This window comes from Amphiura filiformis, chromosome 5 (assembly GCF_039555335.1).
Source record: "Amphiura filiformis chromosome 5, Afil_fr2py, whole genome shotgun sequence".
Lineage (NCBI taxonomy): Eukaryota > Metazoa > Echinodermata > Ophiuroidea > Amphilepidida > Amphiuridae > Amphiura > Amphiura filiformis.
In genome coordinates, this window is record NC_092632.1 from 25,411,778 (window position 1) to 25,477,624 (window position 65,847).

Below are 65,847 nucleotides of genomic sequence, written 5' to 3' on the forward strand. Positions count from 1 at the left end.
CTATTAGTCGTTTTATATACAATGTATATACCGTATTGTCATAATACCAATATTTGTCATTATATATAATGAGTTATATCTAGCAACGTAAATGTGCAGTTCATATGCACAAACGAATACTGATCTTTATGATATTCAGGTTTTTGTACATCACATATAACATGTCACATAGGAGGTCATACGTGTTGACCTTCATCTATTGTATTTGTTCATCTGTGTATGGAGAGGATTAGCGCCATTAAACGCCATTAAAACTCCATCAGTATTAGGGCGTAGTTCAGTGAACTCACCGGATTGCTATTCCAAGTACTTGATAATACAGATAATATGTATTAAGGGGTCGAGGCGATTGCATTGAAAAACCTAATAAATTATTCATAACAGTTACGTAATCAATCGATAGTGTGGACACTTTTCATTTGCAAACCACCAAAATTCGTGATCTTTTAGCGTTGGAAAAGAAACCACGTGAATAGAGTGCCCTCTCAAGAATATCAACTCTCTGATCTATAGCTTCAAGCTGCTTCACTCGGCGGAGCTCTGCACTACAGACAATAAAAGGCACGTAAATGTCACATTTTATAAACTTAATACATTTAATATCACCCCATTGTTGTATAAAGAAATCGTGTACAAAATATACCAGCTTATACCTATATACAGAACGGTGATTTATGCATCAATTAAACATGCCTGTACACTTCCACTGGTTCGAACAGGCTCCTTCTGCATGCCATGACTAGCGCCATCTATACCAGCTGAGGCCAAATTTAAATAACAATACGCTATTTAAATAACAGTGCAGCTCATGCTAATGAGATAGTGCCGTTTCCTACCAATTATTCCATGACCTTAATTCATATTATGTTAGGGAAATGTGGCTGGGAGAATGTATGTATGGTGAAGAGTGGTGTGATTCTATAGTGTCAAATATAGCTTCAAAACGTTTCATATACGCACTAAAGTTAATTGATAACAGAGGGCGCTATCTCTGTACCAATATGCTCAATATTAGCACTTTGAGACTGTTGTACAGTGCGTATTATAAGCAGCACTTTAGTAGAAAGACTGGATTGAATAACATTGTACAAATTATGTGGATCTTATTTTGCATAATGCATTTTAATTTGGAAGTTTCTTCCATAATCCATATTAGTTTAAAGCATGCATTTGACAATCAAGTTATGCAGCCTGCAGCCATGAGCACTTAGCATGATTGTGATAACAAGCGCAATTATTACAAACTACTAAAATGGACTTAAATGGTGGTACTAATCATTATCATGATTATTCGAGATGTAATTAGCTTGACAGCGGGTTAATGACACAATGAACTGTGATGAGAATTTTGAAGAAGGGTCCTTAAAAGAACAAGGGCTCGTGTAAGTGAGAAATGAGATAAACAAAATAAACAGAAAGAAGAAGCTCTAATTTTTACAATAAGGTACGTCACCATAAGATCCGGTTTATTCTGTGAGTAAACATCGTTCTCAAAATAATCAGAGGGTGTATGACAGGAGTAACGTACAAGATTCTAAAGTTGCGACAGAAAAAGAAGGCTATTCTTGATTGTAAACCTGCAACAAGGAGAATAATGAAAGACAGAGTAAAAAAGGAAAGAGCCAAAGATAGAAAAAAAGAAGAAAAAAAAGTAGGATGAAAGAAGAGAAAAACAATTCCACAGTTAGTAGGCCTATAAATAAATATTGATCCAGGTCTTTTTCCTTTTCGGCGTATCCAGATGGCTTCTTTCAGCCACGTGGTCTTGTCAGCTTATCTGTCGATGACTTTCGAGTCCTCCCAATTGATGATCGTCCTCCCAGTATGATTTGTAGAGATAGTTACTATCAATTGGGAGGACTCGAAAGTCATCGACAGAGAAGGCGACAAGACTACTAGGTGGCTGAAAGAAGCCATCTGGATACACCGAAAAGGAAAAGACACTCTAAACAAGGACGAGGGGGCCTACTCACTCAACAACATCTCTGACCAACTCATCACGCCCCGGGATCACGCCCTCTATAGTGGCTCCTGCTGACCATAAAAGGAAGCAGTCTGATGCTGAGACTAGTATATAGTCTCCGATGTGATGACATCTACATCTACTAGGATACTCAGTAAAGTTGCCAAGGCAATATCTGACTGAGAAAACAATACTGACGCCGGTCATCAGACACGGATCAAAAACTGACAAATAATAAATTTACACTTAAAGCTACTTAAACTTACAAAAAGAAATGCACTACTTAATTAACACTTTTGTTTTTAAGACCAGATGTAAATGATTCCAGTTTGTTACAATCGAGTAATGATGAGGGTAATGAATTCCAGTCCAGTATGGTGCGCGGGAAGAAGCTGAACTTATATGCGTTTGTTTTGGGAGCCATGACACGGAATTTAAGAGGATGATATTGGCGAGTATGTGATGCCCTTGGTGTCTGTATATAATCCGGTTTGGGGACGGCAAAGTTTTGAGTTTGAATTTTGAACATGGTGATTAAACGTGATGTTTCCCTTCGTTGTTGGAGTGATGTCCAGTTTAACTGCTCTAACAAGTTGGTAACTGTGCCCTCTGTTCTATTGTAGTTATTATTTACAAATCGCGCTGCCCTTCTTTGCACCATCTCTATTTTATTAATATCCGCTGCAGTGTGAGGATCCCAAACTACACTCGCGTACTCGAGAATTGGCCTTACTAGTGCAAAGTACATCTGCTGTTTAATTGATGGTGGGCATCTAAATAAGTTGCCAGTCTGATGAAACCACTACAGTGTAGTGGTGAAACGTCACTAACTGACTAAACATGTGAGTTTAACATCTTCATTTCTATTGGATTTGCATAAAAAGAATCATGTTAACAGTTGAATCTAACAATCCAAAAGAATTTGTTCAAAGTTTATACCAGACCTTTATATTATTGACAACGCGGTCAACACCTATCAGAACACTGAGATATTATATAATTAACACAAACTATGCTTCAGTAGCTCATAGCTGGTTCTTTATGTACATGTACATGTAAAGCTCTGTAAATATTTACGTACAACAACATGTTATTGTTGAGAATCTGTTTTCACTTTTTCTTTGTTTCTATGTCATAAAGCGGACGCACCGTAGATTAGCATCATTATTGTAAAAGTGATTCCAAATAAACTAGTCCTCATGCTTCACATCTAGGTATTTAACTGAATTGTTGAAAGTCAAAAGAAGAGAACACCGTAAAATTATATATTTTCGCTAAAACGTTCCCTTTAAAGGTTTTAAACATATCCAAAAATAACAAACAATCTATGAGAACAGGGTCCTGTTTATAACACCAGTAATTAGAGTTTAGTTAGTTTTGTGAGTTTGGTTTCCATTTAGACTTTAGGTTGCCGATGAATCGCTGCATAAATCGATGTCGACGAAGATGCTCGCTGGTCATTTGTTTTGGAAACTTCTGACGACGAATGAGGATGATCCTTTCGAATGGGAACAGGTGATGGTGTACTTCGACCTCTTGCTGGTGATGATGCCCGCGTAAACGATACTGGTGGAGAGCCTCGTCTGCTAGCGAGTGAAGACACCATTAGAGGTGGTGGGAACGGCGGTGGTGTTGGAGGCCTTCCCATGCTTTCAAGATCAATACTATTCTCATTTCCGGTTACAATATACGCTCTTGCCCTATCTTCATCACCATCGTCGTCGTCGCCGTCATCATCATCATCATGATCATCAGCATCGTTGCTAAAGTGATTATCCTCTTTCATCCATTCCTGATCCCGTTGATAAGCCTGATTATCATAACCAGTAATATCAGATGATCTTTGATGCCCATTACGTCTTAGTCTGTTGCCATTGTTGCTATCATCTGGTTGACGCTCTTCGATACCAAGGCTTCCTTCATCAGGTGGTACCTGGTAGATGTCATTATCATCATTATTATTTTGTGAAGCTGAATCTGATATACTCACTCGAAAGTCATCATGTTCATTTTGCATGTTGATGACAACCTCAGAAGAATTTTTCGGTTGAATTTTCCTGCGCAAATATCGGTTGCTATCGGTTGGACTATTCGACGCCACGTCTCCTTGTTTGTCTTGTCCAGCCGGTTGGGAACGAGCTTGTAAACGCATCAATTTCTTCTCTTGCTTACGTTTTGCTTCTATAATAACCACAAATAATCTGTAAGACATTAGAAAAAGTAACAACGCGTTTTTGCACGTAAAGAAAATCATTGATCGATCATAAACTTGAAAATAGAATATTATATAGAGACGCGTTACAAGAAATGGGCCATCTTGTATACATACAGATATCAACAGAGCCCATAACTCAGTACCACAAATACCCAAAGAAAGCAAAGTCAGTTTGATATGTTTACTATTCTTCAGCTCTAGTGAGGATATAGATGCAGCTCGTGAATAAATTTCGTCAGGTTGAGGCAGAGGTGGTGTAGGAGTCCCGTTATTGTCGTTATCTTCTATCTTTACTGATGCTCTGGTCATTCGTCCTTTCGTTGTAGTCAATCCTAAAGAAAACTGCGTGAGGCTCCAACTCCATACAGACAACACGGCATAGAATATGGATTCACTACAGGCAATCTGGTCAACTCTGAGGGTCTCGGAAGAAAATTCTAGCATATCTGCTGCCATGCCAATGTACACAAGCAAGAGTTGGGAGAGCTGATCACGTGTTAGATCTCCTCTAGGTTGAAGCCATCGGCCTACTATTAACACCAACATCAGGGTCTGTTGAAGAGCTGTGGAATACAGTTCTCTAGCAGCATTTCGAGCCTGAAAAAAACAAACAAACAAACAAAATATGAATTTAGAAGTGAATCTGAAATTTGGAAAACGTAGAATATTCCAGATCTAACACTGATTAAGCATTACCTTTGACAAATCAAACTTCACTGCGACACATGTGAGATAAATTTGACGAAACCATTATCGGATGTTTATGTTCCATGTGTCGCAGGGAAGTTTGATTTGTTAAACATAATGCGTGACCAGTACCAGATCTTGAATATTAATCAATCGTTGTGAGAGTTGGTATAATCATCCTAAAACTGTCCTGTTTTGCATTCTTTGGGTTCAATCTGAAACTTGTAACGAATACTCCTGGCTCAGTAAAGGGCCATTTTTATATTGCTAAACCTAGGTGCAAGAAAGGAGTGTTTGATGTTAATTTTTATATATTAATGATGTCGGTAAAGAGGTTCCTAACTTTTATTTATTTATTTGTTTATTGTTTTGATACGGCCGCATTTCTTCAAAGCCACGCAGACGAATCGTAACTCGGGGTCTCGAACCGCCATTTTGGGAATCCCTGATTATCATAAGTCAATCCATATCCCAAGTGGATACACACACCTCTTCAAAAGCACTTGTATTATCAGAAACCAATAAAGTAACATTTCTGTTATTATCTCTGATATAATCATTAAGATCTGTCGGGCATCTGTCGACTCCAAGACGAATCTTTAAATCTCTGCGAAAGTCCAACATCGCCAGTTCTAATAACCAGATGACTGGGACAACGGTACAGAGGTAGATGAAGGCTGAAGGTACGAACCGGAAATGGTATAAAACAAAAAAGCATCCAATTAGGGTGGAACAGAATGATTTACACGATCAAAACGACCTCACATGTGTTGAATATTAGATTTCTGCGCATGGCCTTCTAAATAATGCCAAACATGAAAGTGGATGGACAAAACCAATATTTTATCCTGAAAATTGACTGAAATAAATACTAGCAATACACTTATGTATCATAATAACTATTTCACCTCATTTTTCCAGCCATGGCTTAATTCCGAATTGTCACCTAATTTGGGTGTACTTTGTCTTGGGTCCAATCTCTATCATGGAAAGTTTGCTATATCTTTCTAAATATAATGATTGTTTGTTCTAGATTTGTGTTTTAGCGTTTCATATTTGAAAGAACTAATGTTTAATTGCAACATTTCGAAACTACAAACCCAAACTGGGTGCTATGATGTACAAGATTGGGCTACGAGTATGCATTTTACCAAGTTAGCAATAGGTATTTCCTTCATGTTGCCAATGCATGACTTTCTTTATTATACTCAAAAACGGATTTTATTATACATGTACTAGAAAGTTGTTTACGTGCATATAGGCTCCTTCACAGTCAGTTTGTGTTGTGTATGTTTACAACTGAGCCACATATAGACTGGGTTGCCGGGACTACCAGACAAAGAATCTGTTTTTTGACTATAATTTGGCCTCCTATCAGTTTTACTGATAAGATGGCTAATTGATTTGACTATAATTTGGCCTCCTATCAGTTTTACTGATAAGATGGCTAATTGAAAATAAACACTTATTTTGTAAACAGATAATGCTCTGTGGTTATTTATGGATGGAAATTTAGGAAATTGCTATTAATGAAATAATTAATATATTAAACATACATTTTGCTTTGTTAACGATTAAAATCCGTTCAAAAATAAGGTTTTTAGAACATTTTGAACAATTTTGCTCTATGAAAAGGATACTGCACCCCTGCTGATCTGACTACTGATAAGCTGTCAACAAGCATTGACAAGTAAAGTGTGACCACTAATTAAACAATAATAATGAGCATTATACCACCATTCCCTGATCTGACCAGAGCTGGGTATAAATAGTGCACTACTACCAACACTAATTGATGTTGGGAGTGACACTAGTCGTCGAGGGGGGGGATACCAGTAATTGGGGTAGATAGTGGCTTTGGTTTTATACATTTTTGGTACGTGTAGAGCAACCGGGAATCCCTGGGATTGAGTAATCAGTCTTTTTGACTAGGCCAATGAAAGTCGATTTTGAGTTTCCCGTCACCGCCCTCACTTCATTTTCTGACCCTCACTTGAATTCATTATTGTGACTATTTTTAATATACTTTTGAATCTCATTAGGGCTAAACATCCATCTTCAAGTGAATGAGTGGCAAATAACAACACATTTTACATTCGTGTTAGTCATATAACGAAAGGCAGAAAAATAATGAATAATGAAAAAGTTACCTCACTTGTTTTCAGAAATTATGTGACGGGAAACTCAAAATTGACTGTTAGTGGCCTTATGATGTGATTGTAACTACCAGTAAACTATACATTGCGAATAAATATATCTAAAATTAATTACCATGCTTCAATATCAAGGTTAACAGTTACTGATAATAGATAATTGGATTGTCATGAAATGTGGTTGATATGAAATCCCTTAATTAAGCATCAAACATTCTTAAGGTTATCTGAATATAGATTGTTGGATTGTTGTAAAACTCAGAGGATGTGATTTCAATTGAGCCGTTTGTTACAAGTATGAATTAAATGTAGACCAATTTAGCACACATTTTCCAATTCAGCTTTCGACATGAAAATTTTGAGTATTTCCTAGTATGTCATTGGTGGTATTTACCAATAAATGCCAATATTTCGCACCCGGTTAGTTGTGCCAAACATTCAAATTTACTAGCTTTCCAAGTACTTGCAATGCAAAATTATGAAACATGATCTTCATCCATGGCGTTGTCTTTTTAAAGACATTTCTTGTTGTTTTTAAATTTTTCCTCTGCAACGCAATTTAGAATATAACTCCATTAGGTGATATTATTTTGATAGTCATTAAAGGCCTTTTAACCTAGCTTCGAGAATGGCATCATAATTACTGACCAATCATTTATACGAGGGTCATTCAAAAAGTACTACCTCCACCCTCATATCACAGTTTCTGCAAAATAGTGTAGCCGTTTCATATGTTCCATGATTATAACCTAGTGTGTTATCTAGCTTGTAAAAAAAATAGTTTCAATAATATTTTTTTCATTTGTTGCAGGCGAAGTAAAAATGAAATCACGATTCAGTACCGCGGATAAGTAGAACAATTAGAAGTGACCATTGAAGCTGCCATACAGCAAACTATCGAAAAATATGTACAATGACAAAACAAGGTGCTTCACTCCAACAAAAGCCGTTGCTTTTTAACAAAGAAAAGATAAGAGCAGATCAGATTTGTAATCAAATTTCATGTTTTTCTTTCAAATGTCCAAAAGACATTGATACAGAAATTGTCTGTATTAGAAAAATATGGTTAACTGGAAGCATTTTAAACCTGTTATGGATATGGCACTTGGAACACCAAGGAAACTGGCTTAAAATAGCAAGTGACAAAAAGTGATTGGATGTCTTTATTTAGCGCTGAAACAAAACTTATTTCACACAGGTTCCTAAGCAGATTCTCATGCTCTGTAAGGCCTTCAGACATAACAGCAAACACTGGATGCTGGTATAACTTTTAAAAGTATGGCCATCTTGCTGTTTGGTTGCACATTTGGTGTATATAATCATGCTGAGTTTGAAGAAGCTACCATTTAAATTACCAAAATTATGAGAGAGGAGGTAGAACTTATATTGAATGACCCTCGTGTAATGTACAACTGCATGACGTAGACTCTGCAGCGTATAGATAAATGAAGTGGTTGACGATATTCAAAAATACCAAATCGTTTATCACAACTCATTTTGAAAATGAATTCAACTCTATATTATACCCTTAAGTGAGTATATAATACACTACCCTGATAATATAACACTCAATACATTGACATTAACGATTATACCGAGCCCACGCAAAATTATCTATCAAATTTCACTACAGAAAGTGTAGAAGAAATGGCTATTCGTCAATTTTTATATAAACTCTGTTCGCTTCCATGTCATCTCTTCCTCTGACATGTTTGATCTGTTATGTTTCCATTTCCAGATTGTTAATTTGTCGAGTCATATATTAATTGTCTTGCCGTTTGTGTTACGGGGGTTAGGGTTAGGGGTTAGAGTTTACCCCTGATCGACCGTAATTAGCATATCGCGATGGTCTGTCTTAAATCAGACATTTACCTGGTAGAGCACCATAGTCATCTCTACATCTTTGATTCATTTTCCTGTACATATAAAGAGCATTTTGTTTTCGTCCTCAAAACATTGTTGTTGATGACTTTAATATGATTTCTGCTTTTTCACAGTCTACGGTATTATCATCATGGTTATGCCCGTAGGACAACACCGGGAATTTAGCGGTTGAGAACCCGTTTCTTTGAGTCGCAATTCTTCGTTCAAAAATATGAAGCTAAGCTTGAATAGATCCTGATGGATCCGTGCCCGTGCTTCCCTTTTTCCAATGCGATAAACCTAATATTATTTAGCCATATTTGCATCATATCATAGTAGCTCCTTTTTCTTCTTTTTTTTATTTATGTCAAGCATATCTATGCATTGACAGCTGGCTATAATCTAGGAGATAACACAGGTACAAGTGACTGGTGAATGGGTCACCTTAGATAGGTGATCAGGACATTTTTACAGGACAGGCAAGTGTCGCCAATAATCGGGCTTACCCTGACTGGTTGTAACGAGGTCTTACCAGATGAGCCGTGGGGAGAGCGGAATTAGATTTGTTCTGGTCCTGTGGGGAATTGAACGCGGGACCTCTCGCACCAAAGGAAAAGACCTTAACCAATGTGCCACGCTGCTCCCTCGTTTTGCTTCGTTGTCAAAAGAACGAATTGGTCTATGTAAACACGTGCCATTATTTTGTTACAATCCTACGCTTTACTGCGTCAAAATCAGTGGGTAGCCAGTTTTCCTTCTTGGACGATTTGACATTTTTTAAACGTTGAGTAAATTTGAGACAATCATGACAATGAGAAAAGGGAAATGTGTAAAGGAGTAGAAATAATGCCCCTGAATCGCCCATCATTCCTTCCTTCGATAAGACATACTTTTGTTATACCTACCATTTCCACTCTCCCTTTTTATTCAATCTGTACGTCAGGACAATTTCAGTCATCATCACCACCATGGAGACACCAAGGAACCAGTAAGTTGATATTTGCGTGGTATAAACCAAACCAAAGAGACCTACCATTCCATGGATTAAAAATCCCAGTCGGACAACTGACGCTCGGATTGCTTTGGATAAATGCATAATGTTTATTGGATTAAGTTATACCAATGTGATGTTCCAGTCCAAAACCATCAAATATTTTCATTCCGTCATCAAACCTAACAGCAGTATTTCCTTTGAAAAGTTGTTGTTACTAGTCCTATATTCTTTGTAGTATTGTTCCGTGAATTCCAAGCCATTGATCTAGCGAGTTCAATACCACAAATGTCCCGCACACACACCCCCACCCACAGACTTCACACGCAATGGACTGCAGCATAATTATTACACGCTGGAACAATGTACACCTTCCAATAGTTCATTTGGATTTATACAGTTATAGGTACAAGCTTGTAATTTGAAGTCCCCAAATCATAGAATATTCCATCGAAAGCTATTGCGGTAGATCTATGGCGTTCCCTTTTGAAAGTTATAATTCCAACTACAACTTTCGCAGCTATTCCGAGCTATTAACAAATTATCCATTGCTCTTCTGTATACAATCTAGATATATAGCAATTCCCTTCTTTCTATTAATCAGTTAATCAGCAAAAAATAATTTTTAATTGACGATCCATTTGAAAGCAAGTCGCACAAACACAGTTCATTTTTGTCCTGCATGTAATATAACTATACCGACAATATTTGCACGTCTCTGCTGGTCACGCGACACTCTGACGTTACTGGTACATTTCAAGTCTATACGCAAAAGATGAGACTCATAAATCATGTAAATTACACGACACGCCTTTTTTGTACGATATTTCAGAAAATTAAGCTGAATGCTGTAATCATAATTGATTGCATCATTTTATATTTAATGTGAAGATAACGGAAGTGATTGAGGTATAGAATACTGATAACGGTAATGGAAAGTGACTATTATTGGATATTTACGCCGTACTCAATTATTTATAGTTTGAATTCAACTTGGGCACGTTGACAGTTTTTAAACTGCTTTCGTTACTGAGCGAGTAAAATTATACCTCTTCGATTTCACACTTTTCAAGGACTGTAAATTTTAATTTCACTTGCTGTCCGTATTACAAGTTCAATGTTAATTTCTGAATGAATGTTTTGACAGCTAATACCAGTATGGTTTGGAGTAAAGTGCTCTGCCTAATAACTCAACCAAGCGAACAAAATTTGTGAAAAACCCACATTACTACTAACAGAATTATTAATGTAAACGGAAACTCGGGTTGCTGAAAACACACATCAGGACGCCTTGGGAGACCAATGCTAGTGCATTGAAAGGACAACCCAGGTTAAATAAATAAATAAATAAACAAACAAACAAACAAACAAACAAACAAACAAACAAACAAACAAACAAACAAACAAACAAATAAACAAACAAACAAATAAATAAATAAATAAATAAATAAATAAATAAATAAATAAATAAATAAATAAATAAATAAATAAATAAATAAATAAATAAATAAATAAATAAATAAATAAATAAATAAATAAATAAATAAATAAATAAATTGTTGATCTATGTGCAAGGAAACCCGGGATGCAGAAAACGCACATTACTATCAGAATTGTTCATTGTACGAGGAAACACGTGTTATGGAAAATGCGCATTACTAATAGAATTGTTCATGCAATTAATTGTTGATAAGGTGTAAGGAAAAGCGCAAATTACTAACAGAATTTTTGCAAGGAAACCCGGGTTGCTGAAAGCACACATTACTATCAGAATTGATGATATTTTGTGTTTTGGAAAACGCACATTACTATCAGAATTGTGTACGAGGAAACCCGTGCTATGGAAAACGCACATTACTAATAGAATTGTTCACGTACAAGGAACCCCAGTTGCTGAAAACGCACATTACTATCAGAATTGATGATATTGTATAAGGAAACCCGTGTTATGGAAAATACACATTGTGAACAGAATTGTTCATGTGTAAGGAAACCCAGGTTGCTGAAAACGCACATTACTATCAGAATTGTTGATATTGTACAAGGAAACCCGTGTTATGGACAACACACATTACTATCAGAATTATTGTTGGTAATGTGCACGGAAAACCGTGTTGTGGAAAGCGCACATTACTAACAAAATTGCTCATTGTACAAGAAAACCCGTGTTTTGGAAAACACATGCACATTACCATCAGAATTGTGTACGAGGAAACCCGTGTTATGGAGAATGCACATTACTGATAGAATTGTTCATGTACAAGGAACCCCAGTTGCTGAAAACGCACATTACTATCAGAATTGATGATATTGTATAAGGAAACCCGTGTTATGGAAAATACACATTGCTAACAGAATTGTTCATGTGCAAGGAAACCCAGGTTGCTGGAAACGCACATTACTATCAGAATTGTTGATATTGTGCACGGAAACCCGTGTTTTGGAAAACGCACATTACTATCAGAATTGTGTACGAGGAAACCCGTGCTATGGAAAACGCACATTACTAATAGTATTGTTCATGTGCAAGGAAACCCAGGTAGCTGGAAACGCACATTACTATCAGAATTGTTGATATTGTGCACGGAAACCCGTGTTTTGGAAAACGCACATTACTATCAGAATTGTGTACGGGGAAACCCATGTTATGGAGAACGCACATTACTAATAGAATTGTTCACGTACAAGGAACCCCAGTTGCTGAAAATGCACATTACTATCAGAATTGTGTACGGGGAAACCCGTGTTATGGAAAATACACATTGCTAACAGAATTGTTCATGTGCAAGGAAACCCAGGTTGCTGGAAACGCACATTACTATCAGAATTGTTGATATTGTGCACGGAAACCCGTGTTTTGGAAAACGCACATTACTATCAGAATTGTGTACGAGGAAACCCGTGCTATGGAAAACGCACATTACTAATAGAATTGTTCATGTGCAAGGAAACCCAGGTTGCTGGAAACGCACATTACTATCAGAATTGTTGATATTGTGCACGGAAACCCGTGTTATGGAAAATGCACATTACTATCAGAATTGTTCGTTGTACGAGTAAACCCGTGTTTTGGAAAACGCACATTACTAATAGAATTGTTGTGCAAGGAAACCTAGGTTGCTGGAAACGCATATATCTACGATATCAGAATTGTTGATTATTGTTTTGGTGCAAATTTGTTATCAAATCATTAATAAGGGCCTATAGTACAGGGCGCTATGGGTTTGGGATTTTATATTATACAACATTCCTCGCAAAATGATATTTTATGTCAAAAACATTACACTCGATATAAATCATTGTACTCAACTTGCTTATAATGTGACTAACCATTTCAATGTTAACAAAAAGTTGGGTAACAATTGACACAATTTGTGTATATTTTAAACAGCAGATGCTAGATAAATATAGCCGATAAACAGGGATGTGTAAAAATTTAAACAACCATTTTACAGTATACGATGTTACCCATTAATTGATGGCTTCCAGTATCAGTATTATTTTAGGTTTGAGGCAATAATAATATCGACATTGATTAATTGTCTATGATACCTCAACAAGAGTGACAATAAATCGTTGCTTTATTTTCATAAAAATTCATTGCGTGAGTCATAGACATTTTCATTGTTTTATGTCCCGAAAGTGCTCCCATTTTTAAATCTTATTATAGCTATTTAAAATTTGCAAAGTTAAGAAAAGGAATTTTTCCTTGAAAGTTTGCATCAAACTATCGATTCATAATTGAAAGCTATTCTAACTAAGCAACAACCAGGTACAAACACATACGGTATTACTCAGAAATGTCATATTTTCTTAACAGCATAATTGTATAATTATCTACAGACTACATGATTATGCTTTCGACGGGAAAAGGTATTGTGTACAACATCCGCTCATCGGTTAAACAATTCCACGCGGATGAGGAATAGAGGTAAAGGTTATGTGTAATACGATCCAAAATCGATTCTCTAAATTAAACAGACTTTGAATAGACCAATCCATTAAAAAGCACAAGGGAATACTAGATCATTACTGGTATAACATTCATCATTTCATGATTAATTTTCCCGGCAGCAGTAAAATAATGATCAAATGTGACTTTATGACACTAATTTGCACCATCTCATTATAATTGATATTAAAATGTATAGACAATAAAACATCACAGTCGTGACCAAGATGAGATATCTGAAAGCGATCAGGGCGTCTGTGGTTCGGTTTTGTTATCTAATTCACGGCTCTGTAGGGGTGTTTTTGACTGTGTACTTGACACAAAATTCCTATTACTGGTTTACTGCAGCAGCGTTAATTCTGTGTATGATTGAGATTATTCTCACATTTAAATGCAACGAAGGAGGCGAATGGAGGTGGTAAGTAGACGCTTCACTCCACCCTTCCACTAGGTTAGAAATTTAAATGTACAGTTTTGGCGTGAGTTTCATAATGATAGATTAAAGTCTTTTTACATTGTGAAATATCAGATTCATGACAATCTCAATTTATAATAACTGATTACGCGGGAAAAAACACAAGCACGTTCACAAAGCGTATTTTAGGTCACAATTGTTCTCATTTTGCCCTATTAAATTTGCTAATTGATTATGGTGTAAGGGACGATTTGTACCACTCCCCCCTTGATGTACCGGGTTCGGTGCTCTGATATGCGTCTCAGCTTTTAAAGTGACTTTCAGAGATCTGTCGAAGATCAAGATGAATCTGAAATATTTTCCGAAGTCGCTTACAAATTTGTTGATAAATCGGGAAAGCTTTGTTGGCCAAATTTATGGGGTATAACTGACACAAATTGTTTCTATGTTGTAGGTTCACACCTATGATTCTGATTTACCTATCTCTCGTAATACCCATAGTGTGGGTGCTAGAATACACAATGCTAGAGCTACGCATAGAAGTCATGAACAGAACACAGAGCGATAAGTGTCCTGTTTTCTTGGAACAAGTTCTGGTTAATCCGTGCAAAGAACCATCAAATGGAAGTGCGTTGCTGAGAACATTGGAGGAGGAAGTTATCGTGACACAACAGGAAGCCGTATGTATACAAGTGTAAAATATATGTCGTTACATATAGTACATCATCAGTTCAAATCAGGCACATTATATAATGTATATTACTAAACGTTTATATACAGCTCCCTAAAGGAATTTTTCAAGTCATCTCATTTTAACTGAACAATCACAAAATACTTCCTACAGGACACTCGTCCGCATTTGACAATTGCTATTACCTCAAAAAAAGAGTAACATTTTGAAAAGACTAGCTTGACTTATTGAGCAAGGCCGTTTGATGTTAAGCGATCAGAGTAATTTACTGCCCCTATCTGTATAAAAATGGTAAACTTATCATCATTATTATATCTCTTATAAATTATCAGGAAACGTTTATTAATATTTAAGGGATCCGTATGTAACGTATGGTTTTATTATTACTCTTAAAATGATAAAGAGTGAAAATGCCACTCCTTCAAAGAGACATACCGGTATATCATATATATTAAAAGGTGAAAATCAGTCTAAAAAGAGTCAACTTTATCTTGCGGTTGAAATATTTTGTAGTCAACGATCTATCTTATATATCACATTGCTTCGATCAGCTAGTTTCACCCGTTCATGGAAAGATTACTCGCTGATCTTATTGACTAGCCACTCCAGCCTTTGCCTCCGTAGTATTTATGTTTTGTATGATTCTTAAAGGTTTTGATGAATGAATGAATGAATGAATGAATGAATGAATGAATGAATGAATGAATGAACAAAAGAGAGAATGAAGGAACGAATGAACGTACGAACGAACGAACGAACGAAATAATGAATGAATTATGTATAGCTCGAAACTGTGCTGAAAGTTAAAGTATAGCTAGATTTTAATAAGAAATATTGAAGCTGCAGATTTGAAATACAACTTATACCAATATTCTGCTCCATCCTTTTACAGGATATATACAACCAAAAACTACGGATCTCAACTACTTATCAGCAAACCCTGATGTTAACACTAATTGTTGGTCGCTGGGTTGTACCAAAAGGTGGTCTTACTCAAGATGAATTATCCCAGTTACTTCTGGTCTATGTCGGGATTGCTGCCGACATGTTGGAATTCTCATCAGAGACCATGAAGCTTGAAGACATTGCTTGCCGACGTGAAATCTTCACCGTTATTCTATGCGTCTGGAGCTGGTCTACCCTGCAGTTTTCTCTGTGTCTTACATCAAAGAAGAGACGCCGTCGCATTCAGGTCAGGGAGTTGAAATTCGGGAAAGACACTAGATTACATTCTGGGATGCATAAGTTAAAGGCATATCTGTGTCATGCCGAAATTTGGGCACTAATGACTGACGTCATTCTGCAGGATGCACCATATTTGGTGACGAGAGTCTACATTCTGTGTAATTTTAATGCCGTCAATCAATCGCTGATATTCTTTACATGTAAGAATGCTCTTCTCTTGATGCTACAGTTTTATCGACTGTATGTAGTTATTAACGTCAATAGAAGAGAAAGAAAGAGAGGGTCGAGTTACAGGGTCACTGAGTGTGGTATAAACGGAGCTGAAGAAAACGTGCCTAAAGATGGAATAAATTGCCAAATTGGGGTACCAAAGTATAAACAAGATAGTGCTCAATCCGTTCAAATGGCTATTTACACCATTTCAAGTAAGCAAGCATTACCATTAGATGGTAACGTACATGGAGATCGATGATTACCAGAAACAGTTTAATTATATGTAACTTTGAGATCATTGATATCGCAAGTTGTTTTCATGGTATAAAACAATACGAAGAGCGGTCAAAAAGTTCGTAGAACAAGGTATGCTACTTTGTCGCATGGTAATGAATTTGATCTCATTTGAAAGATTGTTCCTTCGCAACATTACTTCAAAACTATTAGATTTTGGCATCACTGTATATGTCCAGGACTGCGTCCTTGAATTCCAGGGTGCTAGAAGTGAAAAACAGAGTCATCATGGAAATTTCTCCAGACGGTGGTGAAAACTCAAATGAAATTTTAATTTGCACAGTTGCTGTAAATGGTGATGAAGTCCTTGATATTCAACAGCAATGAGATGGTCCTTAGAGTTCAAGGATGGAATGAGTGTACTTGAAGATCATCCAAGGTCCAAAAGACTTGCTGACGTCACCACTAATGATATACGTGCTGGTTAATGAATAAATAACCAAAATATGACATCTCTGATGAAAGTGTTTTCAACATTAATCCATTAACATTCCAGCGTGTCTTCTAGATGTGGCTAGATATTTGGCTAAAAGTGATAAGACATACATTGATAACTGGAATTATGAGTCCATTTTGTGAAAGCGCCTGGATCTCCCACAACAAAGAAGATCACCACTCGGTCACCACTGTCAGTGGAAGGTTTCAAGCGTTGTTTTTTGAGATTCTGCATGGAGAGCCTTGACGACAGAACATTTGCCAAATGAAAGTATAATCATTGTAGCAATAATTGATATCAAAATTGAGGCAAGCCATCAAGTGAAGAAGGTTGATTGTAGGAATGGAACTGTTCTCAGATTGTGTCATGTACCCTATTCTCGGTTTGTCAAGCTGCCATTCACGACAGAGGGGTCAGTTAACTAAAGCAACCACGTTATGGTCCAGACATGGCCTCCAGTTATTGAAACCTATTTTAGAATTTTAAGTCCTACCTTCATAATATCAGGTTTGCTGGTGATCAATGCTGGTGAGCCTTCACTGAAGAGTGGCTCATGAAGCAATCGGAGACTTCCATTTTGTTGACATAGAAGGTTTCATGAAAAATTGTGACGAGTGCATTAAGGTAATGCAGTGACCATGTTCAAGAGTGAGATAGAGAGAATTTGGCTAGTACTATTTCAAGTATACCTAATTGTTCTACGAACTTATGGACCGCTTCTCGTATAGATCGTATTTGTTTCATTACCAACAAAATCACGTATGCGTTTGTAAGACAAAATGCGACGAAAATCAGCACTTGAATTGTTGACAGCACCACTACAGCTCCATTAAGATATTTGTGGTTTTAGTGTTAAAATATCATGTCTGTTTAAACAGTCGCTCCGTGTGAAGACTAGAGTCCTGATGGGACCAGACTCAAACAAAATGCTCTAGCCAGACTAAAAATTCTTTTTACTGTCTTTCATTATAGTTCAGTGCATGATTACCATGATGATTACAGTACCGGACTCGACATCCTAAGGTCTGGGATTCAAGTCCACGCACAGGCATGCACGGAATTTTTGCTCTGGCCTGCTTAGATGCGTGTTATATTTCCATTGTAATTTATGTTATATTGTACTATTAAAAGTGTGCTATATAGGCCTATGCGTGGTTCTTCTTTCCGAGGTAAACCATAAATAAAATGTCACACTCATAGGTTCTAAATAAAATTGTCCGGTGGTCGTGAAAACTTGACCATAACGGATGAACAAAAAATTGTTGTTCTTATTCTATCATAGTGCTGTCTCAGTTTTAACTGTTACCAAAAAATAAAAGTCGAGGAACATGACATAAAACAATCAAAATTGGCTAATTCCTCACTCTCCCCTATACCTTTAACAGCATTATTATTGTGGTTTTTCGACGAATTCCCAATAGGATGTGCAATAATAATGCCCTGTAATGCTGCCCCCACACACACCTCTCGGCCTGCCAAAAATCGCCCAACCCTCGGCCTACCAAAATCGTTGCCCCCCCTTGCACTTGCCAAATTGTTGGGATTCCAGTTCACCCTATCGCGGGCAAATTTTTTATGACCCCTTATCTCTGGTTGAAAATGTTTATTACGGTATAAAAATTCCATGACCCTCCCCCAGATATTCATGCCCCCCCTTCTGAAGAAAATGACAGCCCGCTAAAAATGACCTAGTTTATCTTCTCCGAGGGGGGTATAATAGCGCCTTATCAAAAGGAAATGGACAATGATGAGTGGAAGATCTTGTCAATTTGAATAGTTAGGCCTATTTGTTAAAATAAACTTGACTATTCATTTTGAAAAGACTGTCGGTTCAAAGTGATCAAAATGAACGATATAGGCCCCCTGTCTCATCAAAACGAATAGTTACGGGATCAAAATAAATTATTAAAGCGCCCGGTTATAGCGTAGCCTAATGCAATAATCATACAATTGGTTCAGAGCACCCTCTGCATCAGCGTTGACGTAGAGAAGATAATTGAGTGGTGTGCGCCCATACGGTAGGATGCGGAAAACTAGAAACACTTTGTAAACAGAAGCACGTGGTACACCAAGATGTCAGCGCCCAGTGTCGCAAATGCGGTAACCGAATTCAGTAATATTTTGGAACGTTTACATGGTTCTCTGAGAGATGAATTTTGTAAGAAAGTGGAAGAAATAATCTCTGAAACAGGTAGGTCCAGGTGATATCCATGGTAGAGTACAATGTGACATGGTGTCGTGATGACGTAGCATTTTCTGTAGTAAAATAGGCCTACTCAATGTACACATTTGTAACATGGATTGTATAGTACATGTATTAGGCCAAGTAAAATAAAAAACATGTTTCACGTCCGGGTTTTTGAAAAAAAAGGAGGAAGAGGGGGCTTTTTATTTCTTATTTTTTATCGCAAAATCTTTTTATTTGTTGTTCTGAGAGATAGGCCCCTCTAACTATCACAAAACCTTATAAAAGTGTTTCTTGTATATTAGCAAGGCTATAGAAAGCATCTCTACTTCCTAGACATATTTTTTGAAAAGTTATAACTGAATATCAAAAAATAAAAATAAAATGAAGAAACCTCAAAAAAGGAAGCGGGAGGGGACGTGAAACATGTTATATTTTTTATTTGGCCTTATTACTAGCTGTATACCTTTACTTGTAGTAGAATAGGAGAAAAGATACGGTACCCTACCTAAGCTATGTGGTCAATCTCGTAATATACCACGGTGACGCACGGCATGCAAATACACTATCATCATAGCATTTAGCAGCTAGCACTAGCAGATGTCTCCTGGATAGTCCGAATAATCAGACCCAGAACAAAATATTAATTTCTGACATGATGATGATCGTGTTCTGGGTCTGAACTGTTTCCATTCGAAATCTTGATGCCAAATTGGACAAAAGAAGCACATGGTAGGTATGCTAGGTGAATTCAAATTTGCCATCAAACTGCATCATTTCATATATCAAATTAAAGCTCTTGAGTAAACAAAGCCAAAACTGAAAACCTTTTTTTCATAGCACTTTCCGTAGCAAAGTTACATCTTGTCAAAGATTGACTTTCATCAAAAAGATTCAGCTATAGCAAAATTCCCCAAAACGGCATTTCGGGGGTGTTTCTAGATCTTAGTCTCAATATGATAGCAGCTTTTTTTAATGTAACTGCTATCAAAATCTCTCTAAAATTCCATGTGCGATTGTCTTATCACCATAAAAAATCATATATTTGGGTCAAGTGAAGTATAGAAAACATTTATGTAGGTTTCCTTCTTCGGCCAGTTGTTTTAAATTTCTATGTAAATATGCATTGACATTGTCGGCGAATTTGGCTGACTAGCAAATGTGTTAACTAAGGTTTGCCTGGGATACCTACACATGGTCCTACTTCACAGGGTTTTTTTAACCCCTATGAATTCATGTTGCTTGAATCACTCTATTGTGGACCATCCTTTTGATACTTAAGTATTTGGACAAGCGGAACAGTTTTGACAGGCCTTTTGTCTACCTCTGTGTTTGTAAACAAACGAGGAGGTCGAAATTGTCCTCCTCGGCGAATACGAATACGAAAGGCAGCGTAATAGTTGTGTTAATCCATAGACCATTTAATGGTCTATGGTTAATCCTAGTCATGCAAGCTGAGACTATACTAGTCTCAGCATGCAAGCAAGTATTAAAACATAATGACATCTATCATGGACCTGTATGTATCCAATAACGCATGAACGTCATAATGCCAAATGAAGATACTGAGTACAGTTACTGGAACTATAGTTTATTCCGTAAGCTTATAAATGTCACAGACTCACAGGTTGTCTCCACAATATTGGCAATATATTTATTGGTTGCCAACAAACAGTTTAAAATGCTACATACAAGCTTTATTTTTAAACACTTGAGTAAGTTCCTGTAATATTGGTTCATAGGCCTGCAGGGGCGTAGCCAGCTTTGTTGGTCAATAAAATTTTTGGGGCACAGACGAAAAAAATTGCAGTTGCATCATACAATACATAGAGACTGTATGTCTTCGAAAAGGGCCTTAAGGCCGTATAAAATTAATGTTTTGGTTCTCGTCCAGAGGATTTCATGAATTGATGAGGGAGGGAGGTTTTTTTTTTTTTTTTTTTTTTTTTTTCAATGTAAAATTAGCATTGTCAGTAGTTTTCGGTCTTCTCCAACAGTGCTCGAGGAAACGATGAGGCCCTTTTTTTTTTTTCAAATGTGAGATTCTGAGGATAAACCCCTAGAGTACCACAAAAAGACTTGGAAGTGATGCTTGTTCTCTAATAAACTTATTTATATGTATGAAGATTTCATAAATCATTCCAAAGTCTAAAAAATTGAAAAATCTAAAAATAAAAAAAAAATCTGACAAATCCCAGAAATTGAGGAGGGAGGGGACGAGAACCAAAATATTAATTTTACACGGCCCAATGGGATGATGTGCGCGCGTAGCGCGAAAAAAATGGTATTTTACACTATTTTCGCCCATTATCCTGCTAAAAAGGGCTTTATTGTTACAATGTGCGTGCGTAGCGCGAAAAAATTTTGTATTTTACACTATTTTGGCCCTGAATTTTGCTAGAAAAGGGGCTCCTTGCACTTTTTCTTTTCCTTTGCCCTCCTGATTTTCTCTTTCGTTTTTTGTCAGAGGGGCACTTTTTCTTTCATTTTTTTGTCAGGGAGGCACAAATTGGGCAGGGGTGTAGTACCCCCTTAAAAGCGCTGATTTTGTCACAAATACAGCATTATCAGGTTTTTATTTTTGCAGGGAATGTTAGTCGACATGAAGTCATACACACTCTCTGTACCCCAATGCGTCAATCCCAGCTAGCTCGAACTACAACAGTGAAATGGGTAAACTTTGTGATGTGGCATCCTATAGGCATGTTTCAATTTCACACCAAAATAAATTTGGGTAATTTCTACACATTCAGTCAAAATTCCTATTTTTGCCTGCAGGTATTTGTGATGATTTGTCCTAGCAAAAAAGATTCTGACGCAGGTCAGCAGGACATCTGCATAATTCGTCTCTCTTGACCTTTGTAAATTTTGACCGATACGCCAATGTTTAATAAGTATATAAACTCTTCCTGATTTAAGTTTTAACAGTAAATGCAGGTTAGCTGCAAAGCACTTTATCGTTTTATCGAGAGTGATCACTGAAGGTTACTAACTCTCAAACATGGATAAATATATAAGTCATGAGCTAACACAAAATTCAGTATTATTCATTTATAATAATGCTTCTGAAGACTAATGTTATTTACCGAGCCAAGAAATTATCGGAAATGAAGACAGATATTTCATATTATTAAAGTATAAAAGACACAAAGACAAATTGAACTTCCATTTGGTTAAATATGTAATACAATCTTTATACCAGCTCAAGATGAAGCCAAAGAAGACAAGATACTTCGATGCATAGCAGAGAAGATACGACAGCATCCCAATGTACCAGTATCTGCAGTAGTGAACACAGAAACTGTCATTCATCCTTCGGTTGGTGAGGTACTGTGCTCCCTTGGACTGTGCTATAAATTTTTTTACTTTTATTCATTATCATGTATCATGGGGATATCATGTATACTATAATATCGTATAAAATCATTCATATAGCATGTAATTATTGTCGTATTTCGGTATGATAATCATACTTTCATATAGCAACTTACAACTGTGATGTGATTTAGGGGTTTATTCATATATTTTCATGACTAAACGGTTGTTTATGCCCGAGGGGCCGCTTGCCCGTTCATACATACCAGAACATTTTATCAAAATAATAACACAAAATTACAAGTAACATTATTAAAAGACGTGATTTTCCTTCATTTTCCCTACCCGGCGATCGCACATCCGTGACGCGTCCCGGATGCGTAATTTCTTTCTGCAACCATAATGGGCCGCAATATATCACTAACCGCATAGTCCGAGGCAAGGTTCATTATTGTCAGGGTTAGGGTCTTAGGGTTAGGGTGTTATGGTTAGGGTTAGGGGTTAGAGGTTAGGGTTAGGGGTTAGGGTTAGGGTTAGGGTTTAGGGTTAGGGTTAGGGTTAGGGGTTAGGGTTAGGGTAAGGGTTAGGGTTAGGGTTAGGGATTAGGGTTAGGGTTAGGATTATATTCGTATTTATTATACTAGTAATAGCATATTGTGTGTATGCAGTTTATTCCGTAATCAATAAGTATCATAAACAAACACCTTTCTGGCACAACGAATCATAGCACAGTCGTGTAGGCATTAGACTATGGATACAAAGGTTGTGGGTTCGAACCCTAGGTAAACCGTTATAGAATTTTAATTCTATCGATTTCTTTTTATTTTATTAAGTAAGAGGAATAATAATGGTAATAAACTCGTGTTATATCTAGCCTCATAGGCCTATTAATTACATGTATGTACTATGTGTTATCGCATTGCGGCCCATTATGGTTGCAGAAAGAAATAACGCATCCGGGACACCGGGCATAAACGCTGTTTATGCCCGGCTCTCGACCAATCACGCGCGCTGTTACATAGCGTGTAGGCCTATGTATGAACATGTGATATATAACAGCACAATATTATTACCTTGGATAGTGACACATTAATACCCTCATACAGTGTAGTCTTGGGTGGGTTAGAGGGTTGAAAAACCTATGAGTTTGTTTACTAACGCAGCCCTCAAGAACATTTCAATCCCCTAAGGTACCCCCCCATCGTAATTTTGGAGTAAGATTATAGTATGCAATTGAAAAACTTATCGCGCTTCGCACGCAATTGTCACAGAAACACAGGACCAACATGATGACAGGATGTCTTTGCCCCAGCAGACAACTGACCTTGATACGCCATGCACGGAACATTTAAAATACTTGGGACCCTAAAAGGATTTTTACAAAGACCACACTGTCATCGTGTCTCTTGCCAATTTGCACAATCGGACGGTTCACAATTAAAACTTATGTAAAACGTATGTAAACAGACGCCAAACTTTTTAGTCTACACAAAACGTATTTTCCAATCTGCGGAGCTCTTGCGTAATAAAGAAACGATTTGGCGGCATAATGATAACAAATTAACCTTGTGCATTATTTGTCAATAATCAAGAGTGTTGTTAATTATTTTGTAGTTTTCAGATCTAGACCCGTCCACTGTTGTCAGTTTAGATAACTTCCTGTATGAGGACGATGATGCTATTGATGACCTATGTGAACAAGGATTGATAAGCCGTAATTTTTGCCTGGACTGTGGCTCACATAAAACGGCACCACTAAGTGAGTACAAGAATATTTAAGGGCGAATTTCTTGAAGCATGGCTAGCTCTAGGAGGCTTCTGCATCATACTATCATTTACAAAGTAGCCTGAGTTCCAAACTTCACTACAAGAGTTACCGTTCTCTCATACCCGCATTTGTTTAACTCCATACAGTCGTACAATATATAAGATGTTCTTTTAGGGATGACCAATAACTATAATTTTGACTTGTTATCCCTCCCACCCTCCCTTTCTTATCCCTCCTTCCGACGTGATTGTGTCTCACTGCTATCAGATCGATTGTCTATCATATAATTCTTACACCCTAGCCGTTAGCATATTTGGTATTATACATGTGTCATCTCTCGCTCATCCATCTCTGCCCTCATGCCTCCCTCACCCCCTCTCTCTCCATATTTTTTTTAATGAAGCATCAAATATAAAAACAGAAAATGATCAAAATCTTGGAAGGAATGTATTTCAGTTAAAAACTAAGTTTTCAATTCAATGTATATCACATATTAAAGCACGGAGATAAGACTCATGCCAATTTAAAGAAAATGATCAGAATCTTGGAAGGAATGTATTTCAGTTAAAAACTAAGTTTTCAATTCAATGTATATCACTTATTAAAGCAAAGCGATAAGACTCATGCGTAAATGGGCTTTTGGCGTTATGCAAACTTTAAAGACATGAAAAATCGCATTTAAAAGTTTACTCTGGAATCTTAATTAACTCTAGAAGACAAACGTATCTTGGTGTTGATGTATTGGAGAAGGAGTATGCTGTCAAGATAGGAATTACGACTCTAGGAGTACATCATCTTTATTCTTAAATCCATAGCTTCTAGAACAAGTTAATGACTTACATCAAGTTGATTGGGGATGACGAAAACCCTAACACTACAGTTAAGAAATCAAATAAGATCAGAAGGAGCCTTCCTTTGTTCGATAAAACTATATGTAGTGTGTACTATTATATTTCTTTTTAAGCTGAACTACATTCCAAATTTGTTATCAGCTGATATATCATTTCAAAACAGGTTCAGTTTTCATGATATGAACCCGATTCAATTGTTATACGTGCTAGTAGGCACGACTTTACTGATTATTCATAAATCATTTCTGAGAATGGGACTTTATATCGTGTTGCAAACCTCCCTTTTCGTGTTATTCATGTTACTATCTCGAACGGAACGGGCTCGGGACATTCACCTTTCATTGACCATGTCCCTAAAATGTTCAGGGCTTTTCTTACAGATAAACTTCTAAATAGTTTGTTCCTCTTAGTTTTTTAATGACATCATAGTCTTTGCCCTCGCGAGATTTGACTCAATTCATCAAGTTATGAGTCACGTTGTTAACGACGTCAATTTGTAGAAAAAAAAGTTGTATTTCATGATAAACATGTCACCGCATTGTTGTTGCCTTTTTCTTAATTTTCACTCCACCCCAGATTTTATCTCGCATTCCGCCTCCCTGCTGCAGCTGAAGTTTGTCTTTCAACATGCGTTACCGGACTTGCGCGGGAAAACTCTAGTTGATGTCGGTTCAAGACTAGGCGTTGTTTTATATGGAGTAAGTGGTGATACATTTTAAAGTGATGTTTGATATCTTCCTGGGCTTACATTTCATAACAACAATTTGTTTCTATGTTCTGTCACCACATGCTACATAACGTGACTGACAATATTTAGCGAAAGAGAAATTACTTTATTCATTACCGGCTTGCCCAATGACAAACAAGTGATGCTAAGATCTCAACATCCTCATCTACAACGACACAATTCTTTAAACCCAATAATTATGTTTGTATAGTTACAGAAATGACCTTTGAATATATTGGAGACAAAAACGCATATCCCGTGAATTGAGGTCAATTTTGAGCTACGATAGTTAGTGGTGGTTATGAACTGTGCACGTGGAAATGATGCCATTATGGCTCATAATGTGACCTGTCGTTTAATATCAAGTATCACACTCATAGACATACCACCTAGACCTGTAACTGCCCATCCCTAACCATGGCAGTAGGTGAAGCCACGTATCCAAGGTGATTTTGGTCGGGTGGTCGGACGCGGAGAAATAAGCGTTCATGTCTGGAATGAAAAACGCGATCGTTTGCGTGATTGCTACGCCGTTATCGCCCGCGTCAAATGCAACATGTTCTGTAGACGCGAACATGTCTGCTTGTTTGCGTCCGGGTTGCGTCCTTGTCAAAATCGTTGCTAAGCAATGTTGACTTCACTACGCAAACCAAAGTTATAGGTCTAGTACTTGTTTGTCTGGGATCACACTTAACAACAGCGCCCTCAGCTTTAGGGTTAGTGACCTTAACCTAATTTTCGTTGGATATGAAACAGAAATGATGACAAAATGAACAATCCCGGCATGCAATATTGTAAGCTGTATAGTTTATTCAGTATTCAGATACTGCCTAGCCCAGTCATGGCTAGACGTAGCATTTCCGACAGCAATATAACATAAGGTCACTTTGTGCGTAGATGGCTCCATCCGACCCCACCCTCCCAAGAAAATAATAAAAAAATGAAATAAAAAAAGATAATGGTGTTTTTATAAAAGCACTTTTAGCATAAATCCTGATTGTGGGATAGTACTTGAGGGCTAGCATGTTTATACACGGAGGTACGTATAGGTGATATTTGTTAACTAGGCCTACTATAGAGAGTGCCCTCGGCAAGCTTCCGGACAATTCTCAGTTAAGGCTATCACCCATGCTAACTTTAGCTTCCGCATTCAAATCCGGCTTCAGCAAAATTGGTTGTCACTTGGGAGCACTCCAGGCAAATAATTGCCTGATTTGCTTACAGTGTATGAGATATATTGGTTGAAAAAGGGAAAGGGTATGTTTGTTTTAATGTGTCGATCCAGGCCCCCTTAGTGCCTTTGTATGTACATGATAGCAGGTGCTTAGCGAATGTGGTTCGTGATTCACTCATTATCTCATCGCCAGTCACTCAATGGCGCCTTTTCGTCTTATTTTTTGTTTGTTTTTCTTTTCTTTTCTTTTTATACAACGATCATTGCAGGTTGACGGAAAATATGTTGTTTGAATCAACAAAGCTCATATATACCGTGAACGTATTATGTCATGCCAAAGGCTCAACTTGAACCCAATTTACTATGTTAGGTCAAGTTCACGCTTCAGGGATATTGCAACTTTTTTTTGTATCCTTGTAACTCTTTATTTTGTGATAACTATTTGCCTCTGAACAGATTAAGGCCTACTTTTCATCTGTATAGTATTCAACGTATTATTCATACTATTAATTATAATCGAATTGCTACAGTCGTAGTCATAAAAATGGCTGATTAATGAAGATATAATATGATATGTGCTATTCTTCAGATTGACTGTGATCCGTCCAGCGTTGAGTGATGTAAAGTCGAGTCGTGAATCACTTCACATTTTGCTTCATATAGCAACTTACAGGACTTGGCTTTTCTTTCTCGAAGGCCCAAATGTTGATGCGACAAGTTAATGGCAAAGTAATGCATGTAATTTTCTTGTTTCTGTTGATTGAAAGATGCGCGGTATTCCTACAATCCGCGAAATTAATAGTTGGCACACTTGCACTAAACAATTGAAATGCGTGCCCTATCAAAATTGGAGAGGCGGGTGAAACATACATGCAGTATATGTGAAGTACACCCCCTATATCTCACCCTTCCCCACTCCCCATCTTTCAATGTTGGAGGGTCTCACGGGCCTGTTGACAACATGGCTTGGTCCAACATTGAATTGGGGGAGCGGGGGCAGAGATATACCAAAAGACAGGCAAAGTGTGCCAACCTTTTTTTCGTGGATTGTAGATCCTATACCTCAGATTTAACTTGTATGTACGCCCATTAGGTTTTTAAACGGTTCTCATGATTCATTGACCGATCGAATCATGCATGATACGTTTGTACCAGAAGTTGAAATATTTAAGCTGAAAAGATAACGAGTACCCCTCTTTAGATACCAGCGTTGGCCCTGTAATCAAGTTTCAATGCGCACCTCAAAACCTTTTTGACATTATAAAGATACATGTGTATAGGGAAAGAAAGAGGAGCAAAAGACAGAAAAAGTGGTATGTAGAAAAAATAGAGAGAAGGAACAAAAAATAAAAAAGATAGACTAGAGAGATAAGAATTAACACTGAATTAAGAAAAGACCGAATACAGTCAACTAACAGAAATCAATTATACAAGTTTGATATTTAATCTTAATTTATACAAGAAATAGACCAACAAGGTTGAATAAAGTACATTTTGAATGATAACTAATACGCACATTGGTCTCGCGATCCGTTGCTTCTGTCTGGTTAGCGCAACTGTCATTTTGTGGAAGATTTTGTGGTGAATACATATGCCTACTGCGATCCAATCGAGAATTGAGTAATATATTGTCTCAATGCTCAATGGAACATCCATATCTACATTTGTTTCTATATGCCATTTTATTTTTTATTTACTTATTTATTTTTAATGAAATTTTTTGGTTTGTGGCTCTAAAGATAACATCGATGTCAACTGAGGAACTGTCATAAGAACCACTGATTCCGATTCTCTTTAGACCATGCCATTTTTCCATATATCACATCATCATGCACTATTCCAGAAGGCCACCGATGACATTCATTCGAATGTCAATGCTGACGCGGCGACCCCATTGTTATAGTGCATTGTGCGATATATAAAAAAAAATTCTATTATGTTAATGGGCAAATGAAAAAAATAAAATCATTTTAGACAGCTATGTTGGATAAGACTCTTTGGCACAAACAATATGACGGTACGTCCTGAACTTGAGTCAGGTACGCTGGGGAAAACGTGAAAGGTGTATGTTTATTTTCAAGGCTTGTTTGATTGTATCCTGCGATTTGATGACTGCACATCAACGGATATTAAAGTAGTCTGATACTGCTGATAAATCTGTAAATAGAGTAAACATAAATACTGAAAGTTGCGCATTGCGCAACATCAAATTTGAGATGAACTTGTTTTTTATTTATTTATTTATTTATTTATTTAGTTGATGATTGAAGTCAATTGCATGAAGTGATAAATGTATAACCGGTACCTTTAGCCTAAAGAGTGGGAAAAACAACGCATACGATTATTGTTAAAGCAACGATGTAAAATAGATATCTTTTACTAAAGAAGAGGCATATATACATAGGCATATTACTACTTTTATATTACAAATGCTCATCTATATAGGCCTATAAGCCTATAATTAGGCCTATATGATCGGAGTCGGGATCGAAGAATTCATTTCCAATATGATTTCATGTTCGCCGATGGTAGTCACTTTTAATTTAATTTGGGCTATAGTATCGTTATAGGTTTAGGGCTTAGGTATAGGGAAACGTTTGATTGCTAAAGTGTTGTTTTATATCAGCTATAGTTGACGATATATAGGCCTAGGACTATTTAAATAGCGACTAGTATCGGCGAACATGAAATCAAACTGGAATTGACCTCTTTGATGATATTAAGCATTTATGATCAATATTATGTAGGCCCTAACCCAGCGGCCACCTATACTTGAATCTTGTTAATGTTGTGGGATGAAGGAGAAATGCATTACTCGTTATTATTAAAGTTATCACGGACACTGAGTGCAACCAGTACAAGAGTAGATTAAAGGCACCGCATCCAAATTTGTGCGATCATAGGATCGACCGTCAGTGCTGCTTCGATACTTTTACTTCGACCAATTTAATAGTCAGAATTACGCCAAATGTAATTGGTCAGTAAATTACATACAAAGATTAAATGTCATCACAATAAACACCAGGCAACGTAATATAGGCCTAAGTAGCAAGGATCGACCAAACATCGATGGTCAATCGAAAGAAATTTGGCTCTATTGCCTTAAGTTGTATTGCTAAAACTATTTCGTATCCACATGCAGTGTTATACCTTCTAAAATGAAGTAAATAGCGACGTGCATTTTGCACGTTTTAATGAAAAGTCTCAATTCTGGGCCGATTAGTTGCAATTAAACTGCTCACAAAATGTATCGTTACACATGAAAATGTCGCCAAGTTTTAAAAACCAAAAAGGTATTGAGCAAATTAATAAACTCTTCGGATGCATCATTTTATACTGCGAATTTGGCACCTCAGTTCTTGCTTTGCGAGCTTGTTGAAAAAAAAGTTACAACCATTTGAATGGTAAAGGGTCGGATTTCAAAAGTTGCAGTACTATAGTCCCTATACAAAAAAATTCTGGATGAGTAGGGGCTTATTTAATGCGGTACTTGCTCAATCTTGTGCACCTTTTTCATTCTAACTTTTTTTGTCGGATCTGTGACTTAATCGGTGAAAAGCAATCGACCTCAATGGGAAACAATAATCACTCTGGATTTGCATCAAGCACAACAGCAGAATTCTCCATCTCCATGATCTATCTAGAGTTGGTTGAGTTACAACTCGGCGGACTGTCCCTCTGACCGAAACACCGGCCAATGATCCGTCCTCTTTGATGATTGGTTGATTCCATCATTGAATCCGAAATTCAGATTGATTCTTGTTCGCCATTGACATTTTTTCATTGTCATAGCGGCAATGATTTTGATTTGAATGAAAAATGTGCAATAAAGCAAGTATATCGCATTGTATACTAATCATGAAACCTCTGCAGGATCCTTTGTGCCTACTGCAACGTTTGGAATCCGACCCTTTACCATTAAAATGCTTGTAACTTTTTTCAACGAGTTCGCAGAGAAATTAAACGAGCGAAGTGTCAAAATTCGCAGTATAAAATGATGCATCCGGCGAGTTTATTAATTTGCTCGATATTTTTTGGTTTTTAAAACATGGCAACATTTTCAAGTGTAACGATACTTTTTGTGAGCAGTTTATATTAAATATAATGGAACTTTATAATGCTTTCTACAGCATTAACCCATCATACATGACATGCACGTGCGTAATATATTAGACCTATATATGGAAATATAGAATTGTCAGAGAAGTACCCAAATGTAGCACACAGGGATAACGTTACCTTAAAACTTAACACTTGTGAAAATTTGCCGGGGAACTTGCCAAATTTAGAGCTAAAATTATCCAATTGAATCAAATAAAATGAGGTAACCAAACAGGTTACACCGGAGGACATCCATGCAGCCAAGTCACGCAATTCCATTATGTAATTGGGTACGGACATTTTTGGAAGGATCATTTTGTTAACAAGTCTACTTTATACAGCGCTTGGGGTATAACCTAAATATTGCACCTTACTTAATCACAAGCCCTAGTGTATTATACTTTCACGTTTCCAGTTTGAACACATACTCTTGCCAACTTTGGAGCAGGTTTACTTTTTAACGCACAAATCACATGTATATTTATGCGTTCATTTACACGCACTTTTCCGTGCCCCTTGAAATGAAAAATGAAAAATCCAACACACCCCATCTTGAAAGCGTATATACTTACGCGTTATATGATTTGATATAAAAACTTGAGAATGAACCAAGGGATTTTGTCCGTAGTGGGGCACGAGTCAGTAGTAATAAATAGTATTAAAATTCAGTCCGCACCCCCCCCCACCTACACACACACCCCCACCCCCACACACTTTTTAGATTCTTGATTGTCCTGGCGAGAACTATTTGTGTCAAATATCTTCTCTCTAGTCCGAAAGGTCGCTAGTCCGAAGGTTCCCTAGTCCGAAGGTTCTCTAGTCCGAATATAGAATACGGTAAGGGTTAGTGTTAGGGGTTAGGGTTAAGGTTTCTGCCTATAGACCAGAGAAGATGTAAAGAAAGGAGGGAGAACGGAATTATATCCTTGAGGTAATCCCGTAGGTAATCCTGTCGCACCTATTCATAGTCCTTTATTCTCAAGTAGTTACACATCTACTTGAAAATAGCCTTTGATGTGATGTATGTTGCCGACAACGGTTGATTAATTTTCACTCCAGAATTGAAACCATATCCAATGTTTCTATAGAGAATCCCTTGAAAGTATGACACGTGTGTGTTAAGTACCTGATGTTGCTCTGAAGGGATACCACACGTGGATACTATAAGAAAGAAATGTAGTTTTGTAAAGATTCCAAAAACATCCGCCCATTTTGGAACATATATTAATTATTTAGGAGAGTGTTTTAGGATTTTGTTAGAAAAGGGATGATTTTTGATCATCTATATTTTATTGTTTTATGTATTTTCCTGTCATTTCCTGCAAACCTAATAAAGATATTTTGATAATTGAAAATAGTCTGTATCATAAATCGTAGAGGTTGAAAGCGTAACCAAGCGTGCAAAATTATTATTTGCCATGGAACTTCGGTCATATTTTATTTGAAATAAACTGGATGTTAGGATCTGCATGCATGGTATGCATAGTATTGATGGTAGGCCTATACAGACACGGACCTTTCCCTAAAACTAGTAAGCAGCAACTTGTGTATCACACCCGTCATGGGTTCGAACCCTTTTGTTGTATTTTATTGTTAAACCTAAATAGCGCGATTGCTTTTGAATGAGCGGCAACACACATATTTTGTTTGAGGATAGCTGGATCTATCTCCTTTTCTTTACATCTTCTCTGCTATAGACGAATCCAACGAGCCAAGTCATGGTCAGGATTTGGTCGGCCATCTTTGGGTAGCCGCTAGCACCAACCTGGTGTTTTGAGCGCCCTATTGTGCAAATAAAAGCCGCCTAACACCTACAGAAGATGCAAGGACGAGGAGGGTTAATAGAATAATACAATAGAGATAATTCCGGAGGTAATCCCGTCGCATCTATTCATACATAGTCCTTTTATTCGCAAGTACATCCATTTGTAACGTTTAATATGGTGTAGTTAATCCGATTATTATGTCACTTCAACAGCGAATAGACCATGTAGAAGCTGTGTGTTTTGCCGAAGGGAACTGTAGGGCCTATTGTGTTGTAAATTTTAATCATTCTTTTGTCTACCTGTGTTTTTGCGGATGATGTAAAACGGGTGATGGAATGCAGTTTAAAATTTCCGCCAAGGCCGAATCATTTCACATTTTGGGTGTATTGTAGCCGACGGGTACCCAACTAAAGGCTGCTAGTCAGGTGTAGGAATGCGTGGATTTGGATTCGTCTATAGGGTTAGGGTTAGCGACCCTTATTCTATATTCGGACTAGAGACCCCGATATTCGGACTAGCGAACCTTTTTCAGAATTCGGACTAGCGAATGGTAAATTACGTGTTCGGACTAGCGAACCTTCGGACTAAGGAGCCTTCGGACTAGGGAACCTTCGGACTAGAAAATTCAGTGAAATTGAGACACACATTGTTAAAAACAAATACTCTTTGGGCAATGTTATACCCCTTCAGATGAAAAATTACTAATTATTGAAAGGGTACACAAAATGGAATATAGGCCTATCACTTCAGCTAAATGCTTAAAGAAAGCCATGATTGTAGGTTTGTTTTCAAATTCGAAAATCATACAGTCAATAAAAAGATTTGATTTCTTCAATTAATATCAAATTGCTCATATCCAATATAAGTTATTTTTGTTTTGTTTTTAACCACCAAGTAAATCTGGGGTATACATAAGTCGTCTGCATCGCGTGCGCAGAAGCACCACAATGCTGGTGTATGGAAAGGTGGGTCTCACCCGCCCTGTGTAATGAACAAGGATAAGTTTAAGGTGATTATGAAAGAAAGGTCACGCAAATTTTTACCTCCTCCCCTAATACCGTCCCCTCCCGCTTGATTGCAAAAATCTACTTGTCTGCTCGATCAAAACATTTCTTTTTCCTTTCATGCAGGCGTACTACTATAGCAGTGCTAAGGCAATTATTGGCGTAGAAATAAATCAACAATTGTGCAGTATTCAAAATGATATGATCAAAGAATTCCAGCTGGACGACAGGGTACAGGTAAGCTGCCTATTCCCCATGATTATTCATTTGAAAGTAGACACACGTCTTCCGTCCCGAAGTTCTCTTGATAAGATCTTGACAAATTAGTTCTGTAGGCCTACCGAAAGGTAAATTATCAGTTCCTTTGAGAAATGTATCTCTTTGAAATAAAAATGTTATTTTGTGAACGAGGGCATTGACAGAATGACCCTGAAGTCGGATTCGTGATGTCTGGAGCATTATCATGATTAGAACACAGATTATTCAATAGACCTACGCAGAATTTGACTTTGTATACGTGACTCCACGCTTTAAATTTACTAGGCCTATATGATTGACACGGCTTGAACATTTCAATCATGATTTAATATGAGAGCTACCGTACTGAGTGGATCTCATATTATGCATTATGATAATGTATACTTTCATGACTTTGGTGTCCTCTCTTTGAACTTAGAAATCAATTTTGAACTCATTTCAAAAACTTAACATACTTTCGTCTGTAATAATAGCGATATGCAATTAAAAGTGACTTTGTTATATGTTGGTTAATTTAATTGCAGCTTATGTAACATGGGCTCTTTTCCAAATTGGACCTTATCCAATTTATCTTTTGTGTATATTGTAAAGTGTCACATTTCTGTTACCAACATGAGCACATGCCTTTGGAATTATATTTTCTTCTAAGAAAGACAAAGACAACTTAAAGAACTAAACTGTAACAACTTTGCAGTAACTAAAAACAACAATTCAAAGTAACATTTAGTGTAAAACTCCCCGTTATCGTGAAGAAGCTTGAAGACATCCGCATCTAAGGAGACAGGAAACGTTTCTCTAATCAAATATCAGGAGTGTTCAATTTGAGGATCTACCCACTCGCTGCCAATCTTCTAGATCTCACAAAGTATGGGCTGTATCAAATGCAGAGATAGACTATGACTGTGTTTTGTTCTTACTGATGATCAATATTTCTGGTTCATTATGTGACACACCATGCAGATGATTGCCAAATGAACCATGTGGGAGGTTTTCCTGCTTTATACAATGTGCAGTCATCACCAAGCGAACAAGATAGTCCTTTAGAGCATGTCGTCGATTAACATAACAAAGACTATCGGACCAAGTGTACGCCCCTGAGAAACTCCACCACATACACTGATATGCGCTTTGGCCTCTTGGCATGTTTGGCGAATTATGTAGTTCAGCCATTTATAGGATGCCGTTTGTCAGACAGAAAATTATGCAATTCAGCTGTGGAGAGTGGAGGTCAGCTTAAAGATTAAAATGATCTGAGAAGAGGCACTTGAGGACCAAGCCTTCTTAATGCCACGAGGATGTGTCTTGCTGGGTGTCATAAATCGAAGCACAATTGGCGACTTGCTAGACCCTGTATATAGGCAATAGACTGTCATGCCTTTACCTGTTTTTCGTATAATATTCATATGTTTAGCATGTTGAGTGGGACAAAGAAGGTGCTACTTGCTTACCTTTTCGAATTATTTAGGCCTATGTAGTCTCCATAACCATGATAATATTTATGGTATTAAGTTTTAAACAAAAGATGCTGACGTTTGTGCATCCCTGAACATTTTGAATGTATTTTAGCTTGAGTGTGGGGAAATGCATTATATAAGCTTATAGGACATGTAGGAAGTAATGCAAATATCATTCTGCCAATATTTAAAAAAATGGGTTCAATCTAAATAAATATTTGCATTTTCATGGAAGACAAGGGGTTGCGTAACTTAGGACCTAATTTAATCGACCCATTCAGGAAATAATTATATATTAGGGTCAAAGTTTCTGGCTAAGAATCAAGTCTATGCTTTATGCAATGGGACAAACCGTATGAATTGACGAATTGTGTCACTGCATGCACATGATTTCTTAAACAAAGTGTTCAGTAAACAAACAAACAAACAAACAAACATAAAAATAAGGAATGTGGATTTTTTTAATTTTTAGTCCTTTACATCCAGGCAACATAATAAAATAGAAACTACAAAATTGTATTACCCGTGTTAAGCATTTTAACCGCATTCCAAAGTATGTAGCCCATTTGGGAAGCTAACAAACAGAGGGAGTACGGTGACTGAAAAGATCAGATGTGAAAAGCTATTAATTGCACAAAAATTAATACAATTTTTTATGCATAAATGTAATACCCAGAGTACGCACAATGGACAAGTGGACTACGGAGAAGTCTAGGCAGACGCAGTATTTTATTCTTTTGAACAAAGATTAAACTTGTTTAATTTCAGATGTACAATATTTAATTTGTCAATGTCTTTCATTTGTGCAGTAAGTTCAACCATGAAAAACAAAGGAAAAAAAAATTAATACAAGAATGTGTTCAACTTTCTTTGTGTGATATTTTGATGGTTAGAGTCATTAATATCTAAAAGAAATGACATCGTTTTGTTGTACCATCGCAATGCAAAAGTGGTTAATTTTCAACATAACCTTTTGGGGGACACCCTGTGTATAGTTTTCAGAGGGAGTCATGTTATTGCTTTTAAATTCTGTGCATAATTTTGATACTGATTTGGCCAAATAATGATTAATTTTGAAAACCAAAGTGCATGTACCCAGCAAACACAAAACGTTTTCGACATCATTCGCAAAAGGTTATAAAAGGTTGTCAGAAAACGTTTAAATGTTGGGTTATATAAAGGGTATATTAAGAGTATAAAACGTTTTCATAACCTTAAGAAACATTTTTTGATAATCTACTGCTCAGCAAACAAAAACGTTTTACAGAAAACGTTTAAATGTCGGGTTATATAAAGGGTATAAAAACGTTTTAATAACATTCCAAAAACATTTTTGAAAACTTGATACAAAACATTCTTAACAGAATGATATTTTGGGGTTGAAAAAATATTTTGTGAAAAATGTTTGCCCAAAATATTTTCAATAACGTTTTAAAAACGTTTTCATGACCTTTATATAACCCGACATTTAAATGTTATTAAAAGGTTTGAAAAAAAAACATTTTAAGAACATTTCTGTGTTTGCTGGGTTCAAACATTTTAATTGTAGTGTGTTTTCATACAAAACGTTTTAAAACGTTATCTTGACCTTTATATAACCCGACATTTTAATGTTATTAAAACGTTTTTACCTAAACCAAAAGCCAAAATATAACTTATTTAAAACGTTTTTAAAACGTTTTTGTGTTTGCTGGGTAGTTGGGTAATAATTATGAGATCAGAGAAGCACGTATGACGTATAGTTCTTTATAATTAAGCATGCGAGACACCGACAGCATCCCAAATTTAGGCTTTTGGAATCCTGATCTTCAACTTCCGATAGATATCCTCCAGAATTAAGTTACTTTAGCATGGCAAGTTTAAGCTTCATAATTCCGGCTTGGATTTACCTTTTCCGCAGCTGATTTGAGAGTGGAATCTAAACGTGGCCAAATTGCATCTTTCAAGATGAGGACTGGTATGTTATTTTGCTATTTCCAACATGAAACTCATTCAGAATATATCATATACTTACGAACAGTTTAATTTCAATTTTATTGGGCTATACACATCGTATTCACCAATTTACATGCACTGCATTTTGTATTTTAGTGCCAAATAGGTTCTAGGGTAAAGTTTCAGGTCTTCGTCAGGAAAATCCATGACTTCTTCGGAACATAATTATTTCAAGGAATTATAATGTAGGCCTATGTAGACTGATCCGTGTAAACAATGGCGCAAAAAAGAGCTGTTTATTGCGTGCCTACCGATGACCATGATGACCGAGTCGTTCAAAGTAGATGGTTTAAAACAAAACGTACTAACGAAATGGCACGGTGTCTCTGAAAAAGTCATTTGAAGTACATTGCCCTTTTAACATGTTCAATAAAAAAAGTAACAATCTATAGTTTGGTGTTAAAATTGGACTTTTATTAAGAATCATATCGTTCATAACATATTTTCATTTAGGAACCCTAAGAGTTGTCACGCCAAAATGGTTCCACCTGCAGAACCTAAAACGTGCGTGCAAGTATGTTGGAGGAAACCGTAGGCAGCGAGGTTCCTCCACAGTCTAAATACCTTTCATGTAATTGCTATAGGCTGCATGACGAACTGATTCCGAACACCATGAACACCTGTCGCAAAAACATTCAAACATTTAGACCATGCATGGCTTTGAAGGATAAATCTCGCGTGGCTTTCGTGCACCAAATGTTGTGTTGATATCCGCGTGTGTAATTATGAGATATTATAGAGAATCACTATGATCGTTGCCAGATTTGATCCACGTACTGACAATTCAGGAAGAGCTTTCCAAAGAGATCCTGGGAAATGGCATTGCTATGAATCCGTTATTTCTAAAAATAGCAGGAAAAGATTTCCAGTAGCCGTATTCGCAACCTTGACTCTGGGCGTATATAATCGTGCTTAAATCTATATTTTATTACACACAAACGTTCCAAAATCCCCAATCCTCTTCTCAGTGGCGTGCGCAAGAGGGGGCAGAGGGGTACGTTGGTTAAAAACAAACCAATAATTGGACATTAACAACATGCTCTTGATAAAAATTCCTTTAAAAAAGGAATGGGGCGCCCAATGTGAGCTTGGACGTGATATGGTGAATTCCATGGTGTGTAGATTTGGTATTATAATGATTTTTCTAGGGAAGAGTAGAAGATGATCAAATGCAAGAGAAATGTGTTTGATTGGGGAAGGTGTTCTGACAATCCAAATATAAACTTAGTCCACCTCAAATGACCTGTAACACTTTGTGATTGACATTACTTAATTCACCTCGGATGACTTTGATCTGACATTCAACATTTTCGCGCTTACACCAATCATATCCATAACAATTTAACTCTTACAACTTCCTGTCAACTCTCTAATTTAAAACTCTAAATTTCTGTCTGTTTGCCTTTTCTGTCTTGTACCATTTAGTACACTACAGTTTGTTACAATTATTAAGATACGCAAACATTGCTGGGTAGATAACAGGATTTAGTTATTTACTTAATCCAATCATGGAGGTAGTAGCTAGTACTACCTCCATGATCCAATCATGGCATTAACGTCAATTTTGGTCTTCTGTGTTTTAAAATACAACAATGTAGAACATGTATAATTAGTATGCCGTGTTGTTTGCATACAGTTTGCCGCCCAATTGTGCCACCATATTGCAACTTTGGCAATAACCGCTATATAGATTCTATGGTAATTAGCAAACAAAAGCCATCAGTTTAAGGTTACACAAAGAGACGTATAAAAACGTATAAAAGACGTATAAAGTTGTTCTCTAAAACAGTTTTCTCAGTAATCAAATATCGCAGCGAGTGAAATGTTGGTGCATTGGATGTAGCTTAACATTTTTGTGTGTGTTATATACAAATTATTAGAATAAATTTGAAAATCCTTCGTTTAAAGCATTTTTACCCACCATGTTCACAAGATCAAAAACACGTTCCATGAGGTTTTTTTCAAATGTGCGCTCCGTATAAATCCACACCGAGCGATTGTTTTCTTCATTTTCGTATTGTATTACAAATCGATCAAAGAAATAATGTTGCCATGGGGAAGAACCAAATACAGTACCGATTAAATTTTAAAAGCCCGTCTTGGAGGAAAATTTTGGAGAATTTGCTTGAGAAAAAGCTGGTTTGTGAAATTATCGATATCTTGATTACGAGACGTTAATTTAGACATCTGAATACCTACATTATTTCTCAACATTCTGCCAATTGCTATTCCATTTGATTTTCACTCCAAATTGAAGCTAGTTTTGCAAAAAACGAGGTTTATCAGTTCGTTCAAAATTTCAGCGCCGACATGCGTGTTTATTCTAAGAGCCATAATGCGGACGCGATTGTAATCATGTAATTGCATCCAATTATAGTTAAATATCATCCGCTTTGAGAACAGACAATTGCGTAAGCTGATCTATGGCCGAGTGGATAGAGCGTTGGACTGGGATTCTAATATGAACTATTTTTGTGGGTTCGAGTCTCCGTGTGGCTGAATTTTCTTTTTTTTTTCTCTTTTCTCATTTTTACTTCCTTTCTTTCCTCTTTTCTTTCTCCCTTTCTTTTTTCATTTCTTTTTTTTTCATTTCTTTCTTTCTTTCTTTCTTTCTTTTTCGTTCATTTTCTTTCTCTCTCTTTCTTTCTCTTTTCTCTATTTTTTTATTCTTTCTTGCTCCTTTCTTTTTAGTTTTATTTGTTTGATTCGCTGAGTGCAGTGAATCGTGATTGATTGTTTTTCACTTTATATAATTCAGAAATTTGTAGGCCTGCTAAGTCTGTCTTGTTGATTTTCATCCCAAATTCGATTTACAAATAATTGCTTTTTGATATTGTTGTTGTTGCCTACCCTTACATTGTAATCAGGGGAATAGCAGCATTGATTTCATCAAAGATATCAAGGCTATAAATTCAAAATCAACACATTTTCCAGGGCTTAGCTCGACGAAGTGCCCCCAATCAATTTTAAAATTTATAAAATCCTTGTGAAAATTGCCGAAAACGGCTTGTGCCACCCCCCCCCCCCCCCGGCATCCGAGCTCCGGGCACGAGCTAAGCCAAGTTTCATAGCCTTTTCATGTCTTGACCGTGGATCGATATTCTATTGTAAGTAGGCCTACCTCCCGGTACGCTTGTTCATTTTCTGCATGGCTGTTTCTGTTATGAACTTACGCCCCTCTGAAATCAAGCGCATGAAAAACTCTCGGCTAACCTTAAGAGGCCTCGTTAATTAATCTTATCACTATGGACCACAAGAGTCTCATCCCAATGGCATAGACCAATAACCTCAATTACATAATCATAGTGCAAAATTTGACCTCAAGTTGCAGAGTATGAGTTTGTGTACCCAAATTTTCAAAGGATGAATGTACAAATGTATTAGAGTTTAAGAACTGTTCCCATGATAGATGAGCATGTTGTGGATCCTAGTGTATGGTCAAATGTCACCGTCTATCGGGTTCTAAGGCACACGGTAAACTGGTTGAACGCATACAAAGGTCAGGATTTATTTGGTGTTTTTATAAGTCCTAATTTTGTATTTTAAACAAAGAATATACGCTCACCATTTTATCCCGTGCATATCAGAAAACAATAATAAAATAAAATCCAAGCAAATTGTGGTTTTGTTTCTGAGCTGGGCATAATTTTAGCAAAACAATTGCGAAGTCAATCTAGCAAGAGTGAAATTAGAAGCTTTTCACAAAGTCATGCCTATATGGTGGCGCCTCCGCAGAGGGCGCCCCAAAAAACCCAAAACAAACACTACCGGTGAATTTTCTTGGGAGTAGCAGCAAGCAGAACATCAGCAGAATCAGTGCATGGCTTGACAATTAATTGATTGTATTAAGGATTTTACGAAAACACCTCATTTTCAACTCGTTCCGCGGATTAATACCAAATCAGTTACATTATAGACGCCTCATGTGCAGTGATTGGCACTCCTAGTAATTGGTTTTATATCATAGGTTTGAAAATGAGGTGGTTTCGTAAAACTCTTGTAATACAAATTCAAAAAGTATCTGATAGCTGACTTGTTTCTCAACCCCACCATTTATTTATTCATGCTTGATTTGGCCATTAAAATACCCTAAGTTTCCGACGATTCAGTCCTTTCAGGGACACCCTGTAGATTGATTATAGTTGTACAGTATCTTCTAGCGCAGGTGCGCCCATTGCACCTGGTCAACATGGTCAACAGTCCATCCATAGTGAATACCAAGGTAATTGTCGTTATTTCTGACAAGCTGACGGGTGATGGTCCAACCTGACGTCTTTCAATCAAAAGGGGAAACGCCCCTCCCAAAAAATAAGATATGATTTAATAAAGAAATCTTTAAAACCCTAACAAGGCCACTTGCTTTTTGGCCTGGCCTGGTCAGCGTTTTCGTGTGTAGGGTGGTGTTCGGATCATTGCGATTTTTGACTATTACAGTGTACACTCGACGCATATCTGACATTTAAGGTATTCATTCTGTGCAATGACTCTGAAGTTAATAATAACTTAAAATCGCGAGTAATTGTTTGTGTAGATTTGACTAAAATATGCAAATTGAACAAAGCAATACCACAATTGCTGTAACAATGGTTGGATCTGTTTACTGTTTACATTAAGACATGACTTCATTCAGAACAATAGCTTGTATAATTGTGACCTTTTGATACCGGGTTATGGCTATAAGAAGCGGTTCAATAATACCGAAACCATTTTCCTCTTCCCGTGTTTAGATGGTTTGAGTATTCCGGGCTTAGATTCCTGAATGAGCTGCACGTGTCTTCCTTCTTGACAATATCAGTTGGGGTCATCGGACATGTATCCAGGGTATATCGTTATGCACCAGGACATTTACAACTTCCCGTATCCACTTGTAAACACTTAACATGTGTTTATTGTTTTGATTTGATTCACATAATACACGATCTTCAAATTAAAAATCAAAACAATAAACACTGCTGCATGGCATGTGGGCTATTTTATTTTTCAAAAAATTCGCTGATGCAAGTCGAAAATCGCGAGTTGCTTGTGGTATGTGCGTATAAATATGTGTTTGCCGGCAAACGTGGACGTTTTTATGAAACTTTACATTCCAACAAGTGGCGGGGCCCTTATATTAGCATATTAGGGTTCCACTTTGTCGTCGTATGGGAGTCGCCGGCCTCGGCCAGCTGGCTCTGCGGCCTTGATATTTTTATGTTGATGCTGAAAACATCAAGGCCACAGGGCCGGCGACTCCCATACGTGACGACTAAACACTTTGTAGGACCCCAATATAAGGGCCACGCAGGGTAAGAAAGCAAGAGTAACCTAAATGTAACATTGACCAACAGTAACATTAATGTATTTGGCAACACAGAATATAGTATCTACTTTTGATATTAATGTTATATTACTTATTAGACTAATTTCAACACGGAAAGCCCAATTTATACTTTTACCTTAATTTCCCTCATTCTTCAAGCCCTGCCCTCTATCGGGGGCTAATTTAAGCTTGTTGGATATGCATATTTCGCGGTTAGTGGTTCTTTGTAGCCCTGTGGGGCAAATTACTAGTAATCATGTTAGTTGACTATCCAAATCTCGCGGTTGGTGATTCTTACAATGTGGGAGGAATTCTGATTCGGACATACATAGGACGCCTGCATGATTATTACCCGGGATTATTACCGGCTAACGCATGAGAAACGAACGGAAATTTGACGAAACGGCCATGTTCATTGCAGATACGTTCCTGTGAGGCCCCAAATCTTCTGCCGAACTGGTGATTTTGCCACCGGATAAAATATCATAAAATCACGAAATACCGATTCTAATTGGAAATTGATAACGCTTGCATAATTGTATACAATTCGTTGACATTGACCATGTTGGCATTGACCATGTTGGCATTGACATTGCTGATATCATTACAATATCTACTCATGATATAAAGTAAACAAACCTTTTTGCCTCGTTTGCAACAGATGTGGGGATTATCAGCTGGTGTTAGCGATGTGATATGGTGCTGTACAACTTCAGGGATAAAGGAAACGATGCTTCCGTCATGGAAAAGGAAATGAAACTTGTGTGATAAATTACTATGCAAGTGTCAAAATGCTGATTCTGTATGAAAAGGCCATGTTTCAGCGCGAATCAGATAATCGAAAACAAATAATATAATAATAAAAGTATAAATATTCTCTTGCCGTCTTATACATGTATGAACACACACAATTGTTTGCATCCAACGAGTTTCTTCCAATGTTTTTATGATCAAAATATCCATTAATCTGTAGTCGAGTATCACTCAAAGCTTGTGCAACCCAATCACCAAAATGTAGAGTTAATCTTGACTCTTTTACACAAGCCCCTATCTGCTGAAAATAGCTTCCATATATTAAAGCGCATATTCATTTCTTCTGTTCAAGCCTGTTTTATGAGTTATAATTATATATATAGTTGTAAAAATATCCTATGTGCGTCAAATATACAGTATAAAGCTAATGTATTCTTTAATTTCTTTTGCCCACATATTATCAGGTATTATGTGCTGATGTGTGTACTAAGAGAAGTCTTCTAGAAAAAGGTAAGATGCTGGTAATGTATAGCATTGAAATCATTTAGAATTGATAACATATAGGCCTTATATGCAGATTCAACAATGATAACAGCAGCATAGCAGTAGCAGAATAAAAATTCCTTTAAAAAAGGAATGTGGCGCCCAATGTGAGCTGGACGGGATATGGTGAATTCCATGGTGATTAGATTTGGTATTATAATGATTTTTTTAGGGAAGAGTAGAAGATGATCAAATACGAGAGAAATGTGGGGTCGGAGTTCTGTTTTGGGATCCTATTGTAGTGAGGATATTGCTTTGGATATTGAATATTGTTGAATTTCGTTATGCAGGGCCTAGGGTATATGATGGGTAACTAGAAGACACAAATAAGTAAGCTTCCCCCTAGTCATCTATACACTCATTCTTGTCACACGACGAATTTCGACAAAGTCATGTAAACGTAATTTCGTTTTTCACCCGACCTCCGTCCAGAAACAATCCTGAAATGTTGAAAACTTGGGGTCGGCGCACTCATGCCAGTTTATCCTAAGGTATACTCTGTGTCTTTTGTAGCCAACCATGTGGCTAAAGCAGTATTCAGACTTTTTATTGTACGTACAATATTGTATGCAACATATCTACGTTGTTTAATCTATTGCCATTCTATTTCCAGTAATGTTTAAGTTCTAACGAATGTTTGATGACGTAAAATCGATAATAGATTTCTACTAATATTACATGTAACATATTAGCGATTTATCGTCAACAAACATACTTTAGAACTTAAACATTACTGGAAATAGAATGGCAATAGATTAAATAACGTAGATATGTTAGCATATAATATTGTACATCTACAATACTCGGAGTCTGTGGAGCGCTTAAGGCTAGCTTCAGACTCCGTATTGTACGTACAATATTGTATGTACAATACTTTTCGTGACGTCAAAAAGTATTACACGTGCAATAAATATACGTGCCACGACGAGTTGAATCAGATTAAATAACGCGCTTTAACCCTTACGGTTCATTGTTTGCTAAATCCAAGCGAGGTCACCAGAAAATCTATGCAAGAGAAATTTCTACTGCTGATGATGAAAAATCCTAGAGTGCGTTTGGAGGTTTTTTCTGCACTTTACCAGTAGCCCTAATAAATTCATAAAACAATAAAAATCAAATAAAGATTTAGGGCAAATGTTTTTACTCACTGCTCATCTGATCCACTTTCCCAGGAAACTAAATACCGATACTCCTTAGTTTTTCCCTGACTTTCCAGACATAATTATGAGTAAACATCAAATGTAATGTTTACAAAACAATCAAATATATATACATTCTTTTGCATTTTGTACATAAATATTGATATCAATAATGTAGGCCTACAAACATTTAAAAAAGGGGGCCTAAGAGTATGTCTATTTTAATCATATACTAATTCCGCCATGCCCAAACATATCTTATTATGAAATCGTGTAATGGAACCCAAATTCCAATCAAAAATAAAAACAAATTTGTTATCAAATACACTAGGCCTATACATTGTATTATAGGAATTTAATAGATGGTTCATTTTAATAAATAAATAGATTAACACGGGTAATGGACAAGAAATATTTGGCAATACCGGATTTACCAGAGAGCCAGTGGATAAAGAAATTAATTAAAATTAAAACAAATTAAATGAGAAAATGAAAGCAAGGACATTTGGCGAAGTATTGTTTTAGAATTCGAAGGAGTCCTAAATGTTATCCTGGCCCCAGGACACTGATTAATGTAAATTCGACCCATAGTTATTTTATCTACTTTTGCCAGCATTCAACCTGTTCAATGTGATGTATGCCTATTTTTAATAAAATTCCGAAATCTGACGTATCAACGTTGTATCGTGCACAAATTATGATTCGAGACTATTTCATTTGACACGGTTGTATGGATTTCAGAAGATCGGTCCTATAATAGATATCGATTAGAGAATTACAGCAAGAGGCTTTGAGGATGCCGTAATCCTCTTGACCATCAACCAATCAGAGACATATTTCAGAAATATATTCGTAGGGCTGAAACTCTTTCAACTCTGAAATATATATTTCAAGTAATCTCGTTTCACACTTTGGCTTGCAATAAAGCCACGAAGGGCGGTAATGTTAATATACGATTTCAGTCAAATATTGGTGCAAATATACGATTTCGGTCAACTATTTGGCTATCCTTTGCCCAAAATTATGAAATGTTTATTAGTAACAACAACTCTTAGGAGGGTTTTCGAGTAATTTTAGCGAAATAATGAGGTTATATAAAATAAAACCCACTTACAATTTTGGACGCTTAACTGTGGTGTTCTAGGGGAATTAAAAGATCACAATTAACATGTTTAATTCAAAATCGTTGTCCTACAAGCACATATTCAGATTGTGTGAACATTACAAATACAAACAATAAGGTTGAAAATAAATAGCCATTTAAAATGATTTTAAAAGATCGTCTATTTTGTAGATTAATGACACTGAATAGGCCAAATATCTGAAAAAAAAAAAAAAAAAAAGTTTTCCATGCTGATTTGTTTTTGTAACAAGTATGTCATTTCAAAAAGAAAGAAAAAAAGGCGGATATTACTTTTTAAAAACTCAACGCATTACTATTAATACGCCTATAATTAATGAATGAAAAAGTATAGAAGGCGTTGCATCCGGTTCTGATGAGGGGGGGGCACAAGCCGTTTTCGGCAGTTTTCCTATGGGATTTTCTAATATTTCCTATGGGGGGGGGGCTTCCGTGCCCCTAACGCTACGGTTACTGCATTAACACGTTTATGGATGTATTGTGATGATCATAAGTAGGCCTATCATAACATGCCTCAACGATATCAATATGTAAAAAGGTGTTGCAAATTCATAACACAGCGTGTTATAATGTAACGAATGCTATGCCAAAACTTTAACAATTGACAAAAATATCAGTATCAATAAAATCAGAACCAGAATAAATACAAAGGCCTACAAATAATACTTTTAAACTTTCTAAATCAATATATGACTAAATATCAGTATAAATGAATCTCTAAATCAATTTATCAATCAGTTATCAATCAATCAATCAATCAATCAATAAATATATAAATAAATAAATAAATAAATAAATAAATAAATAAATAAATAAATAAATAAATAAATAAATAAATAGGCCTAAATAGATAAATCTATAAATAAATAAATAAGATCTGAATGTGCCATTTATATTATTATTACAATTTTAATATTATTAATATTAGTATTAATACGACGTATTATTAACTTTAAAAAGGTGCCCATTGATTATATAATAATTCAAGTACAGTTGAATCATGGTAGGTATTATGATACCTACCATGGTTGAATACTAAGAAGACATTAAAAGATGTTCATCATTCCGTGCATTCACTAAATTTAGAACTCTTAGAAATTTGGCAACTCCGTATCAATTAAGCAACCAATGATTGTAGCAAAATATATATTTTCCCGGTACATACTATTTATTGCACGTGTAATACTTTTTGACGTCACGAAAAGTATTGTACATACAATATTGTACGTACAATATGGAGTCTGAAGCGCGCTTAAGAGAGGCTAGGAAATACTTAAACTAATAATTTAGTTAATACAAAACAATCATACCCTCCTTTCATATCAAACAATACCAAGAAATTGACAGGCCTGTTAAATCAAGGGTAAGATCGATCGTTATTCTTCATGAAACGGGCACAGCCCATTTTATGTTATTAATTCTGCTAAAAATTAATTAATAAATAACAAAATTACGTCATAGAACTCTATTTTAAACAGACAAAATAGCCAGTGGGGTTTCTTTCACTTAACCTTGCTAGGAACCCTTCCCAGCAGTTAGGCATTACAATGAATATTATTTTTGCAAATACACTTCTGACCTTCAACACAGTCATGTCTTCCGAATTTATTCCTTTCTCTGCTGACCAGAACTGATTCGTTAATTAATGTTTTTTATCAGAGATAGTCACCACAAAGATACTGAGCTTCTAATATCTTTGGTCACAATCAGTTAGCAGTCGATTCAAGCACATAAAGTCATAAACCAATTAGTGATTTCATGATTGGTCAGTGGTTGTGTTGGTCAACTATAATTAATTGGTGTTGGTTTAAGGATTAGGTGCACCGCGTGCAATCACTATGGACCCCAATGGCTCATTCCAGTGGCATATTATCAATAACCTCAATTAAACAATCATAGTGCAAAATTTGACCTTAAGTTGCAAAGTATGAGTTTTTGTACTCACATTTTCAAAGGTCATTCAATGAATGCACAGATGTATTGGGGTTAAAGAACTGTGCCCTGATAGATGAGCATGTTGTAGATTCTTCACACTGTAAACAACTAGTTCATGTGCAAACATGTTCAAAACATACATAATTAGAATGGTCAAATATCACCGTCTATCGGGTTCTAAGAGGCGGTAAACTGGTTTAAACCATACAAAGGTCACGGGTTATTTGGTGTTTTTATAAGTCCATTAATTTTGTATTTTAAACAAAGAATATACACACATCATTTTATCCCGTGCATATCAGAAAACAATAATAAAATAAAATCCTAGCATATTGTGGTTTTATTTCTGAGCTGGGCATAATTTTAGCAAAACAATTAAGGAGTAAATCTAGCAAGAGTGAAATTAGAAGCTTTTCACAAAGTACATGCCTATATGTGGCCCCTCCGTAGAGGGCGCCACAAAAAGAGCAAAACAAACAAGAAAAAACAAATAAAGCAAACAAGAAAAAGTAACAGATAAGACTAGCGTATTTTAATGGCAGTATTATGACACCACAATCTGCTATAATTGAAATCAAAGACTTGCAACTATGTGTGACCTGCTACCACGAAATGAACATAATAACGTTGGAAGTTTCGAGACGCCAAAGGTGTTCTTTGTTTCTTACGCTCATGTTCAAGCCAGCAGAATGTCTGTATGTCCTTTGTGAATGGGGGCACGACGGGCCTTCTTGAAGGATATACTACTGGCTACTGGCATGTACAGCCTGGTGCGCGGCAAACAAAGAACATCAACTCATGTCAGCCAGGATGTCCCGAAACTACCAATTTGCAACTTAACGCTCATATGCTAAATGCGTGACCTTGAAGAGGTATATCAGATGAAAACATACTTGTGCTCAAATTGTGAATCTTGGTGTTAACTTGCAGAGTTTGAAGACGAAGATCTGAAATAGCATTGGTAACGTCGTTAAGTAGGCCACATAGGTGGTGCCAATGTTGACCTTGTTCATGTCCTATAACCACCGGTGTTTGTGGAAGAGTAACCCACTCAACATAATTAGTGGTTTTAAAAGATACCTCAAAACACGTTCGCATTGGGAAAAAGTCTTTTGCTTCACGAGATAATAGGTTAGCACCTGGAAATCATTGATTTTATTGTACTATGTCCTTGATTGATAAATATTCAATTTCAAATTACACGACATCACAAGAGGAACACAATCAGCTCCCCGGGATTAGTTCGTATCAAACCTGGACCTAATCCAATATTTTTGAATAGGAAGCTGGTAGTCAGTATCATTAAGGGTAAAAACCTTTTTGGTATTTGTTTAATTGTTTATATGAAGTTAATTGTATTTTTTATTGTTAAAAGTAAAAGGGAAAAAGATTGTTTGCTCCCAAAGAGTGATTTTAGCTCACCTTAATCCATGCACAAGTCACAATGTTTGAATTAAGTCACTCTACTTACAGCTCTCCTAAACGTCCTTTGGAGAGTGTTAATTATCTCGCCTACAATTTTTAGAATTTTAGTATGTTGTATTTCAATTCATAGGTGACGTGATCGTTCTCCATAATGTATTTGAGTTCTTTGCCGCAGAAGAGGTCCAAATCAAGTAAGTACATGCAGCCTCCGGGCTAAACTGAACTATAATGAAAGACAGAGATAAAAAGACTAGATTGCGTCTGACGTCAGGGCGAAGTCGCGCCGTGATTGGTTGCCGACCTGCGTAGTACGGCATTTTCTGTCTAGTTGTCAGAATTTTAGACGCGAACTAGTCTTTTTTTATCTCTCTCTTTCATTATAAGGGTTCTTGGGTGATTGGCAGAACAGGTTACCTGAAAGAAGATGAAATGCATTACGAAGTCAATCATAATTCTTATCGTCCGCATGGTCGCGGTGCGTCTACACATCGAGTGATCTTGAAAGCAAATGCAACGCAACTATATATAATTGAAATATAATCGGTCAAATCATGGAAATACAATGTAGTATTCCAGCCATGGCAGTGATGCTTATTCTATTCCGATGACTATAAATAACTAAGATGTTGCTCTAAGTAATTCACGTTAACAGTAAAACATCTAGGAACCAAAACCTATAGTACAAAAGTACAAAACTTTATTAAAGATTCATATGAATAGATGGTAATGGTATACTTTTAAAGATGAAAGTACAGGAATTAAGAACGATTAAGCTGTGCTTGCAACTATATAAATTCCGAAATATTGGTATCTGTCAAAATATGCAGGTATTATAATGAAGTGATAAAATATTGACATTTGGCCAAAAATGCAATTTATGTTTGTATTACAAAAATTGTAAGGTGTTAAGAAAATTGTTAAAACATTGGCATGTGGCCAAGAATGCGAGCAGCAGGTGTTACGAGAAGAGGCATTCATACAGCATCATTTAATGACTATTTTGTTAATCATGTTAATATTGTACAGAATTTGGAAGTTCCTTCGAGAAGTGTTACAGACCAAAGGAATGCTTCTAGTTACAGTGCCGAGCTTGGCTGAATCGTTACAACATCTTCAGGTTTGTATTACTACCATTATAGTTCGTTAATGGAAAACCATGCAATCATCAGTAATGAAAAACAGAACAGGCCTTATGCTAAACATAGCAGAGCATTAACAGTTTTTTGCAAAGTGCTAAACAGCATTGTGTTTGTGTGCGATATATCTTTATCTCTTGTACCCGGCAAACATACTGAGTATTGGCTATACTGGTCAAGTTATCGTATTATAGGAGGTAGTGACTGCAACTACACCATGCACAAAAAAAGAAACTCGTTATATTCATCTTTGCTGTTCAATAACTTGATAATTTTGGATTATTCTGAAATATACATTTTGTTAATTGGACTTTTCTTTCTCATTTGGCACCCTGTTCGTGAACATTGAGCAAGAATTGACCAAGATATGCGCCTCCAAACTCTTAAACCCCAAAATGAAAAGTTGCAATTTTAACGATTCAATTGTGCCTGTTACACTGTGTGCTTTATTGATTGGCCCGTGGTGCTTGTGTGCAATACAACGATGCGTTCCCATTGAAAATCGCTGAAAATGCAACTTTTGATTTTGGGGTTTGAGGCTTTGGAGGCGCATATCTTGGTCAATTCTTGTTCGTTTTTCACGAACAGGGTGTCAAATGAGAAAGCAAAGTCCAATTAACAAAATGTATATTTCAGAATAATCCAAAATTATCAAGTTATTGAACAGCAAGGATGAATATAACTGACGAGTTACTTTTAGTGCCTGGTGTAGTAAACATTAGAGACATTTGTTTTTCAATTCATGGTTGTGTACTAAAGTATTGTTGTCATTCAGATTCCAATTAGTCGTTTCCAGCCACATCCCTATTTCATTTTAAAGTACATTTTGAAATGAAATATAAATCATATTACATACAAATTACATTTTGACATTTATCGTTATAATTTCTGTTGAAATCTACATTAATACTGCAAACTTTGGCACTATATAAATAGTTCAATGAACGGAACAAGAAGTGTGCATTTTTGGTAGCATTTCCTTTGGTTATGAGTAATTACCCATGCAGTTAAGTTCAACTATTTGTTTTTCCATCACTTGTACCACTAGTGTATCCAAAATGTGTTTGCCCTGGAGTTGAGATTTTCTTTGTTCCATTTTAATTTTAGTTATTCCCGTCCAGATTAACATATTTACGACGCTTGGATACAAAAACAAAAGGACCCTACACATTTAATATTTGCATATCTTTGGTGTACCGCTGAAAAGTCCTTTTGCGGACTCAATTTTCAAATGCACACTTCTGACTCTCATGGCTCTTATACAAAATTAATTGAAATAGATACCAGCATAAATCGAACCTCCTTTAAACTGGAAAATTCGAAGTCGGTAGGTTGTTGACCCCTGAGGACGTTTTTATCTCAGCTTTAAGGGGGAATATGCCTTTGCAAGGGCTTAAATTAGAAACGATATATTTAAAGAAAGGGTAAAATTACCTTTCTTTCTTCTATAAATATATCATTTCTTATTTAAGCCCTTGCAAAGGCATATTCCCCCTTAAGTGGATCTTGTGTGTTTGCTCAACAAGAATACATTGGTCTAATTTACATGTTTACCAACCAATGATAGTTGCAGCATTTGATGATAAGAAGACTTCCTTTCCACATCTAATGACGCAACAATAGAACATTCGTCAAGCATTCACCCTGTTCACCGATTCATACATGTAATTGGGCCCCAGTATTTCTTGATTTCTCAGAACTGACCTGGCAATGAGCCTAAATTGCGTTGTGATTGCAGAACAGATATGCTCTGACGTTGCTAATTCATGAGAGCTATTTTGTATACTTTATAGCTCTGCCTATACAAATCTCAGATGCCCAAGATACCAATGTTTGATTCGTTTCTGGCTGTTAGAGAACCAGTGGCGGCGCTAAGGGTGGGGGCAGGAATCTCCATCTTGGGCTTGCCCTCCTTCCTCTTTCCCTCGTCAGATGTGATAATAAATCACCTTTTTAGGCTAAAAATGCCAATTTGTAATATTTGGTTTACACAGTTCAGATTACCCCCCCAAAAAAAAAACCCCACCAAAACATTGCAGGTACGTGCCGCCGATGCAGAGAACATTACTTTCAGAATTATTTTATGTCTGGCCGATATTTCCAACCAATTAAAGCATTTATGCAATACAAATACGTCTTTTTGCACATTGCACCATTATAACGTTGCCCCAGAATGCTTTGTAATATTTCTTACAAATAGCCCAATTTGCAATGAATCATGGGAAACTCTGCTTCGTGTGTCATCATTCTCTCTCCTTGCTCCAGACTGGTCAACTGACATCTTTCTCTCTCTTAAGCCATGTGTCATAATGCAATGTTTCCTGTTACAAACAACAACTAACTAATATGTACACTTTGTTTTCCCCCTGTCATATACACACACTTGGGATACCATTATATGTCCTGTTATCATGGTTATATTTTTACTCGTCATGACAGTATGTGCGTAAGAGTTTTGTCATTGCATTGTAAGATTATAGGTTAAATGGTTCATAATGATACTGTATGTGATGTATGGATACAAAAACTTCACTAATAAGTTTATACGATTTTTTGGTCACCCTGAATTTGCAGAATCTTCAGTTCTTAACATTTATTATATGCGGTGAAATCGATAGGAATAGGCAACGTTGCTTTTGTTTGTTTGTTATTGTTTTTATTTGCTTCCCCATTTTATTAACTTGATCGACTGAGAGCCTCCGACTAGTCAATTAATGGTCTCAGTTTCAAATCCCGAATGTTCGTGTAGCTACATGGTCTCCATATAGCTACTCGTGGGTCGTGGTACAATGAGTGAAATAAATGAATGGCTACATGACTGGTGTACGCATTAATTGCTAACAAAAGCGAAATGCTTATAATATAATATCGTCAGATTTTGAACTGAGTTGTGATAAAATTGTGCACTGGTGAATTTTGAGGACTGCTGAAGACTCTATTGCCGGATACCGGATGGTTTCTATCCGATCAAATTCAAGGCAAAAACATTGACATCATCATCCGCTAGTCACTGTCTGGACAACTACCATTTCATCGAGACATCACATCATTTTGTGGCTAGCTTCGTCTATTAATTGCGGCCACAAGTAAATTAATTATAACTCAAAATCAAGAAATGATGGGCTATGATAACAAGATAATGGGTTTACGCTAAGGTCATGGTGACCGCTACCTTAAAGCTCCAAACCCTAGATTTGAGACTTGGCTGTAGAAATTATTATTACACATAGGCGTGTGCTCTAGAAATGACATGAAGAATTGCGGAGAGGATGTACTCGTGAGTTTGAGCACCTGGACTTGGGCGTGGACTATATACATGTAATCAAGGTGGCGAGTAATGCACAACGGCTGCAGAGCCGACACAAGACCTCATATGAACTCTTGGATCTGAACGAATGGGTTTACTTTAAAATAGTAAAAATCATATGTCTTACTATCAACAAATTGTAATTTCATTCTTGATTTAGGGTTTATTTTCACCTACAAACAAATGCAAAGTGTCATCATGGTTATCGAACATCATGTTGATAAAACACTAATAATATAGTACCCCGCAACTACTGCAATATTCATGTTTTATGAAAGTTTACGTGCAGGCCCTATATACGATATGATGCAACTTATAATAAATCAGAAACTATTACAGCCTATATATTACCTCTTCGATAGTATAATTTAAAAAAAATACCGTGTTTGCGAAACTTTCTGGTCATGTCTTTTGCCGGGCTCGCCATTTTTCATTCGCCCCATTTACAAACAAAAAAGTCATCGATATCTTTACGTATCGTGAAAGAGGGATGACTAATATTTTCACCCATCTTTATTTTTGAAATGAGTTTGAACGCATTTAAAAGTCTGACCCATTATAATTCGAAGTGCATTAAGTTCATTTTGTGATGATAAGTATGTAGGTTACTTTGATATCTTTACAGATTTGTTCAAAGCTTTTTTTGATAAGAACTAAGTAGGCCAAGACAATATCCAATGGCTCTATCTTGTATATTTTCTAGGTCAGCATACTAGTTTTTATTTTACTAATACTATACTAGGTTGGCCTGCCTGCTTGCATGCCTGCCTCTAGACTTCGGGAAATGGCTTGACTGGAACTTCCAAATTCGTCACGTCAGGCCGGACATGTTTTCCTTTCACGAACTAACACCAAAGTCTTTCTTTGCGTTTCCTGTAGCTCCTAGCTGTGTTCTATACATTTTAAAGTTGGTATAGACAATCTGAAGAAACATCTGAAGGCATTTTTTCATCTCTATGGCGCCAAATGTCCAAGTCATAATTTACCCGCGACTAAGACTGAGAGAGTCATGAGAGTGGGCAATAAAAATGTGGGCAAGTTCCGTAGCACAATTCGATCACTTCAGTCTTGATTTGAGGTTTTTGCAATGTCACCGTAGATAAAATGTTTAAAGAAATCCACCTCTCTGCATCTCTTGTAACATTAAAAGTTGTGTATTCCACGTATTAGCAAATACGTTGATAAAACTTTGCAGATCTGTAGCGAGCTACTTAAAAAATATAGCTACGTTACAGAATAAAGAAAAGCACCCAACTCTGGAAGTGCAGTCTGTTATAATGGACATTTTTGTACTTTTGTATCGTAAGTAGCCCGTTAACCAGCCCTTACCAAAGTCACTTCAGCATGGCCCTTTAAGTAAAGTGACTTTTTACTTGTCGTAAGTTTACGACTTGCATAGACATTATAGTTCACAAAATTGACTTACGACGCATGCATTGTAATGTTCATTGTAACGTGGGATTACGATGCATTTTTTACACTTACGAAGTGTTGCAACTTCCATGGGACTTCGTGGAATCCTCAGATATAAACCCGCACTGGCCGTGTTTTCGAATATTAAGTTTCAGTTTGTGTATTACGTTTTGCCTGTTGCTATGCCATTACGCGTGGTTACCATTTTGGTACAATCATGATCACGATTAGTTCGATGAAACATTTGTGGTTAAGTTATAGCACTTATCTTCATACTAATATGCAGCGGTAGAAATTTATAGATTTTTGTCAAAATACAAATTTACAAGGCAATTTACAAGATAAGAGTTGCTTGGCAACAAGAATATTATAATCTCACAGTGTTATATTTTCCGGTAACATGGTCATTACAACAAGATTACTCAATTGAAAATTCGGTTTTCGGTTTGATTTATATGGTTGGGTCATTGCATGACTTAACTGGGGCGTATGCTGAATACTGAAAGCCGATAAGCCTGGAAGCCAAATTAAATGGAAAACAACCGGACAACGTTCTTGTTTCGACCACCAGAATGGTGGACAAGTTTGCGTACTTCTTCTATTTTACTTTACTTGCATATTTGTCCCAGGTTGTGACGATTATTTTCACCATTGACCAGTGGCGTAGCGTAGTATCAACCCGCACCCGAAGCAGAAAATGAGGAATGATCTCGCCCAACCGGGAACAATAATCTAGGCAATCTAGCCATTTTTTCTCAACTTCGAACTAAATCGCAACATTTTCTTTTCACTACAATGTATGTCCGTATTTCTATGAGGTCCCACTCCCTATAGAACACCATACAGTTAAAAATCCCTCAAGGCGAAAGAGTCCTAATTTGAATGAAGCCAAGATGGTTCAGAAAACGTATGTATTTTGATCCGTCACCGACGTACAGTTACCGCGGTTGTGAAGGTGTATATGGCTGTGATGTGCCTCCCAAAGTATATTATAATTATTTTATTGATGTATCGTTATATCTGGCCCAACGCTTCGAAAGAAAAATAAATCTAATTCTCGGTCCAATTGATAATACCTAATTATTTCGTTGCAGACTGACATTGATTTAGATTCATGGGTGCGGCAGATTCCACTGGATTACACAGATTTCGTCTTGCCAAATGAAGAGGACCGCGATCAGCTGGAAAGAATATGTCTTTATGAAGTGATTGGGTGAAAACATTAGTACTGAGCCACTACGACTGATGCAGTTGTCATCTACGACAGTGCAACCTACATTCAATTAAAGCTTGTGACTTGGACTTTCACTTTTTAAACATTTTCTGCCCAATTGGGCGACTTTTTACAATTCCTTTATTTTAAGTCCTCAGCAAATAAGGACTGTAAGTTTGGGTACACCGATAATATGATTTCAAACAGGACAATCTGCACTGCAGCCTAGGACGCAGTGCCTTAACGCCAATATGTTTCGACACTCAGAGAAGGACTCTCGGATGCGTTGGATACAAAAACCCATGTTCCACAACTTAAAAGTCAAAATTTTACCTTTGCTTGTTAAATAAATGATGGTTATTAAGCTATGCCATTGGGCATGAGATCATAATCGTTGTCTCCTGATACTGACGAACCCAAATGTTATTACTATTAATTGGCCCTTGATACTGTAGAGGACGGGATTATCGAATTGTTTTTCACTTTTGCAGTGCAAAGCCATTTTTGCAATGGCTGCTACCTGCAATATAATGAACTGCACTAGCTATCCGACTATATAATTTCTGTAATTTACCCCCTGATCAATTTTGTGACTGATTTTGCATTTTTCTCAAAAGTTATGTATATTAATATAGGGGCAAGGAATCCAATTACTTTACTGAAATTTCAGTGATTCAAGTCATGTGGTTCATTATATATGTTAAGAAATGAGGTACATTCTAGTGGAACCTCTTTTCTTATCATAAATAACGTACCGCTTGTTTTGAGTCACTGAAATTCCAGTGTAGTAACTGGATTCCATGCCCCTATACATAACTTTTGTTACCATTGTGTTATTATTTTTTGAGAAAATAGTCACAAATTTATCAAGGGGTGTAGTACCACCTTAAGGACGGTTTATAGTAATGTGGTAATCGTCAGTATGCATAAATCACGCGGACGATATAAGGTCTGAAATACAGGAATGTGTAATGGTAAGGCTATTATTTAATATGCCATCGGAAGTAATGAATGAAAGATGAACATCGCAATTCAAGTGATACGAATATAATACGATTCACCCTCAACATAACATTCGGCCGAGTGCCATTTTTCCATAACATTAAAGACCCGTATGGGTCACTTACATTCAGTGGATTACAATTAATGTACATAATATATAAAAGCAAGTACATCTAAAAGGATATTTATATTCATCATGTATACCTGAGAGCAACATTAAACATTGTATCAGTACTCGGAACATGTTTGTGGTATTGTAGTTATCAAATACGATTTAGTCCACCCTTTTGCATTCAAGTTGGAGCGGGAACAATACAGCATTCTTGAAACTATTGATATTAATCAGAATAACGTCACTATGTCCGAGCAGTTGTCAATTGTAAAAAGAACAAAACATGACGGGCCTAAAAATGACCCTTGGGGGAACTCCAGAAGAAAACATATTAAGAGGACCACAAGGTATTTGACAACAAAACACTATTTTTGCTGTGTAAGTACCAAACTCAATATCAAGCTCCAATTTATGATTATGTTGAACACGCTCGCGACAAAGTGGAACATAGTGTCCTACTTTATTACATTCTTACGCCCAGAGGTGATGAGTTCTTTCTTTGACAAGCAAATGACAAACATGACATAGCAAGGTGTGTACCGAACAAAATACAAGACATCGCCCCAATTCAACCGAATTAAGCATTCATTCATTCTCAAAAATAAAACATTAATATAATGTGCCCTACTTTTTACATTCCAACACACGGAGGTGATAAGTGAGTTATCTTTCTTCACCAGAGCTACTGCTAATCTCTTTCCTAGAGAAATGGCACGTTACCACCCAACACCTGCAAGCCAGCCGTAAAGGAAGAAACTGTTCAGGAGCAACTCGAAGCAATTAAGACTTTCTCTTCTCAAAGTTTCGTGTATGTGTGGGGGTTTGACATCATTCTACGGATGTTACAACATATAGCCATGATAGCAAGCTAGGGAAAGTGGGTCGTGGTAGTGATAAGTGTGATGAAATATGACCAATGATAGTATCAAATGCGCTATGTAAGCCTTCCCAGCAAACATGAAATATTTTAATGTCGGGTTATACAAAGGCTATAAAACATTTTCATATAAACATTCAGAAAACATTTCCTGAAAACTCTATGCAAAACCTTAGGTGTTATGGATGAACAAAAAAGTGGCTGCATGTTTGGACTTTTGTTTTGGACACCCGTAGCACTTCAGTTTTCTGTTTAAAACAATAATAACAACAATGGACTAAAAACGGTGCACCAAATTGCTTCAAGAGGGCGCAACACTAAATCAATCCGCATTTTATGTAACAACGAAATTCGGCTAATATAGTCCATAGTGAATATGAGATTGAGCGACCATATCTACCGACATGTTCACTTTAAATCACTCAATATCGGCTCATATGAATTCGACAAGTGTCTTTAATGATAGCATGCAGAAAAAAACTGGACAATTGATCTCAAAAGCAATTCTCTGTGGCGAATTAAGAGAAAACCCGATTTTGAAATATGAGTGGTGAGTTTAGTATATTTTTAGCTCTTTTTTTTTTTTGCACCGCAAAATAGCGAAAAAAGTCAATGGTCATCGATATATGCCGACAAAAGTTTTGGAATCTAGAGAAACAGAGCTTTAATTTGATACCAAATTTATTTTGCCAAGTATTGCAGGGACGCCAGAAATGGCGCTTGAAGTAGGCCGAATTCACATGTTATCCTATGGGACGCTGAATTAGTGCTGCGCCCCCTCAATTGGACCTTCAGCGTGATCAGATTGTGTAAGACTCACGAAAAGATGTGAAAGTTCGGAAAAAGAAGGCACAATTGACACAATTTGATTCACTTCCAGTCTCATAAATATTATTGCTTGACAAAAAGTGTAAGGGTGTCCAAAAAGGGACAGCTTCGGGAGGGTATTTGTTTAATATTTAAGAAATTTCCAAGATATAATGCCATGAATACAAAGAAAATAAAAACAGAAGCAAGGAAATCCCTGATTAATAAACATGATAAAATGTTCAATTGTAAAAAGAAAGATATAAGCGCAAATATTTGGACCAAAGAAAAACAAACATACAAGACCAAAGATCTAAGCAAACCAGGAATATGTGACCTTTCCTGTTATTCCCTAACTTCCTGTCTTTATCAAAAAGAATTCACTACTTTCATCAGAAAAAACAAGAATTTTGAAGTAAAGAAAAAAAAGAAGGTTGCAAAGTACAGAAGCAACAAAACAAAGTTCCGAAGAGAAAAGTAGGAAAAACAGCAAATAAAGATACAAAACCAAAATAGAAAAAGAGAGAAAGAAAAGAAAAACATCTGAAACAAGAAACATGAGAAACAAGCAATTAAGAATAAATAATATAGTTCGAAGAAAGAATACAGACTAAAGAAAACCAAAAGTGAGAAAGAAAAGACTTGAGGAAGTGAAAGAAAGAAGAGTAAAAGCAAAGCTATATCTAAATTTACAATGAAAGACAAGGAATGGAGATATAAAGAAATGAAATGAAGTAAAAGTTGCATTGTTCAAAATGGTATCGTATCATATTTTTTCCTTCAGAGAAAGATGTACACCAAGGCTGACCACTTTCTGCACTATTGTTTATATTACCTATTGAAGTTTTGGCTTGTAAAATAAGATAAGAAATGGTATAAAACTTCCGCTTAAGAATAATATTGTAAAAGTGCAGTATGTATAATTATCAATGTATATGCCTACGAACGATATATTACAGTATTTTTATCATGTGACCAGCAGGTATGTCAAGTTTGGCAAATATTGCGTGATTTTCTATTGAAGTCAAGTCTGAAGCTGAATTCAATCAAATGGGGACGGATTGACGCCCTTGTGTAACTAAGAGCTTCAAGTTGTATGGGCATACAGGGCGCATCTTCAGGATGTACCAACAAGAGTTTGCGTAAGATTTTATTCACCCTGTCAAGTTTTCATGTGATGTCAAACTCTAGCTTTCAGACCATAGCGTTTATGTTTGTCTTCATATTGCGGCAGCTTAGCTTTCCGCGGATCATCTAAAATAATGGCACTTCCACTTGATTCTTATTGGCGACATAATTGTAAGAGACTACGTGATTCAACTTCTTAAAAAAATGTCGAACATATTGTATAGCACTCCATCAACACTGATCAAATACAATAAAAATTCAGAGTTGACGCTCAATAGCCACACTGATCCTACTTGATATAGAGGGTGTCCAAATTGAATAGTTAACCATCCATGCTACATATTGCATGATATTTTTAAGTTTTAGTAATCCACGACATGATGACCATATCTTTTTCTCAAATTGTAAAACGACTTAAGACCCAACTTTACGATAAACTTACGATTGCTTAAATCGGACATTAAACTCAATGTTTTACTGACACTTGCGTACCTGTGGAAAAATTAATACCGTACCAGTACTACTTATTTTGTAGCACCCTGTATGTTTGTACCTGTTTCAGTGTCTGAATTACACGATTTGACACCTGTGAAAGTACAAACTGCAAAGAGATGTGTCAGACACTCCTAAAATAAGTCACATGTTATAGATTTCAATATATGTTATGAAAAATAAAACAAGACGTTTTACAACAGGAACCATTAACCATAATAATGTTCCGTAGTTACTGTGTTTTGATTATAACCGAATGCTCGGGTCTTGAAAACATGGCGCTATCGGGTGATTTTTGAGTTAGCATCTAGTTTTGCTACATTAGTGGAACCAATGGTTTTCGACATCCTTACCCTCAAATGATAAAACTAGAATTGGTTCCATTTTTTCAATGCCCCCTTATGCTTCCCGCGAGGTGTTGAAGGTCATAATGGGCCCACATTTAAGATTTGTTCTATCATGTTGTATAATATACCTCAAATTGTTCCTCTCATTGCTGGGAATTAAAAAAAAAAGTCAACTGTCATTCTGCACTAGAATGCTTAGTTCAGGAGTTATAGTGTAAACTAGGTCAAATGTCAACTATCTCATGAACAGAGGCCAAATTTCAAAATGCACCGATTCACTCACAACTTTCCACACTCGCAACTTCCTACCCTTATCCTCCCGGGATACCCTTGTACTTTCAAAACATAATTATATGAAAACTATGATATCTTCCATTCTCACACACGCACCCCGCTCAACCAAGGATGATTCTGCTGTCTTACTCTGTTCCATAGCGTAAGACAATAAGGTGTCACCCTGGCTTTGCTTACTTTCTGGGCATTTATATAGTTTGTTCTCACGTAATATTCAAACTTCAGTTCATGTTCGAAGCTAAAGACTTGATTGAACAAAACAAGCATTGAAGTGTTCGATAAGGCTTTGACAGTAAACTCTAATGACCATAAATCTCCCAAAATTATCTGCTTAAACCTGCCTTGTTTCTTGCGACAATCGCCATCAAAATGAAAGCTTGATCGCAACAGCTAGTATCGTGTCATCGGTAGATTGCCAAGGATTTGCCCAGTTAAGAAAAGTAGTTAACAAGCAATACACATGAGAACGACTTCATTTTCCTGTTTTATGTTAAATGTCGGGTTTAGAGAAAATGTTACCCTGATGTTGGGGTCGAGGACCTTATGGTATTAAGTCTGCTGGCTTCATTTTAACCAATTTTGACAATCCTTGTTCCTATAAGATGCTTCCCCCGATGCCCGAGAGAGCGTCGAGTACATGATATACCGGCTGATCACCAGTCATTAGTTCGACAATGGGCATGCTGGGTATAATGTGGGTATTTTTATCTTAATGCAATCAGACGTAATTTTGATTGTATTAGAATACACGCGGAATACGAATATATTTTCCACTTAAAAATTAACGTGAGTATACTATAATGGTAAAGAAGCCCAAATACGCATGGCGATTATTATAAGGAATGTTACCTCGATGACTCAGCACCACAAAGGCGTATGTCCATTAGCCGCCTTTTTGTTAAAGATATTTCACAAAGTTAGAAAGTCAACTGTCATGACTGTTGTTTGTTTATGTGTTTGTTTTGTATTCTTCGCCAAAATGGGAGACCAGACAAGTGATATAAGAGGCATCGCGTTCAAGATCTTAGCCATCATCTGATCATGTATTGGACATGTTGGATGAAACATTTTAGCCCCACGCGACGGACGGAGAGGGAATCGTGAATGAACCGGGCATAATACCTCATTTCCAGATAGAGGTACAAATTTCCCAACAACTGCAGCTTTCTTGAATGGGGTAATTTCCCCTAGTACTTTCAGTTCTTTTAATAAATTTATTATATTCTACGTCAACAAGCTCTCACTTGTGTAGGTCTTTCCACTGACTCATTAGCTCTCAGTTTGACACAATGATGCTGACACCTTTGTAGGTTATACATTGCGTGTTTAGGAAGTACTCAGTGAAAGAGCTTTGTACAGTATGTAGAAATAGAACGCCACTGAACATACCGGGCCTACTTTAATGCAATTTATGCAGAGGGCAGGGCTCAAACCTTCCACGCAAAGATTGTTTTTCAGACTATAGATATAGAAATCATTTTTATTTTAATAGTACTTCTTTATCAATATCATATAGAAATGTATAAATTAGACATAAGTACCTTTCAAAAAAGTACTGTTACGCCCTATTTGGAGAAAATTGTAAAGTGAACTATATCACTTTTCAGTATAAAAGAATTATTGATTTGTTCTTTGAGATCCTGGTTTGAGATCATTAGCTGATGAAGATAAAGGAGCCGTATAGCCTACACACAGAAGGCCATCCCCATTCAAGCATACTTGGGTCTGCCTGGGTACACAACATATCAGGATGGCTAAACCAAATCACTGTTAAACAGGGTTAGCCCGAGGTTGAGTAATGTTGTTTTAGCACAGATACTGGAACACTTTGTTCAGTTTGTTGTATGTATTAGTCTGGACCAGGTCTGGACAACCGGAAAGAAAGAAAACTGACACGTGATGAAAGTGCAATGACATCGGGCGCAATTTCATCACTAAATCATGGATGGGGGAACTCAGTGACTGAAGATTCACCCACATTTTTGGTGTTCGTGTTTTGGATGAACTATATTCAACTTTGACAGTTCGTGCAGATGAAATCAATTAGACAATGAGAGTCTGGTGATTAAAGTACAATGCCCGCAATATGCGTGATACAGGACTTCGAATTAAAAAGACAATTTTGTAAGAAGTGTTCTAAAATTAAAAAGTAAACGATATTTTTTCGCTTAAATGTTTTGAACACTTGTAACATGCATACGTACATTTTGTTTCCAGATTTTGATTTTGCTTTGAATTTTTGCCTCGTATTATTGATCACAGGTACAAAATTGATGGTGTAGATAAAAGAAGGAGGTCTTTAGATTAATATATTTTAGCATGCTTAATTTTGTTAGCTGATAGGAAATTCTTCAAATAAGCTTGTACATTTAACGGTGCATTTCAGCCCACGCTCTTTTTTGGAGGGGAAGTAATTTCGAGCAGTCAGTGCTTACCGATTGTCCTTTCCTTTTGTGGAGGTGATTACAGAACATTGAAAACATAATTATGCTAGATATTTGCGACTTCAGAATGCAACAAAGGCATGTTCGAACCTCGTCAGTGCTTACCGGTTGTCATTTCCTTTTGGGGAGGTGTTTACAGGACATTGAAAAAAAGAATATTATGCTAGATATTTGCGATTTCGGAATGCAACGAAGGCATGTTCGAACCTCGTCAATTACAGAAAATTCTACCTGATTTTACAGTCTCGCAGACTACTATCTCGCACATGTTATTTCGTCAGTCTAAATTAAACAAAATTCCAATTTTGTAGGCGAACGGACTTCTAGAGATACTAAACTCCTCAACAAAAGTTTGGAAAGTTTTTTCAAGCATCTGTATCTCCAATTATTTGTGACATATTCATATCGTGTTGCATGTCACTGGATAGGTACAATACTCCCTTTACAATGACACCCCATTTGAAACAACAACATTTTTCACGGCTGAGTACACGCCTTGTGAATGTAGCGGGGTCTCAAACAGAATTTGCCAAATTGACCATTATTCTGTGCTCAAACAAAGCTAGCCACTAACCTCAATAGCAGGTGGACAAGCCACAAGCAGCCACAATAGTCAGACACCTTCTCCTCATGCTGCTCACCGACCTGGTTACACGTTACTGTGGGATGGAATTCCATTCTTCAACAAAGATTCGTCGCAGGTCATTCAATGTGGATGCTTATGGGCTTCTCTGGCACACACAGCACGATCAAGCTGGTCCCACAAGTGTTCAATCGGGTTGAGGTCTGGCCCCCGGGTCTGGCCTGATGACAGGCCGTTTTGACTCTACTCCCATATTCTGTAGGTAGTCGTTGACTACAGTGGCTATGTGGGGCGAGCGGTGTCATCTTGGAGGATTGCATTAGGTCCCAGATTGTGAAGTTATGGGATTGCAGCTTGCTGCACAGAATAATGGTCAATTTGGCAAATTCTTTTTGAGACCCCACTACATTCACAAGGCGTGTACTTAGCCGTGAAAAATGTTATTGTTTCAAATGGGATGTCATTGTAAAGGGGAGTATTGTAACTATCCAGTGATATGCAACACGATATGAATATGTCACAAATAATTTGAGATACAGATGCTTGAAAAAACTTTCCAAACTTTTGTTGAGGAGTTTATATTATGTCCATATTCGATTTATGGCAACCAATTTTAAATATCTCTATGTTTTTGTACATTTTCCACGGTAACGAGTTAACGTCAATTTTAGTACAAATTTGTCAGTTTCACCCAAGTTATTTGACAGGTTAACATGTTAACTAACAAATACCCAGGTTCTCGGGCGAACTTAGAGCGCTAATTTAAAATATTGGTTTTACTTACGATTTGTAGGATGAATA

At 36.7% G+C, this 65,847-nt stretch overlaps 3 protein-coding genes across 3 annotated transcripts; 2 read left to right on the forward strand and 1 right to left on the reverse strand.

Moving 5' to 3' along the window:
- Positions 1 to 3,012: 3,012 nt before the first annotated feature.
- Positions 3,013 to 9,977, reverse strand: LOC140151670 (uncharacterized). Its single transcript, XM_072174006.1, has 3 exons — positions 9,788 to 9,977; positions 5,355 to 5,557; positions 3,013 to 4,775 (listed from the first exon to the last, which is right to left on the reverse strand). Exons 1-3 carry the CDS (start codon positions 9,975 to 9,977, stop codon positions 3,360 to 3,362), a joined length of 1,809 nt encoding a protein of 602 aa, XP_072030107.1. The 3' UTR covers positions 3,013 to 3,359.
- A 4,068-nt stretch (positions 9,978 to 14,045) lies between these two features.
- Positions 14,046 to 16,587, forward strand: LOC140151671 (transmembrane protein 26-like). The gene is made up of 3 exons (XM_072174007.1): positions 14,046 to 14,242; positions 14,694 to 14,860; positions 15,797 to 16,587. Exons 1-3 carry the CDS (start codon positions 14,052 to 14,054, stop codon positions 16,585 to 16,587), a joined length of 1,149 nt encoding a protein of 382 aa, XP_072030108.1. The 5' UTR covers positions 14,046 to 14,051.
- A 2,514-nt stretch (positions 16,588 to 19,101) lies between these two features.
- LOC140152854 (uncharacterized) lies at positions 19,102 to 58,203 on the forward strand. Its single transcript, XM_072175378.1, has 9 exons — positions 19,102 to 19,249; positions 22,446 to 22,570; positions 24,173 to 24,317; positions 25,754 to 25,875; positions 34,076 to 34,186; positions 44,173 to 44,218; positions 50,022 to 50,082; positions 50,918 to 51,008; positions 56,842 to 58,203. The coding sequence occupies exons 1-9, from the start codon at positions 19,132 to 19,134 to the stop codon at positions 56,962 to 56,964; spliced, it is 942 nt and encodes a 313-aa protein (XP_072031479.1). The 5' UTR covers positions 19,102 to 19,131; the 3' UTR covers positions 56,965 to 58,203.
- Positions 58,204 to 65,847: the final 7,644 nt, after the last annotated feature.

Excerpts from the sequence above, each read along its gene's own strand:
- LOC140151670 (XM_072174006.1), bottom strand. The coding sequence starts at position 9,977 with ATGCATTTATCCAAAGCAATCCGAGCGTCAGTTGTCCGACTGGGATTT. Across the intron at positions 5,558-9,787 it reads TAAAAAGGGAGAGTGGAAAT|GGTTCGTACCTTCAGCCTTC; the intron begins GGTAGGTATAAC and ends TATACCATTTCC. Across the intron at positions 4,776-5,354 it reads ATACAAGTGCTTTTGAAGAG|GCTCGAAATGCTGCTAGAGA; the intron begins GTGTGTGTATCC and ends TGTTTTTTTCAG.
- LOC140151671 (XM_072174007.1), top strand. The coding sequence starts at position 14,052 with ATGAGATATCTGAAAGCGATCAGGGCGTCTGTGGTTCGGTTTTGTTAT. Across the intron at positions 14,243-14,693 it reads GAAGGAGGCGAATGGAGGTG|GTTCACACCTATGATTCTGA; the intron begins GTAAGTAGACGC and ends TCTATGTTGTAG. Across the intron at positions 14,861-15,796 it reads TCCGTGCAAAGAACCATCAA|CAATATTCTGCTCCATCCTT; the intron begins ATGGAAGTGCGT and ends TACAACTTATAC.
- LOC140152854 (XM_072175378.1), top strand. The coding sequence starts at position 19,132 with ATGTCAGCGCCCAGTGTCGCAAATGCGGTAACCGAATTCAGTAATATT. Across the intron at positions 19,250-22,445 it reads AGAAATAATCTCTGAAACAG|CTCAAGATGAAGCCAAAGAA; the intron begins GTAGGTCCAGGT and ends TCTTTATACCAG. Across the intron at positions 34,187-44,172 it reads AGCTGGACGACAGGGTACAG|GTATTATGTGCTGATGTGTG; the intron begins GTAAGCTGCCTA and ends ACATATTATCAG.